The following is a 72089-nucleotide window of genomic DNA, read 5'->3' on the forward strand; positions in this document are numbered from 1 at the left end:
AAGAATGTTACCAAGGCTGGTGGGTTTTAATAATAAGGAGAGGGTGGATAGGCTGAGGCGATTTTTTTCCCTGGAGGGTCTGTGGTTGAGGGGTGGGCCCTATAGAGGTTTATAAAATCATAATGGGCATAGATAAGGTGAATAGACAAGATTTTTAATCGCAGGTTAGGAGAGTCCAAATGAGGGCATAGTTTTTAGATGACAGTGGAGAGATTTAAAAGAGACATGAGGGGCAATTTTTCACGCAGTGGGTGGTGCATATATGGATCAAGCTGCCACAGGGGATATTGGAGGCTGAGGTAAAAACAATGACTGCAGATGCTGGAAACCAGATTCTGGATCAGTGGTGCTGGAAGAGCACAGCAATTCAGGCAGCATCCGAGGACAGGCAAAATCGACGTTTCGGGCAAAAAGCCCTTTATTCCTGATGAAGGGCTTTTGCCCGAAACGTCGATTTTGCCTGTCCTCGGATGCTGCCTGAATTGCTGTGCTCTTCCAGCACCACTGATCCAGATATTGGAGGCCGGTACAGTTACAACATTTTGAAGGCATTTGGACAGGCCCATGGATAGAAAAGGTTGAGAGAGACATGGGTCAAATAGGGCTGGTTCTGTTTAGGAAGCCTGGACAGCATGACTGAGTTGGGCTGAAGGATCTGTTTCCGTGCTGTATGGCTCTATGACTCTATGATTACAGACACATGCTGTCCTTGCCAGCAATGCTCTACATCCTTTCCCTGAATGAGGGACCACGGTGTTTAAAAACCGATAACTCAATCACTGTCCTTGCTCGCTCTAATGCTTGACAATTCATCGACATAATCATGCTGTTTCATTGAAAGACAAATGGCACTTATTGACGAGAACCTTTCTTGATGGACAGCCGTTATCAGATCTGTACGAGGGCGGTGTTAAAATATTGACATCTTCAACAAAGCCTGTATTTACATCACACCGAGCCCATATGTGGTGCCATGGTAGTGTCCCTAACTCTAGACTGAGATTCCAAATTTTCTTTTATTCATAAGAGGAGGACATCACCGGATAGGTCAGCATTTATTACCAATCCCTAAAAGCCCACAGGGTAGTTAAGATTCAATCGAATTGCTGTGGGTCTGGTGTCACATGTAGGCTGACCAGGTAAGGAATGGTAGTTTCCTTCCCTAAAGGACATGAATGAATCAGATGGGTTTTACTGACAATCGATCATAGGTCACAATCAGCCACTTTAGTCCAGAATTTTGTTGATGTTAAAATCCACCATTCATTCATTCGGGTCCCTAGAATATCACAGAGATCTCTCGATTAACAGTCCACCAATAACACCACCAGGCCATCGCACCCTGTTCACTATTTCCCAACTGTCAGAACCGTCTGACAATTTCTATTGTGAGTTGGTCAGAATAGGAGAGATTCCTAATTGCTCATTAAAAGAAGGAGACAGATGATGCATTCATCCGCTTCAACGTGGACCAAACGCTAAGCTTAATCCTCAGATATGAGAACAAAGAAGAGACAGATATTAAATGTCCAAAGATTCCCAACAGCCAAAATAGCTAGTCAAATACAAAACCCAGTGAGGTCCAGAAGACATTGATGGTCACACTAGCATAAAAACTTCCGCGGAAGAAAATGAGTGGAGTCAAAAGCGTTGTGAAACACGTTTCCATCATAAAGTTCACAAGATTGTTATCTGTACACAGGAGTTACATTGTACCGCTTCACCAGATGGTGAATAGAATCGAACGAACACCCCTCCCTCCACACAGTCTATCTTCTTGCTTCTTATTTGCGTGGAATATTCGCGTAAATGTTTCCATCTGCTCCGTTTCTATCTTGTGAGTGCCCACTGAGGTTCAGTGTGGCGTATGCGATACAATAATCATCAGGGTCAGTCTTGGCATCCTGCAGTTGAATAATATTGGAATGAAAAAGGGTACTGAGTGGGAGCAGGAAACTGAAGGGGAGGGAGAGGTCAGTTGGGGTACAGGTGGAACTGAGTATCAGGGGAAAATGAGAATCACCAGCAGACAGTTCAGGGACTGCGAGTTAGGAAGCTAGTTGCACAGTGGAAATGTCCCTGCCTCTGAGCCAGGCGGACATGGTTCAAGTCATACCTGCTCCTATGGTGTGCCATATAATTTATAGAAGCAGGAATATGACGTTGGACTTGAACAGGATTTTGGCGATACCATAGCTGGACATTGTGTGCAGTTGCCATCTCTGCACTATTAGAAGGATGTGATACACTGGAGGGGGTTCAGAGGAGATTCGCGAATATGTTGCCTGGGATGGAGCATTTCAGTGATGAAGAGAAGCTGGGTAAGCTCGGCTTGTTTTCTTTGGACGAGAGAAAGCAGAGGGGGTTATAAATGTGTTTTCCATTCATTTACAGGACATCGGCATGTCTAGCAGAGCCCAGCATTTGTTGTCCTGTCTCTAGTTCCTCGACTGAGAATGTGACGGTGAGCTATCTTCCTGAGCCACTGTAGTCCCCCATGCTGTAGATAGACTCAACATTCACTTCGGGAGGGAGTTCTAGCATTATGACCCGGCGACACTGAAGGAATGGCTGATATTTTTCCAGAGAATGCTGAGTGGTTCAGAAGGGAACCTGCAAGGGATGGTGATCCCATCTGCTGCCCTTGTCCTTCGACCTTGAAGTGGTTGTGGATTTGGAAGGTGCTGTTTGAGGATCTTTGGTGACTTTCTACAGTGCATCTTATAGATGGTACACACTGCTGCTACCAATTGGGTGCAAATGACAATGGACTGACAACGATTTAGCGTCAAGATCAGTGATGCTTTGATCATGTACAAGAAGTAACTGGAAAAAACAATATTGAAACCGACTTGTTCCTGGGCGTTGTAAGTGGAGTGAGAAGCACTGATTGATCTACACTGTTGAGAACGCATTGCTATTTATTTTCTGCTGTGTTTAAAGTTAGACACAAAGCTAGGAGGAAGGGGAAGCAGAGAAGGAGACTTCAGAGATGCTTCATAGACGTGTTGAATGAGTACGCCAATGTAAGACAGATGCAATTTAGTGTGGATTATTCAGGAGAAAGTGAGGTCTGCAGATGCTGGAGATCAAAGTTGAAACTTTATTGCTGGAACAGCACAGCAGGTCAGGCAGCATCCAGGGAACAGGAGATTCGACGTTTCGGGCACAGGCCGAAGTATTGCGTATACAGTTTGTGACCTCCTGATCTGAGAAAGGATTTTCTGGCTATGGAGGGATTGCAGCAAAGGTTTCACAGACTGATGCTTGGGATCAGTTAGCATTTGACACGTTGGAGCTTAGAGGAATGAAGGGTAATCTAAAAGTAATCTGTCAAATTCTGAGAGGACTATACAAGGGAAACACAGGAAGAATGATCCTGATGAACCGGAGGGAGTGTAGAACCAGAGACTCACAGTCTAAAGGAGACAGGATACGAGAGAGAGGAGGAGAAATGTCTTCACTCAGAAAGCAGGGATCCTGAGGAATTCTCAGCCACAGAAAGTGATCGGGGTCGGAACATTGAATGTTTATCAAGAAGGAGTAGGATAGATTTTTTAAGGGCTAAAAGCAGAACGTGGGGGGACAGGGGAATGATTTGGATGATCCTATTGAATGGGGAGCGTAGCCTGGAAGGGCCGGATGGCACTGTCCTGCTCCTTCTTACTATGACGTATCCTTAGATTAATCTGATATGAATCACATTTGACGTTTTACATTGGGGATGCAGGGTATACATCTACTTACACATTTTTTGACAATAGCTGTGGTGTATTTGGACTTACAATGTAACATACCTTCTTCCCATCAGAGGAGACACCAGTACTGTTGCCTGAAGATAAATCAAAATGAGAGGAGGTAAAAACGTTTTGCAAGCATTAACGATTTGATCTGGACCCATCGAGGGCTGATCAACATCAAAGATGTAGTTTATCCTTTTAAAAGTATAGATTAGATTCCCTACAGTGTGGAAACAGACTCTTCGGCCCAACCAGTCCACACCGACCCTCCGAAGAGTAACTCACCCTGACACATTTCCTTCTAACTCAAGCACCTAACACTGTGGACCATTTAGCGGGGCCAATTCACCTAGCCCACACATCTTTGGACTGAGGGAGGAAACCAAAGCACCCGGAGGAAACCCACGCAGACACAGGGAGAATGTGCAAACTCCACACAAACAGTTGCCTGAGGCTGGAATCGAACCTGGGACTCTGGGGCAGCAGTGCTAACCACTGAGCCATCGTGCCGCCACTCTGTGTTTTAGTTAACTTTGTAAAAATATCAGTCCAACACTTTCCGAATTCTCCCTCTCAAGCAATCCAGACATTTCATAATATCGCATTTAGAAAACTCACTCTGTCTAAATCATACAATTTGTTTTCATATCAATACGACAGAGTGTCAGCTTTTAGATTGTGGGTCTGAAGCTTATCATCCGTTCCGTCACTTGCTCAGTTGTTGTACATGGAAGGCAGGAGTGACCTATGCATAAGGCATACATTTGTGTTTTAACTGTTGTGTGCTGTTAGTTAAGCTTAGTTAAGTTTGCTGGATGGATGGTTTTTGCAATGCATTATATGCGAACCTTTGCTAACAGCATGGGTAAAATTCCCACACCAGCTGAAATTACCCTGAAGAAGTCTCCTTCTGAAACTCTCCCCTCTCAAGACGCATGATGACCCTCAAATTAAATGACCTACCAGTCCTCTCTTTTTCTCTCTTTTTTCTAATGAGAGCAGGAAAATGGTCCGGTAGAAAGTAACCTTTTACTGCTCATCCCTGAGACAAGGACTAGAATGTGTTCTGAGAGACAGATGTGATTGTGCAGAAGGCCAAGGCCAGTTCAATGTCCCTTGTGGTTGTTGACAAGCATCTGTACGATAATTATTAACTCATCCTTCTGAGCAACAATTTGACATGCAATGTTTCTATTTTATTTATCGTTTGAAATCTGCAGGCGGTAGCTTTTGGAAAATACGTCTTGTGTGCTTTGTCATGAATTAGAAATTGCTTTCTCTCTCTCTCTCCACAGATGCTGCCACACCTCCTGAATCGTTCCAGCACTTTCTGTGTTTATAACCTTCAATGTTATCTCAAATTTTCTTTCTCTTTCTCCACAGATAGTGCCAGACCTGTTGCGTTTTTCCAAACTTTGTTTCCAATCTCCAGTATCCGCAGTTCTAACTTTTACGCGAAAAATAGCTATGTCTACTTCAAAGAAGGATGAAAGGGTGCCACTGCCATTCTCATGCAGACACACACACACACACACACACAAACACACATATTTGCTCAGCAACTGGAATTGAGCTGTTGTTGAAGCTGCAATGGGCACCCCATAACCACTCCTCTCTCTATCTCAATGAAATCTTTACCGGGCTCCGTTGTCTTCTTGATGGTGACCTCTGAATAAACCAGATCTTCAGCAGTGTTTTCTACAAAGAAATCAATGCAAATGAGAAACACACATCAATCAGAAAGCCTCATTATAATCGCCTAAATGACAGATGGAATAGATACATAGATAGACAGACAGATAGATAGATAGATAGATAGATAGATAGATAGATAGATAGATAGATAGATAGATAGATAGATAGATAGATAGATAGATAGATAGATAGATAGATAGATAGATAGATAGATAGATAGATAGATAGATAGATAGATAGACAGACAGACAGACAGATAGATAGACAGATAGATAGACAGATAGATAGACAGATAGATAGACAGATAGATAGACAGATAGATAGACAGATAGATAGATAGATAGATAGATAGATAGATAGATAGATAGATAGATAGATAGATAGATAGATAGATAGATAGATAGATAGATAGATAGATAGATAGATAGATAGATAGATCGATAGATAGATCGATAGATAGATAGATAGATAAGTTTTCGACAGAGGTAGATAAGAGCTTGATTAGTAAGACAAATGATGTTTATGAGTAGAAAGCAGGAGATTTGAATTGAGGAATAAATTAGCTATGACTGCGGGGAGAGCTGTCTCGATAGGCTGAATGGCCTAATTGTGCTCCTATATTTTATGGTCCTATGACATTATGTTGACAGGCAGATAAACATGCATACAGGGACATTTCATTCTGGATCGTTAGGTTAACCAATACAAGTAGAAAGAGTATTATGCAGGAAACATGCTCTTCTTCATTATCATTTGGAACACTCGTCTGTGAAAATAATCCCTCATTGTAATCAACATCTGTTGGATTTCTCAACACCAGAGAACTGAGTCCTCAGTTTATAATGTTTTACTTGAGATAAAATAGGCATACTGAGTCAGCCAAACCACCCTGCTGGAGGTCCTATCACAGAATATTAGAACAGTAGCCGTTTGGAAAATAGATTGCATGAATATAGAGGTCTACAGCACAGAAAACAGTCCCATCGAGTCCATGCCAGTCAAAAACAACCACCTCACTATTCTCTGATTCCATCTCCTCAGCACTTCACCCATAGCCTTAGCATCACAAATGCACATCTAAGTTTTTCATCAATGAGGATTTCTGCCTGCCCCATCTTTACGGACAGTAAGTTCCAGATTTCCCACAAACCTCTTTTTTTTTCCTCACACCCTCTTCTAAATCTCCAGCTCCTTACCTTCAATCCATGCTGGCCAATTAGGTGAAGAAGGCATATGGCATTCTGCCTTCATTGCCTGGGCATGGAGTACAATATTTGGCAAACCATGTTGCAGTGGTATAAAGTCCTTGCGAGGCCGCAATTGGAGTATTGTGTGCAGTTTTGGTCGCCACACTACCACAATGACGTGAATGCTTTGGAGACAGTGCAGAGAAGGTTCACTAGGATGTTATCTGGTCTCGAGGGCGTTGGGTATGCGGAAAGGTTAAAACAACAAGAATCGTTTTCACCGAAAAGACCGTGGCTGAGAGGAGACTCGATTGACATCTACAAAATTATGAGGTGCATTGATATGGTAGATAGTCAGAAGCTTATTTCTCGGGATTGAAGTTTCAATTATAAGGAGACACAGGTTCAGGATACGAGGAGTAAAGTATAAGGGAGATATACGAGTTAATTTTTTTTCACACAGTGTGTTGGAGGGGCTCCACAGCACAACTAGAAGGGGTGGTGGAAGCAGGATCGTCGGTGACATTTAACAGGCATTTGGATAGTCACATGAACAGGGAGAGAATTGTGGGATACCAACCAAAAAAATCAGGAGGTGTTTTTTAGTAAGGTTCGGGCATTATGATAAGCACAGTCTTGGAGAGCCGATGGGCCTATTTCTGTTTTGTTCTTTTTAAGACCCCCAACCCCAATAAGTGATCACTACATCAAAATCTAAAAGTATCACCTTTGGGGGTTAAAACATGGAAAGATGTAAGAGAGTAAGCAGGGAACCGGGGACTGAGTTGGATATTCAAATTCGATCAAATGGGCGAGTTGGCGAGAAGAGCCAAATTGACTATTCCTAGTTTCTATGAGAACCGGAGAAATAAGCTGGATGGTCGGGCATGTTCATAACGAATGGTAGAACAAGGTATAAGGGCTGAATTCCCTCCCACTCAGCCTCCACATATCCAAGGAAAACTGCCCTATCTGACGGCTCAGATGTTCGACCAGAATTTCTAACAGGTTACGATGCACTATCACTGTGTGGGGGTCTTTAATCACACCGATACAATGGCACTCACCAGCAGTGTGTGCTGCTCCAACTGCTGCATACTCCAGATGTCTGGCTGCTGCCCCTTCACCAAAAGGTTGGGATTTATTTCCAGTTCAAAGGGGAAGGAAAGTAAGTCGTCATTTCGACCACACTGCTTCAAAAAAGCATGTTCAGCTTCAACAAAACGACAAAGCTATCACACAAAATACAAAACCCAGCGATATCTGGTATTCCCTGAAACCACGCCCCTGCTTTCCATCTAAACATGGAGATTTTTCACCCTCAAGGAGCTACCCAGATCTTCATCTTGTTTCCACTAATGTCCTTTGAGGAAGGAAATCTGCCGTCCTTACCCGATCTTGGCCTGCATGTGACTCCAGACGCTGGTTAACTACAACTGCACTCTGGGGCAACTATGGATGTGCAATAAATGCTGGCCCAGCCAGTGACACCCACATTACTATGAATGAATGAACACAGTTTGGGACTTTTTCTGGAGTATGGTTTCCCCGGTTTGGCAATAATACTCGTGTTAAAAGGATGCAGACATATCCAAGCTCCCTCTATGACTTTTTCATTTCGGTCATCTCTCCCTGATTAAAAGGAATCGCGATAAACAAATAAATATAACACTCTTGTTTCAGTCACTTACTCCCTGAGCTGTGATACAGTTGACGAATTGCCTGAAGAGAGAGAGAGAGAATATTCTCAGCATATTGTACAGTAGCTATGCATTGTTATAGACAGGACCTGCCAAGACCTTATCTCACTCATAAACAGAGAACAAACGGCGCGGTGACACAGTGGTTAGCACTGCTGCCTCACAGCATCAGAGACCCCGGGTTCAATTCCCGCCTCAGGTGACTGACTGTGTGGAGTTTGCATGTTCTCCCGGTGTCTGCGTGGGTTTCCTCCGGGTGCTCCGGTTTCCTCCCACAGTCCAAAGATGTGCAGGTCAGGTGAATTGGCCATGCTAAATTGCCCGTAGTGGTAGGTGAAGGGCAAGTGTAGGGGTATGGTTGGGTGGCGGATCGGTGTGGACTTGTTGGGCCGAAGGGCCTGTTTCCACACTGTCGGTAATCTAATCAAACGCATTAATAGATGATAATTGTCAAACCCGTCTCAATACACATTAAACAGCTGCATTGGATTCGGGTGATGGGGAGGATTATGATGGGGGTTAAGGGTTACTTTGAGTGTTTTGGTGAGGGCCACGGTTAGCGTTATGTTAAGAGTTAGGTTTAAAGTTGGAGTTATGATTAGGAGTATGGTTTGGAGTAAGGTTAAGATTAGAGTCAGAATTAGATTTACGGTTAGTGCTAGGGCTAGAGTTAGGTTTAGGATTAGCGTTAGCTGTTGCATTCAGGCCGGTTAGATTTAAAGTTATGGTTCTGTTTGAATTATGTTTAAGTTAAAGGTCAGATTTTACGTTAGGGAGTTTTGAGCATTTGCTGAGGGTTAGTTTCATCATGATAAGGGTTAAGGTGGAGTTAGGTTGGAGTGGTTGGCCTATTGCTCAGTTTATGGTTAAGGTTAGGTCAGCCTGCCCAGTCGATAATGTATAAATTTAAGAAGTGAGGCAGGAAAATGACGTTGATCCAGATATATTGTGTTAAATAATGGAGCAGCATCCTGAGGGGCTGAATTTCATCCTCCTGTTTCCAGTTCTCATGGTCTTACATCTCCCTTCCTCTCAGAGGTGCTCTGACACAGTGTGCTGGGGGTGGGGGTGTTTTCACAGTTACCCGATCCAGCAGGCTAACTTTATGAGTGCCCTCCCTCCCTACTCTCAACCCCAGTTCCCAATATATTTTCTCCTTCCCCCAGCTTCCCCATTCATTAGGAAGGTTACATTGAGGCGGGGATGGCAGTGTCATGGTGTGGGAATTTGGAACAAATCCCATTCCCGTGGGATGTTACAGACCTGTGTCCCTCCTCCGGTGGATGAAGCACACCAACACAATGAGGCCGGCGAACAGCAGAACTGAGAGGAGTGATGCCAAAATTTCCTTGGAATAGCTCCGAGCTGTAATCCAACAGGAATAGTCAGCTCAAATTAACAAGTTCACCAGAAAGTTTTACCACATCACCCTTGTGATAGGCAGACAGTTCACACCGGACAGACCAACATACGTAACTCCCTGCCACCTTGGGAGTATTGAGAGTCTCACAGTAAAGGACAATTCGGCCCTTCACAAATCGCACTTTCCCACATAATCCTCCACCCCCACCCTCCCACAGCCTTCAATGTTATGACTCTTCAACTGTTCATCCAAATACTTTGTAAAGGTTTCGGGTTTCCTTGCCAAGTTGTATGTTGCAACCCACCCATCCTCTGGGTGAAAAAAGGCCTCAAGCCCCCTTTTAACTACCTGTCCTTCAATTAAAAATGACCACTCCGAACCCCAGCCTTTATTCCCGATCATTTCACTATGGGGAGCACCTGATTAGGTTAGATTACATTGCATTACATTACATTACAGTGTGGAAAAAGGCCCTTCAGCCCAACAAGTCCACACCGACCCGCTGAAGCGTAACCCACCCATACCCCTACATTTACCCCTTACCTAGCATTACGGGCAATTTAGCATGGCCAATTCACCTGACCTGCACATCTTTGGACTGTGGGAGGAAACCGGAGCACCCGGAGGAAACCCACGCAGACACGCGGAGAACGTGCAAACTCCACACAGTCAGTCGCCTGAGGCGGGAATTGAACCCGGATCTCTGGCGCTGTGAGGCAGCAGTGCTAACCACTGTGCCACCGTGCCGCCACCTGCTTCCTACTTCCCCTGTCCCTGCTCCTCATAATGTTGCACAATTCTATCGGGTTCCCCTCTCAACATATATTGCTCTGTCAAAAATATCCCGAGTTTATCCAGCCTCCCTCTCTTCATCGCTGAAACGCTCCATCCCAAGCGAGATCCTGGTGAAACGTCTCTACACAAAGTCTCTCCGTGAGACTTTCAATTTCAGATTTTTATTGTGTTCAAACTCCACTATCTGGTGTGGCCGGGAACCCAGAAGTATGACTGAGGTCGCTGGATCAATAATCTCATGGTGATACCAACCGGCCATCATCTCCCGAACTGAGATTTATAACAGTTTATAACTGGCAAAGACTGGATGGAGTAAATGGTCTTTCTCTGTGCTCTGTCTATATTCGTTCCGACTGTCACTGTTACCTCGCAGTGTGAATTCGATGTCATCACTGGTCACGTTAAAAATAATGTCGTTGGTTCCTTTGTTGATTGCTGCACAGTGATACTTCCCAACATCGTCTCTCTGGAATGAATGAATAACCAGCTCACCACCATCAGCCGTTACATGGTAGCTTACACTACTGTTTCTCAATGGCACATTGTTATGGTACCAAAGGAACTGAGGCTGAGTGCCTTCCCCCACCAGACATCGGAGAACAAGGTCCTCCCCGGGCTGTATCTCAGTCCCGTTGGTGCAGGAAATCAGCACAGCATCTTTGACAGGAACTGTGGAGAAAACACACAGAGATCAAAAAGATTGGAGTTCACCCATTGATTCAGACCATCAATGGGAAGGAGTACGAAACAATGAATATACAATAGAGTTAGGCAATGCGATAGGTTCAAAAAACTGATGTAATGAAGGGATGTTAATATACTGGAAAGAGTACCCAAGAAATTTACAACGAGTTTGCAAGGATTCACCAGTCTGAGTTATAGGGAGAGGCTGGATAAGTTAAGACCTTTACCTTTCCAGCGTAGGAGACTGAGGGAGAATCTGAAAGAAGTGTATACGATCATAAGAGGCACAGTTGAGGTGAATGCACTCAGTCTGTATCCCAGTGTTATGAAGTCGAGGACGAGAGGGTATCAGTTTAAGTTTCGAGGGGAAAGAATATAAGGGAACCTGAGGGGCAGTACCTTTACACGTAAGGTGGTACGCATCTGGAATGAGCTGTGAGGGGAAGTGATTGAGGTGGACACACCAACAATATTTAAAACACATTTAGACAAGTACATGGATGGGAAAGGTTCAAAAGGCTAAGCGGCAAGTGCAGGGGCATGGGGTTAGCGTGGTTGGACGTTTTGGTTGGCATGAACAAGTTTGCACAGAAGGGCCCGTTTTCATGCTGTAAGACTCTATGATTATGAAATCTAGGTATATGCCGCTTTCGTGTCAAAAAGTGTGGTGCTGGAAAATCACAGCCGGTCAGGCAGCTTTTGAGCATTCCTGTGAAGAGCTTATGGTCGAAACGTCAATTCTCTTGCTCCATGGATGCTGTCTGACCAGCTGTGCTTTTCGAGCACCGCACTTTTTGACTCTGATCTCCAGCATCTAAGTTCCCCCCACCCGCTCCCCCCCCCCCCCCTCCTCCCCTCTCTCTCTCTCTCTCTGTCGCTTAAGTCAAAACTGTGGCCTTTTAGAACAAAGTACCAACCTTGAGCATATCCCAGCAGCAGTCGTCAGTGAGCTGATAATTCAGTTACACTTTGGGAGAGAGTCTTTGTGAACTCACCTATCACCGTGATCGCGATGTCTTCACTGTGCTGAGGTCCTGTCACCTCATTTCTCACTGAGCAATGGTAAAGCCCTTCGTCCCTTCTGTTGATAGCTCCAATGTTATAAACCACCTCAGTGCTGTTGGAAAGCTCCCTGTACAGTTCCACACTTGAGCTGTTGTAGAATTGGTAATAAATCGGCAGAGAACCATTGGAGACTGAACAGATTAAGGATCCCGTATCTCCTTCGATTAGCCCCTTTTCGGGTTGAATTATTAGTTCTGGTTTTGACACCGGAATTCCTATAAATATAGACAAAGGCTAGGTCCTTGTGTTTGGCGGAGTTAATTGCAAACTTAATTATGAACATCATCACAGTCACATAAAAATGCATATATTTTGTTTTCTGTTCATTCTTTGGATTTGAGTGTCACTGGGTAGTCCAGTATTTATTGCTCATTCCTAGTTACACAGAGGGCAGTTAAGGTTTGTCAGGTTGTAATCATATAGATTCCCTTTGGAATTGATTTCAAATTCTCCAATCTGCTAAGGTGGGATTTGAGTCCTGTATATGAGCCGACACTCTGAATTCATAGGACATAGATCAGTACAGTACAGGGACAGGCCCTTCAGCCCACCATGTCTGCGCATAACTGTGACGTCATTCTGTATGAATTCCATCTGCCTGCATATGGTCTGTGTCCCTCTGTTCCCTATGTATTAATGTATCTATCTATATGGCTCTTAACCATTGTTGTCGTATTTGTTTCTACCAACTGCTGTGGCAGAGTGTGTGCCAGGCACCTATGATTCTGCGTGGAATGATAGAGTCATAGAGATGTAGCACACGGAGACAGACACTTAGTCCAACTCGCCCATGCTGACCAGATGTCCTAAATTAATCTGCCAGCACTTGGCCCATATCCCGCTAAACTATTCCAATTATATACACAACCAGATACCTGTAAATTATTTTTAGATTAGATTCCTTACAGCCTGGAAACAGGCACTTCAGCCCAACAAGTTCACACCGACCCTCCGAAGAGTAACCATCCCCCCCCCATATTTATCCATGACTAATGTACCTAAAGCTACGGGCAATTTAGCATGGACAATTCACCTGACACGCACATCTTTGGATTGTGGGAGGAAATCGGAGCACCCGGAGAAAACACACGCAGACAACTGGAGAATGTGCAAACTCCACATAGACAGTCGTCCGAGGCTGGAATCGAACCCAGGTCCTTGGCGTTGGGAGGCAGCAGTACTAACCACTGTGCCACCGTATTGCGTTCTGCCAGCCTCTACCAGTTCCTCAGACAGCTCATTCTATAGCCGCACCACTATGTGTATGAAACAGTTGCCCCTGAGATTCCTTTTAAAATTTCTCCTTCTCACCCTCAACATATGCCCTCTAGTTCTGGATTCCCCCACCCCAGGGAAAAATACCTTGTCCATTTAGCCTATATATGCCCTTGATGATTTTATAAACCTCTATAAAGTCATCTCTCAGTCTCCGATGCTTCAAGAAAAACAATTCCAGCCAATTCAGCCTCTTCCTAAAGCTCAAATCCTCCGACCCTGGCAAAATACTTGCAAATCTTTTCTGAATCCTTTCAAGTTTGACAAGATCCTTCCTATAGAGGTGTGGCCAGAATTACACACAACGTTCCAAAAGTAGCCTAACCAATGTACTGTACAGCCGCATCATGACACCCCAACTCGTGTACTCAATGCTCCGACCAATAAAGGAAAGCATACCAAACACCTTCTTCATTATCCTATGAGACTCCAGTTTCAAGAAACTATGAATGGGCACTCCAATTGCTCTTTTCACAGCAACACATCAGTCCTGCTCTGATTTGCCTTTCCAAAATGCAGCTCCTCACATTTACTAAACTAAACTCCATCTGCCACTCCTCAGCTTATTGTCCGATCTGGATCAAGATCCTGTTGTACACTGAGTTAACATTTCCACGCACTTCTCCTTTAAACTCTCCTCCTCTCACTGTAAAGCTGTGTCCCCTAACCTAGTATCTGACATTTTCACCCTGGAAGAAAGACTCTGACTATCCACCCTGTCCATGCCCTTCTTAATTTTATATCTGTCAATCAGATCTCCCCACAGACTCAAGTACTCTCGTGTAAACAATACAGGTGTGTCCAACCTCTCCTCATATCTCACATACTTCCATCAAGGCAACATCCCGGTTAACCCTTTTCTCACCCTCTTGAAAGCCTCTACATCTTTCCTAAAGTGTGGGACCAGAACTGCACACAATCCTCCAAATGTGGTGGAATTAAATTCTTAAACAGTTGCAATATAACTTTCCAAATTTTATACGCATTGAGCCGACTGATAATGGCAAGCATGCCATATGGCTGCTTTCACAGCTTATCTGCTTCTGTTTCCACTTTCAGAGAATTATGGACGTGCACCCTAAAATTCTTCTGTATATCAATGCTCCCCAGGATCTTGACATTTACTGTAAATTTCTCCTACTAAAAATGCATCACCTTACCACCTTACCACCCGACACCTGGAGGAAGTACGCCTCATATTCCGCCTTGGGACCCTGCAACCACACGGGATCAATGTGGATTTCACCAGCTTCCTCATTTGCCCCCTGCCCCTCCACATTATACCAGTCTCAAGCCTGCAATTCGGCAATGCCCTCATGACCTGGAAATCACCTTTCCCATCTAACCACTCCACCCCCCCCCCCCCCCCCCACTTCGACCTATGGCCTTCTCCCTCAATTTCACCTATCTATCGTATTCCAAGGTGTCTTCTCCCTAACCACACACCCCTCCCATTTATCTCTTAGCCCTCTGGCCCCCAAGCCTAATTCCTGATGAAGGGTTTATGCCCAAAAGTTGATTCTTCTGCTCCTGGGATGCTGCCTAAGCTGATGTGCTTTTCCAGCGCCTTAGTATCGACTATTGTACCCAGCATCTGCAGTCCTCACTTACCCCTCAACTGACCTGGAAGAGGGGTTAGAAGGTTGGGTGAGCAAGTTTGCAGATGATACGAAAGTCGGAGGAGTTGTTGACAGTGAGGAAGGATGTGGCAGGTTACAGCAGGATATAGAGAAGCTGCAGAGCTGGGCAGAAAGGTGGCAAATGGAATTCAATGTAGCTAAGTGTGAGGTGATTCACTTTGGGAAGAATAACAAAAAGATGGGGTACTGGGCTAATGGTCGGATACTTGGTAGTGTGGATGAGCAGAGGGATCTTGGTGTCCATGTACACAGATCTCTGAAAGTTGCCACCCAGGTAAATAGTGCGGTGAGGAAGGCATATGGCGTACTGGCTTTTATTGATAGAGGAATTGAGTTCCGGAGTCCTGAGGTCATGATGCAGTTGTATAAGACTCTGGTGCGGCCGCATCTGGAATATTGTGTGCAGTTTTGGTCGCCATACTATAGGAAGGATGTGGAGGCACTGGAACGGGTGCAGAGGAGGTTTACCAGGATGTTGCCTGGTTTGGAAAGAAGATCGGATGAGGAAAGACTGAGACACTTGGGGCTGTTTTCACTAGAGAAAAGAAGGTTTAGAGGTGACTTGATTGAGGTGTACAAGATGATTAGGGGGTTAGATAGGGTTGACAGTGTGAACCTTTTCCCGCGTATGGAGTCGGGTATTACAAGGGGGCATAGCTTTAAATTAAGGGGGGGGGTAGATATAGGACTGAAGTTAGGGGTAGGTTCTTCACTCAGCGGGTCGTAAGTTCATGGAATGCCCTGCCAGTAGCAGTGGTGGACTCTCCCTCTTTATGGGCATTTAAGCGGGCATTGGATAGGTATATGGAGGATAGTGGGTTAGTATAGGTTAGGTGGGCTTGGATCGGCGCAACATCGAGGACCAAAGGGCCTGTACTGCGCTGTATTCTTCTATGTTCTATGTTCTATGTTCTATGACCTTAGTCCTGATTAAACTCCATTCACGGTTTCTGGGGTTATCTTTCAGGATGATCTACATTCTTTTATTAACTTCCTCACTATCCACGACACCACCAATTTTCATGTTATCTGCAAACTTACTAATTAGACATGGTAAACGCAAGAAAGATGCTCGTGATAATCAACAGACATCCAGGGCGTCACAGTAGGAAGGGAAATAGGGCACGATTGAGATTGTGAGGAATATCTTCACCCAGAGAGTGGGGACCGTGTGGCATTCTCTGCCACAGAAAATAACCAGTGCCTGTACATTGAAAGTTGTTGGAAAAGGAGCTGGATAGAGTACTTATGGCCCAAAGGAATGGAGAAAGGGGACAGGAGACTGAGGTGGATGACCAGCCACAAACCTAGTGAATAGGCAGAGCAAGATGGAAGGAATGATGGGCTATTCCCATTCACATATTTCCGCAATTCTCTGGGACAGTGAATCCCACAGACTTACAATCTCTGGCTGAAGACAATTCTCCTCATCTCAGTCATAAATAACCCACCGATTATCCTGTGTTGTGTTTATCTCGCTCATAGATTGTGAGATGCGGAACATGATGATAATTTGTTTCTGTTCTGAATCTTTAACAGTTAAAAAAGGAGGATAATAAATGGGACTCACGTCTGATGGACAAATCGAGCTGATTACTGCGTTTCCACACCTTCCCGTTTGTGACTTCACAGTGGTAAGTACCCGAGTCTGCTGGATGAGCTGACTCAGAGATGTAATCGCTGTGGTCGGATGAAGACTGAAGAGGGACACTATTTCTGTAAAAGGTGTACCACAAGGAAGCTTGGAAGGGATTTTCTTCAATGCAGCACAGCAATTCAATCCGGTGACCATCAAACAACTGTCCCTCAGGACGCACAGTCAACTTAGGGACAGCGAATGACTCTGAAAAGCAGAAGGACATGTTTCTGTTTCAACCTGTAGAATGCCTGGGCTTGGGAAAGCTCAGTGATTAGAATGAGAGTAAGAAAATCCCGAGGCGGTGTGAGTACAGGAGACTCAGAACAATATTTCAAGGCCAGTGAAGGCTATCAGTATCGTGTCAACTCAAGATCAGATTTTGTGATGATTGCGATTGTATTTGGAATGAACACGTACAACTACAGCGAGAGAATTGTGCCCAGTTCTGGAATCCACTTTCTAGTAGGGACGGAATAGCACTGGGGGAGGGTGCAGCGAGATTGGACAGACTGGGCTTTTTAATTCCTTAGAGCAGAGGAGACGAGGGTGGAGCTCATGATTGAGTTGTATGATACTATGAGGGAGTATAAATAGGGTCGACAGGAGGAAAGCCTTCCCCTTGATGAGATCAAAAGCAGAAGGGGATAGGTGTAGATTGACGGTAAATGGTAGAAAGCTTCGAGAGAATATGAGGAAAAGCATTTTCACTGAGAGATCTAGAGCTCACTGCTCCTGTCATGGTGGGAGAGGCAAAAACGCTCATCACAGTGAAGAAGTGTTTTGATATGTACTCGCGAGAACAAGGTTATGCTGCTGCATGCTGGGGAAGTAGGGATTAGAGAATAGCGAGGTGGCTGCTTCTCACTTGATTGCTCCAAGGGTCTTTATTTATTCTGGGGACTCTGCAATAGTGACAGATAGTTACGCTTAATGGAAATGTGAATGTTGTCGCTCCTCTTTCTCAGACTATAAACTGCCTCAATCGCTTCACAGCTGTAATTCCCAGAATCATTTGCAGCCGTTGCATTGATCGTGTACACGCTGCTATGATCAGGCACCGTCTGCAGGGCGTCGCTGTCTCTGTGAAACGAGTAATGAAACTGGACGGAGGGCCGTGCCATCTGGACAGTGCACGTCAGCATCAGCCGGAGCCCCTCGAATACTTCAGCCGCTGGCCCCACCCGCAACACGGGCTTTGCAAAGCGTTCTGGAATGTAACACACAATTGGGATTCATGAATCTACTGTTATCACAGAGCGAAAGGCACAATGATGACACGGGGTGAAGAATTTGAGCATTTACTGACAAAGGACAGTGGAGACGGGGAAACTTTATTTTTCTCGTACATTCCAAAATTCAAATTCTATTTTGATGCCACTAAATTCTTAGAATCGTAGATTCTTGCAGCACGGAAACATAACTCTCTGCCCAACCTGTCCATGCTGACCAGGTTTACAGATCCAGTCCCATTTGCCAGCATTTGCCACTAACCCTCTGAACGTTTCATATCTAAGTAACTGTTGATATGTCTTCTCAATACTGGAATTGTACCAGTCTCCACCATTTGCTTTGGCGGTTCGTTTCATACACACACTGCTCACAGTGTAAAAACGTTACCCCTTAGGGCTTTTTAAAATCTTTCCCCTCTCACCTTGAAGCTATGCTGTCCAGTTTTTAACTCTCCTATCCTGGGGAAAAGAGCTTGGCTATTCAGGATATCTAAACCCCTCCCAATTTTAAGAACCTCTATAACGTCACCTCTCAGTCTCCTGTGCTCCAACCTATCCATTAAATATAAACCTCCACTCTCGATAACACCCCAGTAAACCTTTTCTGGCACCATTTCAAAGTCGATTTCCACAACAAAAATTGAATCCAGATCCCAAGAACGTGCCCTTGGTCTCTGGATTAATAGTCCATTGGTAATACCACTGTGTCGTCAATGTGTGGCTGAGCCTTACGCCATGTAATGCCTCAACTGCAATATTCTCTTTTCTAATGAATGTTTCAATCATATCTTCATCCATAAAATATTGAGTATTTGTCTTCATGACCTGAACCATAAAATTAAAATTCTTTATATCTCCTTTGCTACGCTAGTCAATCCTTCTTGAACCTTTGTGTTTTGGTTCACTCACTCTCCTCAAATGAGGATAGATTCCCAATCTTTGTCCTCAGACTCTTCTCCTTATGTTGTAAAATACCAGCCTCAAACCCCATCACAAGCTTCGCCTCAATCAAACAAACAGTTGCCACAGCTTTTATGTACCCTACAGATCAACATAACTTAGCACAGTGTCTTGGAAGTCTTTTCAGCGCCTCCTCAATTGTCGCTGCACATTTCTTAAAATGAGGGATGCAAGAGAGCGCTGGCACCGTGATTGCATTATGAAAGTATGTATTGTCATAAAACTGGAAAGAGTTTACAAGGATGTTATCGAGACTGGAGGGTCTGAGTTACAGCTGGTTAGGCTGTAACTTATTTCCCTGGAAGCTCAGAGATTAAGGATGACCATTTACCAGTTCATAACATCAAAAAGGCATAGATATGACGAATACACATGGTCTGTTCCCCGGGGTAGGAGATTCCAAAACGAGAAGGCATAGGTTTAAACTGAGAGGGGAAAGATTTAAAGGTGTCCTGAGATGCACTTTTTATTCACACAGAGAGTAGTACTTGCATTGAGCAAGCGACCGGAGGAAGTAGAAGAGGTTGGTACAATTATTACATTTAAAAAACGTTTGGACAGGGGCATAGATAATAACAGTTTGGAAGGGTAAGTGCCAAACACAGACAAGTGGGTCTAGTTCAGTTTTGAAAACCAGGTCGGCACGGACGAGTAGGGCTGAAGGGCCTGCTTGCATGGTGGAATCAATGTGTAAGACTCACAGGATTGCACCCTCTTCACTGTACATCACTGCCACTTGAGCTTTGTTTTCCTGCTGGAAGGAGAGCGGTGCCAACAGCCAGTACTGGCTAAGCTCACCATGAAGGGCTCTCCACACCTATGTATAGTACCATCAGATTAAACCACCAATCTCCTGCCTCGTTAATGAGACAGGGACGGTGGTGACTTTGCTATCGCTCCCATTACTCATAAAGCGTTAAAGAGAGATGGGGTTTGACAAAGTAGACAGAGAGAGGATGTTTTCCCGTGTGCGACAATCTGGAACAATCGGTTATCATTTCAGGATAAGGGGTTGGGGCAGACTGAAAACCGAAATGAGGAAGAATGGATTCTCTCAAAGGTGGCGGGCGTGATGACTAGAGAGTGAATAAGATTGTGTTGTTTACTCTGAGGCAGAGACAGTGGTTAGAGGGAGGCGCGGGAAGGGATCTGACGGAGATGTGTAAGGTTATGGGGAACATGGAACCGGCGGATAGGATGCAGTTGTTGCCCTTGGGTCAGAGGTTAATAACATGGGGGAGGGTATCCTGTTAAAGTGAAAGGCAGAGGGGGATTTCAGGATAGTTTCACCTAGAGGGTGATGAGGGTCTGGAATGCACTGCCTGGGAGGTTAGCTGAGGAGGGAAACTTCACAACCTTTAAAAGGTACTTGGACGAGCACTTGAAATGTCATAATATTCAAGGCTGTGGGGCCTAGTGCAGGAAAGTGGGGTTGTTTTGATTTTGCTTGCTCTGACAATGCAGACGTAATGGGCCGAATGTACTCTTCTGCATTGTATGATTCAGAATGTGTCCAGTGTTTTAAAAATCCCTCCAGAGAAATGAAAACATTGTTTCCGACAGATTGTAACTCCAGGTAATTACCTTGAACCTGAACATCAACAGGCCATGATATGTACGGGTACACTTTACAGCTGTACAATCCACTGTCATCGGTGCTGTTTATTTTAATGCTGTGCGAAGACTCACGTTTTTCAGACTTCATTTATAAAAGGTAAATTCTGTCTCCCACCAAATATCTAATCTGGACCGACAATTCAGTTTCACTGTCTCTCCTTCCAAAGGTGAAACTGGGACAACGTGGAAAGCCACATTTCCATCTAAGATTGAAAGCAAAGTTGTATCATTGCAGTTTACCACAGGCTATCACTTCGCTGGCAACTGTTCCGAAAACATTCACTATCACATTGTTTCTGGAATGGGTTTACGAGTATCACTCCAGCCAAACTATCCTCGATATTTTCTACAATCCATTCTGAATGAATAAATAAATAACATTCATTTGATTTCAACTCATCTTCAAAATTGAGTACAGGCTTGGTTCCCCTTACCGAGGAAGGGATCTTAAGACCATAAGAAATTAGAACGGGGGAGGTCACTCAGCTCCATTCCCCGTCGTAAAGAGTCAAATAATATCAGTCAGAACCCTTTCTTGTCTCAACTGAAAGCAAATGTGTGGAGAGATGAGGAGAAGAAGATGTACAGATACAACACGAGGATCGAAGCAAAAGTTTTTTCAAGAAGTTATGACTTGGACGTGCCTCTGTTGGACTGGGGTGGACAAAGTTAAAAACCATACAACACCAGGTTATAGTACAACAGGTTTATTTGGAAACACAACCACCTGATGAAGGAACAGCGCTCTGAAATCCAGTGCTTCCAAAGAAATCTATTGGATGATAACCTTATGTTGCATGATTTTTAACTTAAAAAATGTTAAAAGAGTAAAAGGCAACGACTGGAAATATTACAATAGCAGCAAGATGCACAATCAGCAAGATAAATAGACATAGGACTGTCAGTTCTTAATGATGTTATATAACACTCTCAGATATCAGAGTAAAGGATTCTGTAGGCAGTAGTGATCGTAAATTATAGTTGATAGAGATCAGTTAGTTGGATCAGAATCGGAATTAATAGAGAAAGGAAGCACACCACTCTCTGGGTGAAAGCACTTCTCCTCATTTCACTGCTACCCGATTTACTTGAAACTGTGACCCCCTGGTTCTGAACATCCACACCCAACCTCCAGGTTCATCAGGACATACTTCCTGCGTTTCCCTGCCTTTTCATAGAGTAAATGGCACAGAAACAGAGTCGTTTGTCCAATCAGTCCACGCTGACCCTGTTCGCAAAATAAACTAGTCCTAACAACCTGCATTTAGCCTATATTCTCCAAACCATTCCTATAAATGCCTTTTCAACATTACAACTGTGTCTGACTTCACCACTTCCCCTGGCAGTTCATTTCACACACCAATCACTCTGTGTAAAAAAAAAACTTGCCCTAAAGACCTTTCTTAAAATTTTTCTCTTCTCAACTTAAAAATATGCCCTCGAGTTTTGAATTCCTCCATCAGAGGGAAAAGATGCTTGTAATTCACCTTATCTATGCTTCTCATGATCTGAGAACCTCAAAATTGTCAACCATGAACCTCCACTACTCCAGTGAAAAATGTTCCAGTTTTTCCAATCTGTTTTTGTGTCTCAAACCCTCCATTCCCAGAAACATTCTGCTAAATCATTCCAGTACTCTCTCTGGTTTAACAATATCCTTCCTATATCAGGGCAACCAGGATTGCACTCAGTATTCTAGAAGATGCCTCAGCAACAACCTGCACAACCTCAAACTAACATCCTAACGCCGATACTCAAAGGCTTGATCAAAGAAGGCAAGTATGCTAAATGACTTTTTACACGCTCTGTGATACAAATTTCAAAGAACTGTGCACCTGTGCGCCTAAATTCCTCTGTTGTACAACGCTGGCCAAGGCCCTATCATTAATTACATCAAGTAATGTATTTGTATAACCAAAATGCAATATCATACATTTATCCAAATTAAACTCTATCTGCTACTCCTCAGCCCATTGATGCAACTGATCAAGACTCTTTGTATTCTTAAGTAACCTGTTTCATTGTTCACTATACCTCCAATTTTTCATACTTGTCATTTGCATGCTTACTAACCATGCCTCCAATATTCTCATCCAAATCATTTAATTGAATCACAAATAACAGTGGACACTGCAACAAACCTTATTGAACAAGACATGCCCTATTCCTCCAATCTGAAAACAACCTTCCAACATTACTGTTTCCTGCCATTAAACCAATTTGTATCCAGTTCACAAGCTCATCCTAAATTCCATGTGATGTAACTGTCCTAATTAATCAATCATGCGGAACCTTATCAAAGGTTTTACTGAAGTCCAAGTAAACAACTCTCCACTCGTCTTTTTTTGTTCACTTCATTAACAAGTTCAATCAAGTTTGTTAGAATATATTTTCCATGCACCAAACCATGCTAACTCCCTAATAAATCCTCTCCTCTCCAAATGCATGTAAACACTATCTTTCATAACCACGTCCAACAACTTATCTATCACTGATATCAGACACACAAATCTCTAGCTTCCAGGCTTCTCATTACAGCCTTTCTTTAACAAAGGCTCAATATTAGCCATCCTAGAATATCAGGTTGTGTGTGTGTGTGTGTGTGTGCGTGTACGCGTGTGTGGCGTATGCAGACATGAGACATGAGACAAATGGTGTGGAAATTTTTATTCAATGTTCACCACCAGGATGAAAGGAAACATCCGTGTGGCCAGTGATGAGCAATGGCCTTCTCATGAAAGGGCAGTGCTGCGTGATCAAAAAAGTGAAGGAGAGGGCAATGATTAAATCATAAGTTCATAGATCATACAAATCTTTCAACACGGCTTTGTGAGGGGCAGGTCATGCCTCTCAAATCTTATCGAGTTCTTTGTGGATGTGACTAGAAAAGATGATGAGGGTCGAGCTGTGGATGTGGATTATATGGACTTCAGCAAGGCATTTGATCAGGTTCCCCATGGTAGGCTTATTCAGAAGGTCTGGAGGAATGGGATTCAGGGGAACATAGCTGTCTGGCCAACAGAAGACAGCGAGTGGTAGTAGAAGGAAAATATTCTGCCTGGAAGTCAGTGGTGAGTGGTGTTCCACAGGGCTCTGTCCTTGGGCCTCTATTGTTTGTAATTTTTATTAATGACTTGGATGAGGGGATTGAAGGATGGGTTAGCAAGTTTGCAGATGACACAAAGGTTGTAGGTGTCGTTGACAGTATAGAGGGCTTTTGTAGGCTGCAGCGGGACATTCACAGGATGCAAAAATGGGCTGAGAGGTGGCAGATGGAGTTCAACCTGGATAAATGCGAGGTGATGCATTTTGGAAGGTCGAATTTGAAAGCGGAGTACAGGATTAAGGATAGGATTCTTGGCAGTGTGGAGGAACAGAGGGATCTTGGTGTGCAGGTATATAGATCCCTTAAAATGGCCACCCAAGTGGCTAGGGTTGTTAAGAAAGCATATGGTGTTTGGGCTTTCATTAACAGGGGGATTGAGTTTAAGAGTCGTTAGATCTTGTTGCAGCTCTATAAAACTTTGGTTAGACCGCACTTGGAATACTGCGTCCAGTTCTGGTCGCCCTATTATAAGAACGATGTGGATGCTTTGGAGAGGGTTCAGAGGAGGTTTACCAGAATACTGCCTGGACTGGAAGGCTTATCTTATGAAGAGAGGTTGACTGAGCTCGGACTATTTTCATTGGAGAAAAGGACGAGGAGAAGAGGGGATCTAATTGAGGTATATAAGATAATGAGAGGCATAGATAGAGTCAATAGCCAGAGACCATTTCCCAGGGCAGAAATTGCTAACACGAGGGGTCATAGTTTTAAGCTGGTTGGAGGAAAGTACAGAGGGGAAGTCAGAGGCGAGTTCTTTACACAGAGAGTTGTGAGAGCATGGAATGGGTTGCCAGCAGCAGTTGTGGAGGCAGGGTCACTGGGGACATTTAGGAGACTCCTGGACATGCATATTGTCACAGAAATTTGAAGGTGCATACGTGAGGATCAGTGGTTGGCACAACATCGTGGGTTGAAGGGCCTGTTCTGTGCTGTACTGTTCTATGTTCTATGTTCTAAATATTATTACTCAGAGCCCTGCAATTGCGTCCATAATGTCTTGGAATACATTCGATCAGGTCCTGGTGATTTGTTTACATTTATGTTTGCTGAGACTACCGGCACTATTTCGTCTGTAATGTCATTTGTTTTCAAAACATTAATATTCATTTCCCAGAGTTCTCTAGCCTCTACTCCTTTCTGAAAAGTAAAAACTGTCGCAAAATATTACCTTAACATCTCCTATTAGAATTTTATAGTTTTCTGCCAGATCCCTTCCTCGTTCTTCTAAGCTCTAGTGAATATAATCCTAACCAATCCAGTCTCTCATCATATATAGTTGACCACCATCTAATTGTCTGTCCCGAATTGCCCATTGAGAAGGTGGTGTTGAGCTTCCTTCTTGAACCACCACAGTCCATGTGCTGTAGGTAGACTCACAATGCCCTGAGGGAGCGAATTCCAGCATTTTGACCAAGCGGCACAGAAGAAACTACTGACATATTTCGAAGTCAGGATGGTGAGTGGCTTGGAGGGGAAGCTGCAGGGTACAAGGTTCCCATGTATCTGCTGCCTTTTAGATGGAAGCGGTCATGGGTTTTGAAGGTGCTGTCTGAAGATCTTCCGTGAACTTCTGCAGTGCATTTTGTAGATAGTACACACTGCTGTTACGAAGCGTCAGTCGTGGATCGACACCATCCAAGGACAAAGCAGCCCCCACTTGACTGGCACCGCTTGTGGATGTGGTGCCAGTCAAGTGGTGGCTGCTTTGTCCTTGGATGGTGTCGATCTTTTCCAGGAGTATTCCCTAACTCTCCTGATTTGCGCCTTATAAATGGTGGACAGGCTTTCGGGAATCACAACAGGATTCCCAGCATCTGATCTGATCTTATAGTCACTGTGGGTATGTGATAACTCCAGTTGAGCTTCTCCACGAAACTCCACGATGTCGATAGTAGGAACTCAGTGTTGGTAACACCCTTAAATGTCAAGGGGTGATGGTTAAATTCTGCCTCGATATTAACTCCCAGGATGTTAAAAGTGGGGAGATGTGAACACCATTGAATGTCAAGGGGCAATGATTAGATTGTCTCTTATTGGAAATGGTCATTGCCTATCACTTGTGTGGCGCGAATGTTACTTACCACTTGATAGCACAACTGTGGATATTAATCAGACATTTTTGCATTTGGACATGGACCGTTTCAGTATCTGAGAAGTGGTGAATGGAGCAACTATCAGTGAACATCACCGCTTCTGACCTTTTCACGGAAGGAAGATCATTGATGAAACATCTCTGCTCCTGCCCTCGAGTCCCCATAACTGGGAGAGTCCTGTTAAAAGCAGCTTACACAGACATGGCATAAAACCATCAAAACATTTTTTGGCAATAGCTAGACAAAAGAATGACCAACCTGATACTGTGATGTTTAGTTCATTCGAAACCCACTTTTTATAGCCAATTTTTAATTCACACCGATAAGATGCTTCATCTGAATACGCTGCACTTTCTATGGTCAGTGACCCGTATGTAGACTGTTTTATTAACCCATTATTTCGATACCATCCGAAATGATTACGTCCTCTCAGGTTCTGGGGTCGGGTCCAGCAGCTCATTTCAATCCTCTCATTTCTCAGAGCATGTTCAGGATTGGCTTCCAGAGTTAGCACTTCATCAGAAACTGCCAAAGCATAACGACACTAAATCAGCTTGGAATGCAAATTACATTTGATAGTTGAATGTTGTGGATTCCAACACCGGGAAGGGGATGTTAGAGCTGCACGGGACATTGATGATGCGCGGCTGGAACACTGTGTACAGTTCCAGTCTCCACACGACAGGAAGGATTTTATTCCACTAAGGGGGGATATAGAGGATAGTCCCAGGATATTGCCTACGAGGAACAACTTTAGTGATGAAGAGAGGGTGAATAAGTTCATGTTGTTTTCTTTCGAATAGAGAAGGTTGAGGGGTGTCCTGATAGAGCTGTGTAAGTTTATGAGGAATATGGATAGGGGGGATATGAAGCAGCTGTTCTACTTAGTCGAAGGGTCAATAACAAGGGGGCTATCACTTCAATTGAAAGGCAGGAGATTTGGGGGGAATTCGAGGATTATTTCATCTAGAGGGTTAATAGGTATGAAGGACAAAGCCTCAATAACCCTCTACGGTAAAGAATTCCACAGATTCAATCCCCTCAGAGATGAAATTCCCCCTCACCTCCATCTTCAATTGGCAACCCCCTTTATTTGAGAGGATGCCCCTCTGGTCCAGACTCTCCAAAACAAGTTCCGCATCTCCTTTCCAAGTCCCTCTACGAATATTCAACAAGATCAGCTTCTGTTCTTCTAAATCTACTCAATCTACTCAAAATCTCGTCATGTGGAATTACTAACCCCTAGCCTAATCTTGTGAAAGTTACTGACCAAAAAAAAGACGTTTGAGCAGTAAATCATGTTGAAACGTGTATTGGGCTGAAAATTGGTTTGTAGTTAAAGAAAATACCGTGTGTCGTTCATTAACACTTATCAGAAGGACGAGGAGACGCTAGAGAGGGTACAGAAATGTTGCCTCGTTGGGAAGGTATTAACAATGAGGAGAAATTGGACAAACTTGGTCTGTTTTCATCTGAACAATAGTAAGTGAGGGACAACTTGATGGGAGTTTACAAAATTATGAGAGGCATCGATGGAAGTCTTGTTTTTCAAGGGTAAAATATATCAATTACTGGGGGACATGGGTTTCAGGTAAAGGGGGGAAATTTAAAATAAATGGAAGAGGCAAGTGTTTTACCACATAGAAAATGGTAAGTGCCTAGAATGGCTTTTCAGAGAAGGTGGTGAAGGTAGATACTATAGCTACGTTTAAGAGGCCTGCGGACAGATATCCAAACAGACAGAGGATAACGGGGTATGAACAGCCTCGAGGTAAAAGGTTGACAAAGGCATCATGTGTCAGTACAGTCTTGGTGAGTTGAAGGGCCTGTTCCTATGCTGTACTATTCTTTATTCTTTGAACACTGCAAGCTCCGCTTACATGTAAAATTTTCAAAATAAATGAGAGTCAAAGTTCACTTACCTGTGACGACAACTTCAACAGTTTCACTCTTTTTCCATGCAGTGGATGTCATACAGTGATAAGACCCACCGGTTTCACTGTCGACGGGTACTTCGTAAATATTACTCTGTGTGGAATCGAAATATTGTTCATTTTTGAACCAATAAATAACTCGTCCTTTATCTGTTGCACATTCCAGTTTTAAAGTCCCTCCTTCTTTTAAGAAACCAGTTGCAGGATTTATGTAAAGCACAGGCCTTCGAATAGCTGAAAAAAAGGAGTAAGTTTATGAATCCTATAATTGCATTTTTATGATCTCTCACTGCTATAAGCCTCAATGTCCCCAGTATACAGAGCTCTAGTTCGAGTTGGTTATCTGACCTAACAGTACAGTCCAGACAATAAGACCTAAACGGGATGAATGTTGGTGGTACCTGACGTTGGTTTGCTTCTAGTATCGCCTCTGCGTCACCAACCATTTAAGTAGGTATATATATATATACATATATTTCTTTTCTCTCAAAGGGCCTAAAGCTGATAGAGACCAGCAGATCTACTGTTTGGAAGAGTTAACCGCACAGTTTATATTTAGTCTTAATGTAGTCAGCTGGATAACAACATGAAACCAATTCTATGATATGCAACACTTTAACCACAACTCAATTTGATCTGTTGGCCTCAACTGAAAAAAAAAACGGATTTTTACTCTGTGTTTTCCAGAAGACGTTCTCAGCCCAAAGCAAAGTGTGCAGTACCAGACAATAATCTCCCCAATGCTAGAACATTTAACCATTGCCCCTTGACCTTAAATGGTGCTCCTGTCACTGAATCCCTCTACTCTCAACATCCTGGAGTTTCTTATTGACTAGAAACGCATCTGGATTCATCATGTTAATAGAGTTGTTGCAAGAGCAGATCAGAAGCTGGGAATCCTGCAATGAGTAACTCATCTCCTGATTACCCCGACAAAGCCTGTCCACAATCGACAAGGCATAAATTAGAAGTTTGATGGAGTACTCCCACTTGCCTGGATGTGTGCAGCTCCAAGAACAGAACAAACACTGTAGAACATTCCAGTGCAATACAAGTCCTCCAGCCCTCGGTGTTGTGCCAACCTGTGAAAACAATCTGATCTCCATTTATCTTACACTATTCAATTTTCATCCATATGGTTATCTAATGAGAGTTTAAATGCCCTTAAATTTGGCGAGTCTACGACTGTGTGATCCCCACCTCTAGTACTCCCTGACTAAAGAAACTACCTCTGGCATCTGTCCTATATGTACCAACATTAAATTTATAGCTATGAACCCTCATGCCAGCCATCACCATCCAAGTAAGCTTAACATCATCATGGCCAAAGCAGCGCCACTTCATTGGCACTACAAACATCCACCACCAACTCTCGAATGCATTGCAGAAATTCATCAAAGGTACTGAGACAGCACATTCCAAAGCTCGGACCACATCAATCTCGCAGGAAGAGGGCAGCAGACGCATGGGAACCACCACCTGCAAGTTTCCCCTGAGCCACCCAACATCCCACTCGAAAATATACTGGCCATTTCTTTAATGTTGCTAGTGTCAAACACTTGGAATTCCCTACCTCAGGACATTGTTGGTCTTTGTTAGCCGCAGGGACCTCATCGGTTTAAGAAGACAACTCAATACCACGTTTTCAAGGGGGCAACAAGAGATGGGGCAATAAATGCTGGGCCCATGTCGCACAAATGAATGAAATTTCACGTTTCATGTACCTGCCCATTATAGTCTGTCCAGTCAGTGACGTTCATGTTGCACAAATGAATGAAATTTCACGCGTCATATACCTGCTCATTATAACCTGTCCGTACTCCCTTATGTTCTCCTCCTTCACCCTTCTTCTTGTTTGCTACATTTCCAAGCTTTATGATCACTTATTATGGAACTGAAGATCGGAACTGAAGATAATATCCATCAATAATTATCATAACGGTAGTCACAGCTAGCTCTGATCTGCAAGAGGCACCATTTAGCACAGACGTCCTGTCAATAAAGAGACAGTAGCGTCCATATTCCACAATGTTGTTCTCAAATATATTGTAAAGACGCTCACTGACATTATCTATTGGTGCTCTCACCTTGAATTTAGCTGGTGGATTTGTAATGTGGTATTTTAAACTAAAACTTACCAAACTTTTTTAAAATACATGCTCTGTAGCAATTACATTAAATCCTTCAGTTTATTGTTAGAACAATCTTATCTGATCGGTTCATCCATCATTGACACTGCCTTTCTACTCATTTTTTAAACCATAAGGATTGGAGCAGGCCATTGGCCCCTCGAACCTGCTCTGCCATCCATTTTTTTGTGACTGATTTAACATTCCTCACATGAATTTTACTGCCCTTTCCATTTATTTTTTGAGTGATCGAGAATTTATTTATGTAGATCTTCAATGTATACAAGAACTCTTGCACCCATACACACTGTTTTCTGTGGCAAGTAGTTCCAAAATCTCGCTATCGTCTAAGAGATGACATTTCTCCTCATATCACCTTTTAATTGGTGCCCCATTATTCTGAGAGTGCACCCTCTGGTCCTAGACTCTCATATGATGAAGAAACATCCTCTCAGCATTGACCCTGTCAAGTCCTGATAAGTTTCAATGAGATCACCACTCGCTCTTCTAAATTCCAATGAGTAGAGTACCAACAAACCCTCCACACCGGGAATCATTTTAGTGAACCTTCTCTGAATTGCCTCCAATGAAATGATATATTTCATTTAATAAGAGAAGCAAAACAGCTCCAGTGCTCAACAAAAAGTCTCATGAGCACCTTGTACATTTGCAGAAAGAGTTCCCTATTCTCTTTCAACCCCTTTGAAATAAGGAGCAAGATTCCCTTTGCACTTCCTGATTACTTGCTGCCCCTGCTGTGTGTTAATTTTCTGTTTTTAATACACAAAGTTCCGGCCCCCACCAAGTCCATTTCTGGTGCAGCTCTCTGTAGTTTCTCTCCATTTAAATAATATTCTATTCTCCCTTCCAAAATTATCGTAACTTTGTATTTTCACAAACATCTTGTTTCAAATCTCATGCTCATTTGAAGTATTGTGATTAACTTAAATTTTGGTACAGATTTACTGAATGGACTGTGTCGGATGTGACTAAGTCAAAAAAAAAGCCATTAGTCTTCATTATAACTGGTGGAGCACCCATATGGGAGAAGGTTTGAAAATGATTCCAGTGCCCGATCTTTCAGAGGATATCCCTAACTCCTGATCAGGAAGACTGGGATCAAGTCTAATTTGATGCATGATTGGAAAAGGTCACTGAAAGGACGTGCATAGCATGGCTTGAAATTTGTAAATGTTTATCCAAAAATTAAAGTTCCCTCTTACGTTGGGTGATTCCAAACAGAGCAAGATTCACTGGAAAACAAAAGGGAATTGAAATAAATGTCATTATTTTTGCCAGTATCCTAGAAATTGCAAGTAAATACAACGTCAAAGCAATGTAAGAGGAAAAACAGCAGTGAAGCAGCACGTGTCCTGTCTGTAACTCAATGGGAACTATTGACTGTTCAATCCTATCGACGAGGAGGCAGAAATATAAATTGATATGAAGTGCATGATGACCCGATTGGTTTCTCATTCATGTATCATTCCAACTGCAGATGTTGCTTTGTAACATTCTACCAACTATTTATACCTTCGTTTGCCCCTCCTGTTTTCTCTTCGCTTTGTTTGCCATTCCCTGTGCCATTCTTCTGAGTTAAGAAGATTTTTCTTTAAAGATTATGGGAAAATTATGGCAAAAGGATTCAAGTTTCTTTGGCTTAGCATTTTTTGCCTCACCGAGATCCTTAGAAATCCCCAAAGTCAGCCAAGACTTATCAATGACCTCCATACTGACGCTTCTAATTCAGAGACAAGAGGCTGCGTTACAGCAGGGCTTCCTTTGGAACATATCTGAAACGATTCCAGATGTTTCCGCAACTTCTGCTGCATGCTAAGTCACTTCACAAGGGAGCTAAGACTTTCTTCAATCTAAAGTCAGAGCCGAAGAAGTGTACATTTCTGAAAAAGGCCTATTGACCAATCAAGTCTGCGCTCATCAAAAACAACCACCTCACTATTCGCTAAGCCCATTTCTTTCCCAGCATTTGGTCCACAGATCTGGAATCACGAGTTGGCATCTGATTTTTTTCTTGAACGTGATGAGGGTTTCTGCCTCTCCCTCCCTGACAGTGAGTTCCAGATTCCTACCACACTTTGACTGAAAAAGTGTTTTCCTTCCGTCACCCTCTTAACTTCCTGCCACTTACCTTCAATATATACTTCCCAACCCCAATCATTAATCTCTTTGTCAAGAGGAAAATGGTTTCTCCTGTCTACCCGAATTATGCCCCCGTACATGTCATTACACACACACACACACACACAGGAACTTCAATTATCCGAACGAGATGGGCGGGCACTATTTCGTTTGGATAATTGATTGTTCGGTTAGTTGACTAAGTGCCTTTCCTCTGCTCCCTGTTCAGGAAACTGCAGCAGCATACCGCGCACGAATCCCGCCCCCAAAATCGGACCCCGCCCCGCCCACAACCTCGTCCAACACTGACCCCTGCCCGCCCCAACCCTGTCCAACACCGCCCCCGTCCAACACTGCCCTCTCCCTCCCGTCCAACACTGCTCCTTGCTCCGTCCAACACTGCCCGTACCGTGCCCTCATCCAACACCATCCACAGCCCCTTCCACTCCCGCCCCTGTCTAACACAGCCTCCTGCCCGCGCCCCATCCACCCCCGCCGGCCTCAATCCAACACCAGTCCCCGTCCACCCCGCCCTGTCCAACACTGCCCTCAACCGCACCCCAAACCCGTCCAACACCAGCCGCGCCTGTGCCCCTGTCCACCCCCGCCCACCCCCAACCTCATCAAAAACCGCCTTCCTCCGGCCCCCTGTACCGCCTTCCTCCCGCCTGCACCCCAACCCCGTATAAAACCGCCTTCTGCCCACCTCATGTCCACCCCGCTTGCCCCCAACCCCATCTGACACAGCCCCCCAGCCCACACTACCGTGCAGCCCCTGTCTACCCCCGCCCCCTCTCTAGGGCAGCTGAACTGGACATCAACAATAAGACTGCTGCTGCAACTACCTTTGTGGGGTAAGTCTCCAAATAGCAAATGCACTGCCATAGCCACATACACACAACTTTTTACTGCACCGTTTTGACAGTTTCCACATTTGCCCTGTACGGGACAATGTTGAAGAGAGTCTCTGGAAAGGTGCGAGGGGGGGAGGTGGCGGGGTGGGGGGCGAGGGTGCACCCCTCTGTAGAACTCCAGAGAAAATGTGAGGAGAGTGAGAGGGTGGGATGTCAGTCAATTGGAGACGGTGTCTGTTTAATCACTGTAAAAAAAAGACATGATCGCTGTTGGAAACACGCCTTTACTGTAATGTTTCTATCGGGACCTCGAGATCTCCTTAGGATAATCTGATATTCAGATAATTAATTCAGATAATCGAAGTTCTTCTGTATATCAGATTATCCGAAGCAGATCTCGAGGTCCTGATACAAACAGTACATCAAAAAGCTGTTTCAACCCTGAACGTGTCTTTTGTTTACAAGGGATTCACTGAAATGCTGCAGAGAACAGTCCTTGGACATTGATGGGAGCCCAGGCATTGTCTCAAAGTGACTGGGCTACTGCCCTCTCTATCTTCCCCAAATGTTTCCCAAGGGTTCTACATAGTGGTGAACTTTAAGAACCCCACCCCCCCCCCCCACCCCTTCCCCAGGTATTCTGCCTAACATTGTCCTGTACAGGGCAGAGGTGGAGCTTGTCAAAACGTTGCATCTGCCTGTGTTTGTGTGTGCTATTTGGAGACTTATCTCACAAAGGCGGCTGCTGTCTTACTGCTGGTGGCAGTGCAACTGCCCCGGAGGAGGTGGGAGGCTGACAGGGGCAGGTGGAGCACTAGGATGGGGCACGGACGTGGGTCAGATGGTGGGTGGAGGCAGATCGGGGGCAGGAGGAGCTGCTGGACAGTGTTGGGGGTGGAAAGAGGGCGGCGTTGGATGGGGTTGGGGGCGGTGTTTGACTGGGTTGAGGTGGTGAGGGTCGGTGTTGCATGGGGTTGAGGGGGGGTGTTTGATTTGTTTGGAGCAAGCGAGGTGTTGTTGGATGGGGTTGGAGGCGGGCGGGGGGGGCTGTGTTGGATGGGTTGGGGGTTGGCAGGCGGCGGATGGGGGCGGTGTGGACGGGGTTGTGGTCTGGCTGCGGGGGCGGTGTTAGACGGGGTTGGGATGGGGCCCACGCACGCTGGGCTGCTCCACAGGGTGTTCTGCAGTCTCCTGAATGGGGAGCAGACTTGACAGAAAAATCTGAGCACCAGAGGAGGTGCATTGAATCGATTAACCGAATAATCAACCATCAGAACAGCATACAGCCCAGCCAACGCATGCGGATCATCGAGGTACACACACACACACACACACACGCACATATATATATATATATATATATATATATATATATGTGTGTGTGTGTGTGTGTATGTGTATGTGTATATGTATGTATGTATACACAAACAGGCACGTAATGTTTCCCAGCTCTTTTCTGAGGAAAGCAAACCAAGTCTGTTTAATTTCTCTCAATCACTTAAATTCTCTAGCCCCCAAGATGACTTTCTGGTAAATCTCCTAACGTTGATGAAAAGAGATGGCATTTCCATTCACTGCTCAGTGACTTATGTCACCCCTCTATATTGTTGTGAGATTTGTGGGATTCTGAAATTCTGCTGATCCATCTATGTCCTGACAGTTTTAGATCATAGTGCATGTGTGCGTCTAACTTGTGTCCCTTTCTGAGAAGATTGAATGATATTCCACAAAGCTGGATCAAAGGACAATAACTTGAAATGTTCATTCTTTTCTCTTCCTTAGCCCCTCTTTCTCGCTTTCTCGAGAAATGCTATCATCCAAGCTCCCATCTTTTTTCATTCCCGATTTCTGCCAATTTTATTTTTCTGTTGGCCACAGTAATTAGCTCCCACTTTCCTGGAACTGAGAAGGAAGTGTAGTGTATCTGCCGCAGAATGTAACCTAAAATGACCGGAGAAAGGGAAGGTTTGTCAGGGGCAATGTTACTCTATCATACACACTTACAGAGGGTCAGAAGCAAGGAGATTAGTGACATTTCTGATGCGGTTTTGTAGTACAGCAGTTTCCAACTCAGTGTGACCTGTTGCCAGCTACATCAATGCCTTCTCTCTCACATTTACCTGTAACAGAAGGCGATAGGTTCAGAAACATCAAATGGAAGCAGCTCTCTCTATACACTCCAAACATTTCCAACTAATTAATGCCACTTACAGGAACAGCAGTAGGCCATTCAGCCCCTTGGAGCCTACTCTACCATTCAACGCCTGACCTGTGGCCGAGCTCCATATATCTGCCTGCCCCCTATCCCCTTCATATTGCTGCGGAAGAAACATTGACGAACTCAGAATGGAAAATAACGACTGATCCACCATCCAATGGCATTTATGGAAGTGAGTTCCAATCACCTCCCACCCTTTCTGTGGGAAGCACTTCCTAACATTTCTCCTGCATGTTCCATTCCTAAATCTCAGAATATGTCCTCCCCATTTCTAGTATCGCCAACCAGTGGACACAGTTTCTCTTAATCCATCCTATCTTTTCCTGTCAATATCTTCAATCGGATCGCCCCTCAACACTTTAAATTCTGGAGAAAACAGGTCTCATTTGCGTAATCTCTCCTCATAATTTAATCCCTGAAGTCCAGGTCCCATTCTTGGCAACCTAACTTGTACTCTCTCCAAGGCGAATCCATCCTTCCTAGCATTGAGTTGAGACAGCAGTGCTCCCATTGTCCAACAATCGCTAGAGATTCGATAGATCTGGCAGCACTTGTGGAGAGTGTCTGTGTCTGTGTGTGTGAGGGAGAGAGAGAGAGAGAGAAACAGAATTAATTTTATAAACACAGGAAATACTGGAGAAATGCAACAGATCTGGCATCATATTTGGGGGGAGGGAATGAGAGAGAAGGCAGGGTAAGGTTACAGTTTATGAACACAGGAAGTGTTGGAGAAACTCAGCCAGTCTGGCAGCATTGGCGGGGAGTGTGCGAGAGAAGCAGAGATAATGTTTAGATTTGATTACTTACAGTGTGGAAACAGGCATTAGGCCCAACAAGTCCACACCGACCCGCCAAAGCGCAACTCACCCAGACCCATTCCCCTATATTTACTCCTGCGCCTAACACTATGGGCAATTTACCATGGCCAATTCACCCAACCTGCACATGTTTGGACTATTGGAGGAAATTAGAGCACTCGGAGTAAACCCACGGGGAGAATGTGCAACCTCCACACAGTCAGTCGCCTGAGGCGGAATTGAACCTGGGTATCTCGCGCTGGGAGGCAGCAGTGCGAACCATTGTGCCGCCGCCGTGCCACCCATGGTTTATAGTTTATAAACATAGGAAGTGTTGGAGAAACTCAGCCCGTCTGGCAGCATTTGTGCGGAGTGTGCGAGAGAAACAGAGATAATGTTATAGTTTATAATACGGGAAGTGCTGGAAAAACTCAGTAGGTTGGGCAGCATCTTGGAAAGAAAGAGAAACAACTATGGGATGAATACAAGCAAATGAGACTAATGTAGTTCGTGAAACTTGTTTGGGATGGCTGAGCTGGGGTGAAGTATCTGTTTCTGTGCTGTAGGACGCTATGACTACAGTCCCTGTCGCTCTCCAGACTCAGAGTCTTACATGGTCATTGGGAATATTGAAGCAGATTGAGGACCGAAATAATGGGTCTGTTTCAGATTCCCTTGCCCATTGCCTTCACTGCTTAGGAGACCAGAGAGAATATGCTAACAAATTCTCTCTGACCGTTGGCTCCAAAACAGAGAGACACAGGAAGCTTCCCACGTTTCATGGCACTCATATGGACACCCATCCAGACTACCGCCTCCCCGAGAAGGAAATCCACATCAGCTCTGCAAGGCTTTTAGAATGAGCTTTATCAGCGTTCAGCAGGCATCCCGAGGCAGAATACACCTCTGCAGCTGTAAGTGATATATTGTCACGGATCTTTCTGCCTTTAAACCAGCAACATCTGCAACTAAAATAGAATTCACTGATAAAAGTAAACGAAAGAAAATCGTGCAACCCACCAAAACACAGAATCTGTCCATCCCCCCGCCAATCCTAATACATATCTGCTTTATATCTCTATTTCCCTTTCACCACAATTAACAACCGATTTGTTCTTTGTACCACCACTGACCTGTTCCACTATCGAGAGTATTACAAACACTGTTTTTTCCCAGCCTTTCAGTTATGAAGAAGAGCCACTGGATTCGAAATGTTATCTCTGTTTGTCTCTGAGCTTCTTCAACACTTTCTGTGTTTATAACCAGTAATATGGAACAGTACCGCACAGGAACAAGCCTTTCAAACACCACAACAAAGGAAACTGAGCCATTCTGCATGTCCTTGGTGCATATCCCTCCATTCCGTGAATTTCCAAATGCTGACCTAAAACAGCGCTTATCAAATACCATCCCTGGAAATGTGGTTCAGACTCCTACAACTTTCTGTGTAAAAACAACTCGCCCCGTACATCTCCTTTGAACTTCCCTTCTCTCAACTTAAATGTATACACCAGTATTAGACATTTTAACTTTAAGGAAAAACGATTCTGATGATCAATGCTTTCTAAGCAAAACTTAATTTTATAGACTTCTATCATTTTCCCCCTCAGCCTCTGCCGCACAAGACGAAACAATCCAGGTTTTTCTAGCCTCTCATTATCGTTGATGCTGTCCTTTCCAGGCAGAATCCTCGTAAATCTATTCTGTATTCTTCCAAATCCTCCACATCCTTCCTGTAATGTCGTGATCAGATTTGAACACAATACCCTAAGTATGGCTTAACTAATGTCTTATGGAGCTGCAATTTTACACCCTGACTCTTATACTCATTTCCCCATTCAATAAAGGCAAGAATGTCGTACGCTTCCTTTACCACCCTATCTACTTGCATGGCTATTTTCAGTGACCTCTGGACTTGATCCTTCTTTACATCAGAGCTGGACGATTAAGTGGATATTTTATTCTTAACGTTTGATCTCCCAAAGCCTCATATTTACAAGGATTATCCTTCATCTGCCATTTCTCTGCCCATATCTGCAAACGATCTGTATCCCATCCATAACTCCACCAACACAAACAGCAGAGATCCCTGTGAAATGATGGACCTCTAGGCTGAAAACCACCTTTCCACCATTACCCTCTGTCTTCTTTGGGCAAGCCAATTTTTAATTCAAGCCGCTAAGTAATTGTGGATCCCATGCATCTGAATCTTCTGGATAAGCCAACCAAGAGGAGCCGTGTCAGATGCCTTACTAAAACGTATGGAAATAGCACCCACAGCTCTACCCTCATCGATCACCTTCCTCCCCTCCTTGAAAAATTCAATCAAGTTAGTAAGACATGAGCTGCCCTGCACAAAATCATACTGACTGCCCCACATTAAACCGCGCTTTTTCAAATATGCACAAATCCTTTCCATAAGAGTTGTCTATAATAGCTTCCCCACCACTGATGTGAGAATTGCTGGTCTATGGTTTCCTTCATTATCACTATTTTCCTTTTTTAACAAAGGAACAACATTAGGTACTTGCCAGTTCTCTAGACCTCTGCATTGCCTCGCGAGGATACAAAGATCTTAGCCAAGGCCCCAGAAAACTCTCTCTATTACGTCTGTCAATAATATGGGGTAAATACCATCGGGCCTTGATGTCGATGCCATCGGGCCCTGAGGACTCATCCACCTTCATGCTTTCAAGAGACCCACATCACTTCTTTCTTGATCTCAACATGCTGTAGTTAATTAGTGTGCTCCACACAAATCTCACTATCCTACATATAATTTTCCTGGGTCAATACCAATGTTCATTTAGGATCTCACCCACACAGTCTGCCTCCAAAAACAAGTGCCCTCCTTTTACCGTGATTGGTCCTATCTTCTCCCTCATTATCCTCTGTTTGTAATGAGACCTGTTGCGTTTCCGCAACATTTTCTGTGTTCTGTGTAACGTTAACTCTGTTTCTCTATCTCTCTCTCACTTCTATTTTTGTTTATTCAATTGCTCATACTCACACTCGCTATTCAGAAAGTAACATTGTGACATCACCAATTTGATGGTAACAATTATTAGACACAGTCTAAACGTATTGATCTGATATTTTCCATTCTATACTGTGCTACTGACCCATCTGGTTTTATTTTACAGCACAGAGCACTTTTAATTATAAGTGGTCGGACAGACAGTCCTGACACGAGACCAGGAATGCGATGATGTGAATTGCAGTATTCATTAACAAAAAAAGAGACCGTGGGGGATGCTGGAGAAAGCAAGCAAAAACAGAAAGTGCTGGAGAAACTCTGTAGGTCTGGCAGCATCTGTGGAGAGAGAGAGAGAAAACGAGTTAACGTTACAGATTGCAAACACAGAAGGTGTTAAAGAATCTCAGCAGGTCTCGCAGCATGTGTGAATAGAGGCAGAACAAAAATAACGTTACAAATTATAGATACAGAAAGTACTGGAGAAACTCAGTAGGTGTGGTAGCGTTTCTGAATAGAGACACTACAGAACTAATGTGACAGACTATAGACAAAGAAAGTCCTGCAGAACCTCAACAGGTCTGTCTGCATGTGTGAATAGAGACAGAACAGAGATAACATTGCAGTTTATAAAGACAGAAATCACAGCTGTTGTGTGTGACCAACCTTCTGCATACACGAAACGGTCGGTGAAAACATCTGTAGGAAACTGCAGATGCAGAAACACCGATCTGCTAGGTAACTGAAGCATACCCTCCCCACTCTTACATTCAAATCCCGTCACAATGAACCGGAACATACCACGAGCTTTCCTGAATGCGATGTAGCTTCACACCAACCTTCCATCCTTACAGAACCAACTGCCCGGAATGTGCTGATTTCCCAACTGGGAGTCTCTCAGAAAGTTAAATGTTTTTGTTGTTTGATTCTGAATGAGAAAAAGGAACTGCAGTGACAGATTGATCAGCTGCATCGCTTTTTTGACGCAGTTATCACTCAGTGTTCCAGTCAGTCCCCGCTCCCTGGGGGGCACTGAAAACAGCACGAGTGCTAGAACAATTTTAAACAAAGGCCTTATGGGACAATAAGTTTCCATTCTGTAAATGTCATGTTCAGTGGAGCTCAGCGAGTGAGAGGAGGATTGCCGAAGTGAAGTTGTGTGTCTGAACGAAAGGGTAACTGGAAGTGCCGACTGATGGGTACTCATGTACAGGATACATAACAGCCTGGAGGCTTGGCTGCTTCTCACGTCTGGTGTATGAGTGGAAGGCAATGCAGGAACACAGGTCTGCTATAGATCCTTGTTCAGTAGATTAGACTGGATAATGACAACTAAATGCACCAGAATTAACAGCACCTCCGCTTGGAATACGAAGTCAACTTATTGTCTCAGTGATGAGAAACTTCACAGTGATTGAGTGCAGAGGGATTTGGATGTCCTTGTGCATGAATCTCGAAAACATAATGAAACAACTCCATGAGCCTGCTATACCATCACCAAGTCGATCTTCATTTACATGTGCATAGTCCATCACACTAACCAATCTGGCTCAGAACCCGCTCCTACAACAAACAGAATTCCTGCTACCCCTGTTTTTTTTCTGCCAGTCAGGGCTCCCTGATCGAACCAGGTTAGAAGCACCAATCAGGGAACTTAGGTTCTATGAGGTTCACCTAGCTGAACTCAATCCAAACACTACTTCCCACCTTCCGTCAGTCCTGGTACATAGGCCTGTTCTTTTCCCCAGAGCTTCTTCTAGTGCATTTTAGCATAAGGTCCAGTCCTGGCAACTCTACCTTGAATACCGATGGCTTTTACCAGTTAGTAGCCTGCTCTTGCTCGCAATGTGTGTTGAAAGAAAGTCATCATCTTCCTCAGTCGGTAACGGCGTTAAGGCTGTGCCATATGCCATGTCCATCTCATTCTGAGAGGTTTCTGCGAGGATAGACTGAAGGGGAGAACCCACAGTTTCTGACAGCCTTGCTGGATGGTCTGAGGAAGTGGAGTGTGTTTTGCTCCTGCCCAGTTTGTGAGATTGCAGCTTTAATGTGGTCCATGCTTATTCAGGATTGCATCTCCTCCCCCACATCTCTTACCCAAGTAGTGCCATTCCCACAATTTGAACATCAAGCTTCGTTCGCTAAAGTAAACCGTCTCATCAACTTAGAGGAGTCTTGGGTCCAGCAATGAGTGCCCATGATGTCGTTTCCTTATCTCCATCAGGTCAGGGAGGATCAGGTTTAACCTGGTGTGCAGACTTCTCCCCATTAGCAGCTCTGCATTAGAGCTGTACTTGCAGCTACGTGAGGAGTGGCCCTATCACTGAACAGGAACCAACATTAAAGAGAAAGAGGGGACTTCAGCTGCACAGGTCAGAGTCAAAAAAACGTGGCACTGGAAAAGCACAGCAGATCAGGCAACATTCAAGGAGCAGAAAAATAGAGGTTTCAGGCATTTCACATTAAAGGCACATGTCCGAAATGTCGACTCTCCTGTTTTGCTTTTCCGGTGCCACACATTTTGACGATGTTTCTTTAAGCCTTCCTTCAACGTTTGGTCTGCTCTTTCTGCAAGACCACTGGATGATGGATGGTATGCTTACATGACAACTGCCATTCGCCTTGAGGAAATTGTAGTGATTGGACAAAGGGCCAGGTGAATCCCATTGAGTATGAGATTGGGGCTGTTAGTAATGACGACGTAGGGAGCTCTAGCTGACAGATACAAACAGGACTCTCAGATGATACCCCAGAAAGCAGTCTCCTGTATTGATGCAAACACCTGTGGACATTCATTTCGGAATACTTCAGGGAATCGGTATTGAATTACAATTGCAGACATGCACAGCTCAGGTCCAGCTTTATGAAGAACAGCACCCCACCAGATTTGCGTATTAGTTTTCTATTTGAGGGATTGGGTAGTTATCCAGCTGCGAAAAGCAGTTTGTTACTAAAATATCCCACAAAGGAAAATGAACCTGTTGTGCCGCATAATTACTAAAAACAGTGTTGTCCATTCCACAAATTGGATAGGTTTGATGTCTCTTTAACTTTACAGCCTCCTGATATCTGCCTCTACATTTGCAAATAAAACTAATGGCACTGGATAGGCCGTGCAGATTTATGGAATTGTTTCTTGGTCTCTTTGATCATCCCTGCAGTCTAAAGCAATGGTTTACAGCACAAGGGAGCAGAGGTGATTCCACCTTCAGGCAACTGTCTGTGTGGAGTTTTCATATTCGGCCCATGGTTCCACCGGTTTCTTCCTGGTACTCTGATTTCCTGGCACATTCCAAGGATGCACAGGTTAGTTTGAATGGCCAGACTAAATTGCTCTGTGTGTGGATTCACACTGGAAAATGAAGGGTTACAGGATGGGTCTGGGTTGGACAGATTTGGAAAGCTTGGTGTCGACTGAATAGATAAAACGTTTTTTTCATGCACTAGGAATTATATTATATAAGCTTAGAGAAATACCCGACAATATTGAATTAGGACATTACTCAGGCAGCCATTTTCCAATCTGAAAATATAAGGCCAATTAAATTGAATCTTTCTCAAACAATTTCGCCATCAAGATTGGCCCTGAGCCTTTTAGGCGGAAGTGGGTACTGCAGATGCTGGGGATTAGTGTCAAGATTAGAGGGGTGCTCAAAAAGCACAGCAGGTCAGGCAGCATCCAAGGAGCAGGAAAATCGATGTTTTGGACAAAATCCCTTCATCAGGAATGAGAGCGGGAGCCTCGAGGTGGAGAGGTAAAAGGGAACGGGCTAGGGCTGAGGAGAATGTAGTTGAGAGTGCAATAGATGGATGCAGGTGGGGTGAAGATGATAGGTCGGAGAGGAGAGTGGAGGGGATAGGTGGAAATGAAGATTGACAGGTGGGACAGTTTGCGAGGACAGTGCTCCCGATGCGGTCTCTTCTATACTGGGGAGACTGGACCTTCTTGCAGAGCACTTCAGAGAACATCTCCGGGACACCCGCACAAATCAAGCCCTCTGCCCCGTGCCCGAACATTTCAACTTCCCCTCCCTCTCTGCGGATGACATGCAGGTCATGGGCCTCCTCCACCGCCGCTCCCGCATCATCCGACACCTGGAGAAAGAATTCCTCATCATCCGCATGAGATCCCTTCAACCCCCGGCATCAATGTGGACTTCACCAGTTTCTTTATTTCTCCTCATCCCACTTTATCCCAGTTCCAACCTTCCAGCTCAGCACAGTCCTCATGACCTGTCCCACCTGTCAATCTTCCTTCCCAAGTATCCGCTCCACACTCCTCTACGGCTACCACCTTCACTACCACCTCCATCCACCTCTTGCACTCTCAGCTACATTCATCCCAGCCCCACCCCCTGCCACTTACCTCTCCACCCCCGAGTCTCCAGGCTCATTCCTGATGAAGGGCTTTTGCCCGAAACGTCGATTGTCCTGCTCCTCGGATGCTGCCTGACCTGCTGTGCTTTTCAACTCTAATATGATCCGAGACTTTTCGTACAATCAGTGGTAACTGAACCACCTGCTTTTCGTAAGAGACCAGAACAGAAGTTGCACCCTTAATCTGTAACGATTAAAAGCAATGTAACTTTTCCAAATCAGCTGTAAGTGGACATGCCCAGGGGTGCAACCTCCTGGACACAAGCCTATGAGTTCTCTTATTCAATTCAGGCCGACTGTGCATCATGTGCTTTCTTTTGTCCACATACTAACAGAAACTGCAATCACTTGCTGGCCTGCATGAATACAATTTTCAAACGTGAACCATCCCCTATCCACCATCAATTACTTTAGTATGGCTTTGCAATATATCATTGCCAATTCATGCCTCTTATATCATGCACCCCTTTATTTAGCATCAGGATTCTAGCTCCTAATTCAACTACTTGGCTTTTCATCTTCATGAAGAATGCTGCCACATTATGGTCACTTTTCTCCAAATGATCTTTCCACACCAAGACTGTTAATGCATCATTTCTCATTGCAAATTTTCCCATTTAGAATAGGCTGCTTTCCAGTTGGTGCTGCAAAGTTAAAGAACCATCCCTCACTCTGTCACGCATACACAAACTCATCCACGTTTCAAGAAGGTGGATCACTACCACCTTCTCAAAGGAAACTAAGAACAGACAACAAATACTTATCCGCCAGTGACGCCCACGTCCCTCAAAGCAATTTTTAATAATACACATGCACATACTAATGGAAATACTCCCCCATTTTGTTTTGTCAAATATCTATGTCAATTAAAGCCTGAAACGTCGATTCTCCTGCTCCTTGGATGCTGCCTGACCTGCTGCGCTTTTCCAGCAACACATTTTCAGCTCTGATCTCCAGCATCTGCAGCCCTCACTTTCTCCTCGTCAATTAAAGACACCCAAGACTAAAGTTGCACCGTTATTGCAAGACTCTCTGATGCCTTGCTACATGCCAAATTACAATTGTAGAAAGGCTATTGGAATGATAACCGTTATTACAAGAGGATGTGGGTACTTGAGCAGTGAAGTCTTGTTTCAAAACCACCGGACGTTGGTTAGACTGTACCTGCAGGTCTAAGTGCAGTTTGGGTTTTCTTGCCTCAGGAAAGGGGTTATTTCCATGCAGACAGAGAGCCATGAAGATTCAGCATATTTGTCTCTGGGATGGGAGGGCAATATCCAATGAAGAGACAGTGGAGAAACTGGGCCTGTGTTATCCAGGCTTTGGACGGATGGGTGATGATATCATTGTAAATAAAGTAACGTAATTTTTATAGAGACATGTTAACTATAGATTGAATATTTGATAATTGAGGGAGACTAGAACCAGGCAAGGTATTAAAATAAGTGGATTTCGGACCAAGATGAGGGTTTATTGTGTTTCGCTCGTTGGATTGTAATCCTTTAGAATTCCATACCTGCAGGGGGCGAGGATCACTCCATCACCGTATATGTTAAAGGTAGAGGCTGATAGATTTCTCATTACCAGTCTTCAACGAGATGGGGATGGAGTGTGCAAAATGTATTGTAGTGCTCGATCAGCCATGATCGTATTCAATGGGACAACATGTTGATGGGGCTGAATGGCCCACACCTGTTTCTCTATTAGGTAAACAGATCTTCTTTTTTTTCTCTCAGAAATATACACAAATACTTCTCTTCCCTAACAATGAAACCCTGCTCTGAAATGCACAATTTATAGACATGTTGGCTCAAAGACTTGTTCTCTGAAGTAATGCAGTGGCTATGAAAATGTAATCATTGGTTCACAGAGATGTACAGCACGGGAACAGATCCTTTGGTCGAAATTTTCCATACACAACAGGTATCCCAAATCAATGTCATCCCATTTGCTAGCGGTTGGCCCATCTCCCTCTAACCATTCCTAATCACATACCCATCCAGATGCCTTTTAAATGTTGCAGTTGTACCAGCCTGCACCACATTCTAAGCCATCTAATTCCATACACACACCAGCCTTTGCGTGAAAAGGTTGCCAATTTAGTTCCTTCTAAATTTTTCTACTCTCATCCTAAAACTATACCTTCTAGTCCAGACCACCTCCCTCACACACACTCGCCCCCACCATATCTCATTCGCCACCACCACCACCCCAGGGAAAAGATTTCTGTTTATTTACAATGTCCATGCCGCTGATTACTTTCTAACTTTCTCAAACTCATTCCTCAGCCACTGATGTTTCAGGGAAAACAGTCCCAGCCTACTCAGCCTCTCCCAGTAGCTCAAGCCTTCCACACCCTGGCTAAATCCTTGCAAATTATTTGGGAATACTTTCAAGTTTCAGAATTTTTTTCTTGTAGGAGGGAGGTCATAATTGTATGCAATATTCCGAATATGTGAGTTTAGACCCCAGCTGTCCTTTGATTTGAAAATTTCAACGAATGAATCAAGCTTCATGAAAGCAAGTATTTCCAGTAAATCAATCTGATAAATATGTGTTTCTGTTAATGACAGCTTCATCGTGTTTGAATGCAACACTAGGCCTGGAAAGCAGCATTAGCAACTTTGTTTCTTTCTCGTATATTACAAGTAAGGTGGAGTCTAACTGTAGAAATAGTGCATGTAAAGGTAGATAGACAGATAGATAGATAGATAGATAGATAGATAGATAGATAGATAGATAGATAGATAGATAGATAGATAGATAGATAGATAGATAGATAGATAGATAGATAGATAGATAGATAGATAGATAGATAGACGGATAGATAGATAGACGGATAGATAGATAGACGGATAGATAGATAGACGGATAGATAGATAGACGGATAGATAGATAGACGGATAGATAGATAGACGGATAGATAGATAGACGGATAGATAGATAGACGGATAGATAGATAGACGGATAGATAGATAGACGGATAGATAGATAGACGGATAGATAGATAGACGGATAGATAGATAGACGGATAGATAGATAGACGGATAGATAGATAGACGGATAGATAGATAGACGGATAGATAGATAGACGGATAGATAGATAGACGGATAGATAGATCGACGGATAGATAGATAGACGGATAGATAGATAGACGGATAGATAGATAGATAGATAGATAGATAGATAGATAGATAGATAGATAGATAGATAGATAGATAGATAGATAGATAGATAGATAGATAGATAGATAGATAGATAGATAGATAGATAGATAGATAGATAGATAGATAGATAGATAGATAGATAGATAGATATAATATTTGTTGCTTAAATTTCTAACATAATTTTTCACAATAGATTACATATCCATCAAAATTTCATAATTGCTTACGCACTTTAACTCCTGAGCCCTGGTTTAATGTGCATGACTTCCTTTCTTACCCTCATATCCTTAGCCATTTTTCAAGAAATCAATTAAATGAAAGGATTTATTATCGAACCTCACGCTGAGAATGGAATTTTCCCCAGTGATGTTAAAAAGGTAGCAATAAGATTAAGTCACAAACTTAAATTCTTAACCCTTGTGGAAAAATAATGCACTAATTCGACAACATCTCAAGGGAAATAACGATCAGTAATGCATACAATTCTACAGCATCTGTCAATTTTCCCACGAACTTTGTGTCAGAAATCAGACACAAATAAATAATTTTCACAGTTACTTACACCGCTGTTTTCGTGGACGGGAAAATCCGGCTAATGTTTGCAAATGAGACCTCGTGTCAAGAAAGGATGGGGTGAATTATTCCAAGAAAAGAAACAGTCCTGAAGTCAGCAGCCTCTCATAATGCTTCTTGCCCCACATAGCGCGTGTACCACACTGACAAACTCTGCAAGAATCTTTATGTTACTTCACTTTTTCATTATCTTTTAATCTCGTATTGTAGCCAGTGGGGTGTTTCATTTTTCCAAGATGTGTGAAAGTGGTGTTGTAATTGTAACACAATTAGAACTGAAAACATGCACAGAAACAAAACTGTATTGCAGTTTCAGCTGGGTGGAAATCAGTGCTTCTTGGAATTGCACCTCCCTCTGAGTCTGCATAAGACCGAACCGAGTCTGGAAACTTTTCTCTATAAAATAAAAGTGGTGGACATCGTACAACATTGCACATATGTCACTCCTGACAGACGGAATATCTAATTGAAGGCAACATATCAACATTTATGGCATACCCACAATAAGTGGCCTTATTGCAATTGTCCCTTGCATTTAGCTGAGAGGAAAAGAAAAGAGAGAGAGAGAGAGAGAGAGAGCGAGAGAGAGAGAGAGTCAAAGCATACTGTCACAGCCCCTAAGGTTCAGAATGCGGAATCACAGATTTTAGCAGTGCTATCATATCATGTAGCAAGGAAAGATTCTTTTATGGTCAAACATAGCCAACAGGGAGTGATTCCCTCAATCCTGCACCTTGGATAATAGTTCATTTCTTTCCTCTCTTGAATTTATCTACATCCAATTTCCCATTCATTAAATAATTTGGCGGCACGGTGGCACAGTGGTTAGCACTGCTGCCTCGCAGCGCCAGAGACCCGGGTTCAATTCCCGACTCAGGCGACTGACTGTGTGGAGTTTGCACGTTCTCCCCGTGTCTGCGTGGGTTTCCTCCGGGGGCTCCGGTTTCCTCCCACAGTCCAAAGATGTGCAAGTCAGGTGAATTGGCCATGCTAAATTGCCCGTAGTGTTAGGTAAAGGGGTAAATGTAGGGGTATGGGTGGGTTACGCTTCGGCGGGTCGGTGTGGACTTGTTGGGCCGAAGGGCCTGTTTCCACACTGTAAGTAATCTAATCTAAAAAAAAAAAAAAAAATATCTGCCATCAGATGATATAACGTTCTGGAAATGGTTGAGATGGGTAAAATAACAACTTTTAAAAGATATTTGGACTATTACATTGATAGGAAGGTTTAGAAAGATACAGGCCAAGTGCAGGGAGATGGGGGTAGAGTGGGTGGAGATTTTTCTCGGCATGGACCAGTTTGTGCCAAAGGGCCTGTATCTATGCTGTAGGACTCTATGGCTGAACAACCTTTACAGGTGAAGCAGTATCTCACCTGTACCTTGTCCAATATTATGTATTCAACTCGCTGCAACCAATGTGGCATACTCTACATTGGCAAAACCAAACACAGACAGGGTGGTTACTTTACAGAACACCTCAGGTGTGTGCACAAGCAGGACCCAACCTTTCTGCAGCCAGTAATTTTATCACAGCCTCCTGCTCGCATGCCCATTTGTCTGTCCTTGGCATTTTGCAGCGTTCCAGTGAATCACATTGTAAACTGAAGGAACAACATCTCATCTTCAGACTAGTCACTTTACAGCCGTTTTGACTTGATATTGATCTTAACATCTTCAAATTGTGAACCCATTCCTTCCCTTTCTTTTAGCTTGTCATATTATGGCATTATGCTCATTCAAATGGGGACTGTCTATCCTTTCAAGCTTGGCAGGAATGTTAGGGACCAGGCCGGATTCCCTCAAAACATTTCAGGAAAGTAGTCCAGACCTGAACTTTGATAAGTGCTTTAAGTAGGTGTACAGCGGATATTCCAGGGGTGATGCATCCAATCATATCACTTAGTTTTAAACAAAACAGACTTCTTTTGCAAGATAATTGAATGAATCACAAGACTGTCCCGAACATATTGACGCTATTCCACTAATTGTAACAATTTCCATATACAGGCCTTGGCACAAAAGGTAAAATCAAATACAGGTTCGCACTGGAGAGATGTCAGAGAGTGGGTGCATCAACATGGACCTGCTTCTTTGGCTCTAACAACTGCACAATGACTGCTTACTAAAACCAAACCAAACCGGACAGAAGCTGAGCTGGGAGAACAGGCCCCTTTCATTGTACAAATGTTTTTTTTCTAATTATAATACGTGAAAACCTTTGTCTGAGGCAGTATCTGTTACTTGCATTCAAATTGGTCCTAAAAACCTTCAAAACTTGACTTTTTGGGATCATTGCTTTTACGATCTCTCTGAAAATAAAAAGAAAGCCAAGGACATCATCATCACATGAGACATACCAATCCTGTTGAAGAGCTTATGCTTGAAACATCGACTGTCCTGCTCTTCCGATAATGCCTGACTGGCTCTTCTTTTCTAGCTCCACATTGTTCAACATACTATTATTCAGTCATTCTCACATTCCAATCACTTAATCTGAACTATCAACATCGTTTCTCCATCAGCACCCTACACCCAGTATCCACACATCCCCCTTCCATGCTATAACATAAATGCTGACCCTCTCCACACTTCTTCAGCTGTGGTGAAGAGTCATCTAGACTCAAAGCTTAGCTTGCCATGTCTCAGTGGATGGTGCCTGACTCGCTGTGATTTCTATCATTGACTGTTTTCAGTAAGATATATTATCCTCACTTTTACTTTGTGTGTGAATCGGAGAAGGTGTGAGAAGATTTTAGTCCCAAAATTTAAAAAAAAGCGAGGATGCTAGGAATCAGAAACAAAATCCAAACTTGCTGGAGAAACCCAGCAGATCAGTCTACAGTTTTGGAGAGAAAGCTGAGTCAACCCTTTGGATCCAGTGACCTTTCTTCTGACCATTGTGTGTGGGGACTGGGATAAGGACACAGGGAGAATGTGCGCAGGAAGTAACATTTTTGAACTTGATATTGAGTCCGGACAGCTGCAGGGTGCCCAAGCAGAAAGTGAGATGCTGTTCTTCCAGTTTGTGCTGTCCTTCCAGCCTATATTGTTCTTCCAGCCTATCCTGAGCTTCCCGCTTGTGCTGAGATTCGCTTGTGGAACACTGCAGCAATGCCCCGAGATTGTGTGCCGTTTTGGTCGCCATACTATAGGAAGGATGTGGAGGCACTGGAACGGGTGCAGAGGAGGTTTACCAGGATGTTGCCTGGTATGGTAGAAAGATCGTATGAGGAAAGGCTGAGGCACTTGGGGTTGTTTTCATTGGAGAAAAGAAGGTTTAGGGGTGACTTGATAGAGGTGTATAAGATGATTAGGGGTTTAGATAGGGTCGACAGTGAGAATCTTTTTCCTCGTATGGAGTCAGCTATTACAAGGGGACATAGCTTTAAATTAAGGGGGGGGGGCAGATGTTAGGGGTAGGTTCTTTACTCAGCGAGTCGTGAGTTCATGAATGCCCTGCCAGTAGCAGTGGTGGACTCTCCCTCATTATGGGCATTTAAGCGGGCATTGGATAGTGGGCTAGTGTGGGTTAGGTGGGCTTGGATCGGCGCAACATCGAGGGCCGAAGGGCCTGTACTGCGCTGTATTCTTCTATGTTCTATGTTCTATGTTCTATGGAATTGTTGGCCGTGTTCGAACATTGGGGTGCTGAAATGTCAGGCAATTGGAAGGTAGTCACTTTTGCCATTAGTATATATGTGTTCCTTACTCCAATGTCCTTCTCTCAACCTCTCACTCCAGGCCTTGTCATCACACAAAGCTGCTACCACAAACCTATTTTCAACCATTTTGTCAGTCCCCATGAGCAGCCATTTATTCTCCCAGGCTGACCTTCACCCACTCCTTTGTCCGCCAAAGTGCTTTTCACTCTTTCTCGACCTCACTCCACCTATCATTCACTCCTTCCCCCTCTACCCACCACCACCCCCACCCACAAATAGTTCTGCAGTGAATGTACTAAAACGTTTCCTCAAAACTAGCAGTTCTGAGGAAGGTTGAGTGGATGGAAAACGTTAACTTTGCTTTACCTCCACATATGCTTCCTGACCTTTTGAATATTTCCTGTTATTTCTGACGCTATCTTTAAAGTTGATTTTCTTTTCAAACATTCATGTGATGCGGGGTTCTCCGGCTTGGTCAGGCAGATTTTACTCACCATCCTTAATTAGCTGCAGGGAAATTAAGGGTCAGACATATTCCTGCGGGTCTGGAGTCACATGTGGGCCACACAAGGTAGGAGTGGCAGATTTCCTTCCCTGAAGGACAGGAGTGAATCAGACAGGATTTTACTACAATGATCGTCATTAAACTCTGAATTCCAGGTTTTATTTTAATTGAATATAACTTTTAAAATGCTCCTTTATTTATCTATGAAAGAACTGAAACCAACATGGTCATCCTCAAAGATGCCATGGTAGGATTTGAAGGCATGTTATGATTTACATCCGGGATTAATAGCCAACTGATAATGGCACTGGGACGTGACATCTTCTGGAATAAGTCAGGAGTCAACATTTAACTTTGGCTGCCCATCAGGCATGCTCAAAGATTTAGCCATTGCACACAATACTGTAGACATCAAACCATTCACTCCTCTTTCTGAAGGAAGATCTTGAGAACCACAGGAAAAAATATGAAATGAGCATAAAGGAGATGACTAGGAAGAAACAGAATACAACAAGAGAAATGTGGTGCTGAGTTAACTTGTCCATCCAATCATTTTGTGATCTATTGTGGTTTCAGTCACCTATCAGCTGAACTATGGTCCTTCGACCTGACTTTTCATAGCTTAGTGACGGTCAGACCAAGAAACAAAACCTCACCCTTTGTTTTGAGAATGCACGGAACCTTTATGTTGAGCGTATTGAATATGATTGTTGCCATTTATTGATGCAGTGGTATAAATTTAATGTTGCTGAAATGTAACACTCAGGTTAATAGTCTGAGGATTTGGATTGATATCTCACAGTGGTAGCTGGTAAAATTTGAACTCAGGACAAATCTGGAGTTAAAAATCACCAACACCAAGTTATTGTCCAACAAGTTTAACTGGAAGCGCGAACTTTCAGAACCCTGCTCCTTCATCAGGTGGTTGTGGAGTAAAAGATCGTAAGACACAGATTTTTTACCAAAGTCTACAGTGTGATATAACTGAAATTATATATTGAAAAAGATCTGGATTGTTTGTTTCATTTCTCATCTTTGAGAATGACCACGTTGGTTTCAGTTCTTTCATATATAAATATAAGTTTTAAAATGATATTTTAAACGTTATAGTCTCAAGTGAACTTTAACAATAAGTGCCATGTCGACCCCGATAATGCATTGAGGGTATGAGGTGCCCTGCGTGAGGCTGTCAGTGCCCCAATGTTCAGACTGATTCCATTTCTAAAATAAAGAGATTTACAGACTCTTACATGGATTCATACAGTTTGTGAGCAAAATACAATCTAATTCTGCAAGTACAAATTCAACACACAAACATTTATGTGTGTGTGCGTATGGGGCTTGGGGGTGGGATAGTCGGAGTGAATCAGTGTGCGTATGTGTGTGAGTTTGATTGTCAAGGGTCATAAGTCTGTGAGGCGTTCCGTGTGTAGGTGTGAGTGTGGAAATGCATGCGTGAGCGTATGAAACAGAGCTTGTGTACGAGAGAGGGTTGTATGAATGATCTGGAGGATGTGTGTGTGTGTGTGTGTGTGTGTGTGTGTGTGTGTGTGTGTGTGTGTGTGTGTGTGTGTGTGTGTGTGTGTGTGTGTGTGTGTGTGTGTGTGTGTGTGTGTGTGTGTGTGTGTGTGTGTGTGTGTTTTTGCATTGTGGAGTGGCGTCACCTGTAATGTGACATGAACCCAAGGTCTCGGTTGAGGCCATCGCCATGGATATTGAACATGGCTATCAGCCTCTGCTCGCACATTTTTCATTGTTGCCTGTCCCAAAGTCTCATGTCCCACAAGTAAATTTTTAAAATGTTGCTGTTTTGCTGAATGCAAGTGACTGGTTGGTTCTTGTAATTCAGTGGAATTTTGAGATACTGCCGCCTACAACACTGAAGCCAGTTGCCAACTTGCGGACACATTCTCCTACTCCCCGTCGACCATGACATCACCTCCCATCACCAAACCATCATCTCTCAGACCAAGCATAACCTCCTCGCCTCAATGGATCTCCCATCCACAGCCTCCAACCTCATTGTCCAGGAACCCACACTGCCTGGTTCTGCATCCAACCCAAGATTCACAACCCTGAATGCCCCGGTTGACCCATCATCGGCACCTGATCCAGCCGAACCGAACTTATCTCCGCATATCTGAACCTTCCTGGTCCGCTTTCGCCCAGGAACTCTCCACATGCCACCCACGCTGTCCAACTCCTCCATGACATTGATTCCCCAGCCCCCAGTTACCATATCTTCGCCATGGACATCCAGTCCATACACATGCCTATCTGCGTCCAAGTCCTCCATTTCTTCCTATCTGCTGACCTAAGCAGAACCGCTCCAATGGCACACATTATATTGGTGGAATTGCTCCTCACCCGAAACAACTTCTCCTTCAAATCCTCCCATTCCTTTCAGACAAAAATTGGATTCATGGGCATCCACATAGTCCCCAGCTATGTCTGCCTCTTCGTTGCATACATGGAACAGTCCACCGTCTGCAGTTACACCAGCACCATTCCTCACATTTCCGCTGCTATACTAATGACTGTTTTGGAACCACCTCATGCTCTCATCAGGAGGTTGAACAATTCTTCAACTTTGTGAACACCTTCCACCCTGACCTCAAGTTTACCTGGACCACCTCTGACACCTACTTCCCCTTCCAAAACACCTCTATCTCCATATCCAGCAAGCAACTCAACATGGACATCTACTTCAAGCCCACCTCCTCCGACATCCCCTTTTGTAAAAACACTATCCCTTACTTCCAATTCCTCCATCTCTGCCGTATCTGCTCCAAGGAGGAGCAATTCCACCCCAGGGCATCACGGATTACCTCCTATTTCAAGAACTGCAACAAACACCCCCCAGGTGGTCAACAGGGGCCTCCAGCACTTCTCATCCACTTCTCGCACCTCCAACCTTGAACCCTACCCCTCCAACCAAAACAAGGATAGAACTGCCCTCGTCCTCAGCTTCCACTCTACTCATCTGCAGAAACAGTACATATCCAGTCATTTCTGCCACCTCCAATCAGACCCCACTACCAGAGAAATAATTTCCTCCCTGCCCTTACTTGTGTTCCACAGAGACCTTTACCTCTATCACTCCCTTGTTATGTGCACGTGCCCAACCATCATAATGTCCACACCTGAAACGCTGCTTTGCCACCACAAGAGGTGTAAAACCTATGCCCGCACTCCCGCCTCACCTCCACGCAAGGCTCCAAATGATCCTTCCTAATCAGGCACAGATTCTTCCTGCACCTTCACACACCTGATTCACTGTGTTGCTCTTGATGTGGTCTCCTCAAGTCGCAGAAAGATTCCGAGAACATCTCTGGGAAACACACACCGAACAACCTCACTGCCATATGGCTGATTACTTCAACCTCCTCTCCCACTTGGCCAAGGTCATGCAAATCCTGGGCCTCATCAACCGTCAAATTCAAGCCACGCGATGACTGGAGGAAGTATGTCTCATTTTCCAACGTACAACCCTGCAACCACACGGAATCAACATAGAATTCGCTAGTTTCGTCATTTTCCTTCCCCCCCCCCCATCCCAGATCCAACATTCAAACTTCGCATCACTCTCTTGAACTGTCCTACCTGTCCATCTTTTTTCCTTCCCATCATCTACTCCACCCTGCCTTCCGATCTATCATCTTTAGCCCTGCTGCTTGCACCTATTTATCACCTTCCAAGCTACCTTACCCCATTCCTACTCCCACCATGCTAATTATCTTTCTTCTTCTTCTCCCAACAACACATCCCTGAAGAAGGTTTTATGCCCGAAACATAGACTGTCCGGCTCATCAGATTTTGCCTGACCTGCTCTGCTTTTCCAGCGCCATAGTTTTCGATTCTGATCTCTAGCATCTGCCATACTCACTTTCTCTCTTGTAATTCTTATCTCAAACCTTGCATAGATAAAACTAATATTCTTTACAGACTGTTGTTTCTTGCAAACATAACATTTGTCTATTCTAATTGCTCAGAGGGACAGTTAGGATGAACGTGGATTGTTTGGGTTTGGAGACACAGTTCGGCTGCACCAGATAAAGTCCTTTCCCTAAAGGATAATAATAATCCATGGCAATGGGCTGTGAAGTGCGGCAGCTGTAAATTTATAACAGTATTAGGCAGTACATATTCAACGGGCCCAAGGGCCTCTCGCACCATATATGATTGGATGAGAAGCTTCGGAGTTTCCTCAATGTGTATGGGGGAGAGAGAAGGAGGAGCTTGGGACAAGGTACCGGTGATTAACAGCAGAATCACACTTTGTAACCCATCTTCTGAAGAAATATTAGAAAAAGCAAGTGAATCGATTCCCACTTCGAGCATTAAACCCCTGTTGCGTAGACGTGAACAGTGTGTTTTGTCAGATCCTTTTGCTCCCCTGCGGAAAGTTTAGCAAAAGAGCATTTTATTGCCATAATATAATGGAATGCATGGCAAAATGTTAGCTTATGGGCATCCTACAAACATTGTGAAAGTTTCTGCTGAATGGAGCCCAGGTTATGGGTCTCTGCACACACATAGAGACTGTTCTGTGGTTATATCATAGAACAGGGAATGGCTTGAAATAGAAGACAAATAAACAAGCAGCAAATAAGCAAATTCAGTGTAGAGCTAACTATTTTGGTGAAGGCGTCACATGAATACCCATGAGAACGTAAGTCCATTAGATATAGTCACAGAATTAAACCTTTTAAATCATGGATGCCATTCAATCTGAGCTGATTGAGTTTTACAAACCTTTCTCTTGCCAATTACTCATAACTCATGATCCCCTGATCAATCGAGAACCTCTCTATCTCTGTCTTAAGAACAACACTCACTTGGTCTCCACACTCCTCTGCAGCAATGTGTTCCCCAGATTCACCCCTCGCTCGGGCTGACGAGATTCCTCCTCATCTCAGTTTTCAAGTGTTTTCCCTTCCCTTCTTTTTGAAGTCCATAAAAGCAGAGAATGTACCTGCTAGGGTAAATGGACAGTCAGGACTAAGGTAAGTATTGGGATGTTTGATAAAGATAGCAGATATTCAAATAAATTGATAAATGGGGCCATCCATTTCAGGAATTTGAGGGCATGCATTGCAAACTAAACAGTATTACGTCAGCATCCATGAGATCGTTATTTACATAAGAGATTTTTTAAAAAAAACATGTCTGATAAGTAACCATTTCCCCTTAACATTCTGTGAATGTTACCAGTGCTGATTATTCCATTATCCAAAGTACAGGGATACCTTTAACTGGAATCTAAACATGACCAGCCATAAAAACATTTGATGTACAATTTTAATCCCCTTACTTGGTGAAAGATGTGAATGGTGAATGGGTAAACATTTGGGAGACAGGGTTTGATGTGCTTAAGTGTGACGTAGAAAATTTTTTTTTTAAAAGTGCCATTCTCTAAATGGAGAGAATCTGCACAGTCCTTTTGTGCAGAGGGATCTGTGTGACCTTATGCATGTTATCACAGAAAATGAGCATGTAGGATGTGGGTGCCTCTGACTGCCCAGTGTTATTGCCTATTCATTAGAACATAGAACATAGAACAATACAGCACAGAACAGACCCTTCGGCCTACGATGTTGTGCCGAACACTTGTCCTAGCTTAAGCACCTATCCATGTACCTATTCAATTGCTACTTAAAGGTCACCAATGATTCTGACTCTGCCACTCCGACAGGCAGTGCATTCCATGCCCCCACCACTCTCTGGATAAAGAACCTACCCCTACATCTTCCCAAACCTTCCACCCCTCACCTAACTGGCCCGTAATTCCCGGGGTTATCCCTATTCCCTTTTTTGAACAGGGACACAACATTCGCCACTCTCCAGTCCCCTGGTACCACCCCCGTTGACAGTGAAGACGAAAAGATCATTGCCAACGGCTCTGCAATTTCCTCTCTTGCTTCCCACATAATCCTAGGATATATCCCGTCAGGGATATCATTGTTGCCTTTGAACTGATTAGCTTGCTAAACCATTTCACAAGGTAATTCAGAGTCAACCTTGCTTTAGGTCTCGAGCCACATGCAAGCCAGACCAGATAAGGATGGCAGATTGTCTTCCCTGAAGGGAATGAAAGAAGCAGATATCTTTTTTCCAATGATAGCGGTTTCAATTCTTAATTCCTGATTGTCTTATCGTATTGAATTCAAACTCTACCATTTGCTGTAGTGGTATTTGAACCCAGGTTCCCCGGAACATTAGCTGAGTTTTTGGATTAATAATTCTAGCAAAAACACCACTAGGCCATCATCTCCTTGTGCACGTTAGTTAGCAATTCGATGTTAATTTGGCCATACAATTGTCTTTGAAAGAGAAAGTATAGGGTTATGTTTCCATCTGCTCAGTTGCTGAAATGCATAACATATTTTCATCTGTTTTTGAGGATTTCTTGCATTTGCCCTGATAAAATATTTGGGCACCACAGTCCATTGTGAAACAATATTCAACCATGTGGTGATAGTCTGATGTGCTCATCATTAAAGGAAGTGCGAACAAACATTGAACTTATGGATCGAGGAATGAGAAATCAAAGGTTTACATAGACTTAGTTAACTGAAACTAATTGAGTAAAAAATGGATTAAAGGGGAAAATATATCACACTGTCTCGAATTTACACAATTTCCAATTGCAACTGTAACACTCGAAAGTTCAATAGGACAAAGAAAAATGCTTCTTATTTGATGTTATGCTTAATAAGGACACCTTTATAGTACTGTAGATAGTTCTGGTCACCCTGCTATGGGAATAATATCATTAAATTGGAATGGGTGCAGTAAAGATTTGCAACCTGTTTCCGGAACTGGAGGATATGAGTGAGACTAAGCGGCTTGGTAGATTGGGATCTCTTTCCCTTGAGTGGAAGAGGTTGAGTGGTGACCTTAAAGAAGTGAGGGACATAGATATGGGGGATAGCCAAGATATTTTCTCTGGGGGAGTGGAATTCAAAACTAGTGGCAAAGGTGAAATTAGAAAGTTGCAAGATTTAAAAGAGACTTGGGGGCGACGGTTGAAACATAGAGTGTGATTGGTGTCAGGGTGGAACTGCCAAAGGAAAGTGTAGATGTAGTTACAGCTACAACATTTATAAGACATTTGGAAAGGCCATACTACCAATGGATCACGGGGCTGCTGTCATGCTGGAGGGAGAGGGAGGGAGAGGAAGTGGTCGGGGTTGGATTTTCATCTGAGTGTCAATACAAATCAGGCACGTGATAAGCAGGAGAAGGGGAGTCCTTCATGGTAACATCAGCCAGTGTCAGGAGCAAATCTATGTATTTGCATCATTCTGTCTGCCCAGCTAGCTGCCCGCCAATGTAATGTGGAATATGCCAAGGCAGAAAATGGAAACAAGTGTAAGGGAACATCGAAGATTTAGAACCAAAGCAACAATGGTCATTTTACTTGTCAGTGTCAAACCGTTTGTAAAGTGTTCGACAATGATGACCGCCATCATAATGAGCACGCAGACACCGAAGTCACAGCAGTATGGTCTCGTTCTGCACAAGGAGAAACGCCCAGTTTAGATCGTTTTGTGTTGGGGAACTGGCCAGCTTGACAGATGTGATTGAAGAGAAAGTGAGGTCTGCAGATGCTGGAGATCAGAGCTGGAAATGTGTTGCTGGAAAAGCGCAGCAGGTCAGGCAGCATCCAGGGAACAGGAGAATCGACGTTTCGGGCATAAGCCCTTCTTCAGGAATGAGGAAAGTTCGTCCAGCAGGCTAAGATAAAAGGTAGGGAGGAGGGACTTGGGGGAGGGGCGTCGGAAATGTGATAGGTGGAAAGAGGTCAAGGTGAGGGTGATAGGTCACACTGGGGTGGGGGCAGAGAGGTCGGGGAGAAGATTGCAGGTTAGGAAGGCGGTGCTGAATTCGATGGATTTGACTGAGACAGGGTGGGGGGAGGGGAAATGAGGAAACTGGTGAAATCTGAGTTCATCCCTTGTGGTTGGAGGGTTCCTAGGCGGAAGATGAGGCGTTCTTCCTCCAACCGTCGTTTTGTTGTGGTCTGACGATGGAGGAGTCCAAAGACCTGCATATCCTTGGTGGAGTGGGAGGGGGAATTGAAACGTTGAGCTACAGGGTGGTTGGGTTGGTTGGTCCGGGTGTCCCAGAGGTGTTCTCTGAAACGCTCCGCAAGTAGCCGGCCTGTCTCCCCAATATAGAGGAGGCCACATCGGGTGCAGAGGATGCAATAGATGATGTGTGTGGAGGTGCAGGTGAATCTGTGGCGGATATGGAAGTTTCCTTTGGGGCCTTGGAGGGAGGTGAGGGGGGAGGTGTGGGCGCAAGTCTTGCACCTCCTGCGGTTGCAGGGGAAGGTGCCGGGAGTGGAGGTTGGGTTGGTGGGGGGTGTGGATCTGACGAGGGAGTCACGGAGGGAGTGGTCTTTACGGAATGCTGATAGGGGAGGGGAGGGAAATATATCCTTGGTGGTGGGGTCCGTTTGGAGGTAGCGGAAATGACGGCGGATGATGCGCTGTACATGGAGATTGGTGGGGTGGTAGGTGAGGACCAGTGGGGTTCTGTCCTGGTGGCGGTTGGAGGGGCGGGGCTCAAGGGCGGAGGAGCGGGAAGTGGAAGAGATGCGGTGGAGGGCATCGTCGACCACGTCGGGGGAAAATCGCGGTCCTTGAAGAAGGAGGCCATCTGGGTTGTGCGTTTTTGGAACTGGTCCTCCTGGGCGCAGATGCGGCGGAGTCGAAGGAATTGGGAGAATGGGATGGCGTTTTTACAAACTTTCCTCATTCCTGAAGAAGGGCTTATGCCCGAAACGTCGATTCTCCTGTTCCCTGGATGCTGCCTGACCTGCTGCGCTTTTCCAGCAACACATTTCCAGATATGATTGAAGAGCAGAGAAGCACCGAACTCATCATTGAATATCCAAATAACCTTGGAACGGTTGCAATGAAAGCCAATGAGTTTGGATTAGAAGGGAAGTGCAAGAGTGTTCTCCACAAAAGCAAAAGAAGGGAAGGTTAGAATTTGCCTCAATTAGTCAATGGAAGGGATTTCCATAAACCAGATGCATACAAAAGAGAAGAGGCCCTTCAGCCCAAAAACCTGTACTACAAAAACGTACATTCCTGGCGAAATATCCACTGTAGGCCCATTTCCCTGAACGTGAAGAAACATCAAGTGGAAATTTGTGTACTCTTCAAGATAGTGAGGTTACCTCCTCCCAGGCAGTACATTTAAGACATTACTGTGCTCTGGGTGATAAACAGATCCTTAAATCCCTTCTAAGACTCCAGTCTTTCACATTAAGTTGATATCACCCCTTGTGTTTGGCCCTTCGTCTCAGGGGAACAACTGCTTCCTATCCCCATATCCATGCCCCTCAATATTACACAACATTACCAAACCTCCACCTTCTCTGTTCCAAAGACAACTTCCTGGTGAATCTCCTCTGTAAGCCGACACCTCCCACCCCCCCCCCCCCCCAACCAAAGTAATCACATCTTTCCTAAATTGCGGAGACTGGATCTACACAGAGTGGCAGTTGAGGTCAGATTTTTTTAATCACTGGATTGTAGGAGCTTTCGGGGTGATCTTATGCAGGTTTACAGAATCATGAGGGGCATATATAAGGTGCATTGCCAGGTCCTTCCGTCAGTAGAATGTGAAGACTGCCGATGCTGGAGATCAGAGTCGAAAAGTGTGGAAAATCACGGCAGGTCAGGCTGTATCCGAGGTCCAGGAAAGCGGAATCACAAACTAGATGGATTTAAGATGAGGGGGAAATATTTAAAAGGCAATTGTTTCTCATTGAGGGTGATGTGTTTATATAGAATGAGCTGCATTTGAAGTGGTAAAGGTGGGTACAATTTTAACATTTTAAAGACCTTTGTATCGATACATGGCTAGGAAACGTTTAAAGGGCTTGGGGACCAAATACAGGTAAATGAGATTGGGTCAGGTTGGGATGGTTGGCCAGTGCGGTTCGAGTTTGACACAACCAAACAAATTGTTTGCCTCCACATTCAAATCACCATGACGTTTTCTTTCTTTATATCCATAAACTGCCACCAGTTAACCAGCCAATCAGATATTGACAAGCAAAGCCCATTCTCGGTAATATAAACCATCAAAGGTAAGAGGGGGTGTAAGAGAAAAAATCGAGAGAATGGATGGACACGGTGTGTCCCCTCTCTAAGGACATACGGATATGAACGTAACTGCACAAGAGGGACACTGGATCTGATTTCATTTTCTTTTTCTATAAACAGAAGTAGGAACACATTGACTGAATGACTTTCCCATCACCAAATCACCCTGCCTTTCATTTTCTTTTTAAAATGACAAAGCACTACCAGAACTCGGTCTCATTTTTAATTTTCTTTAACCCAGATGTGCTATCACACACAGCTTGCCAACCACCAAAATCTCTGAACCTACGTTATTTTTTCTTTTGTCCCCTCTTTTTTATGTGTGAGCCGCCACCAGTAAATCACCAATTTGCCATTTACATGACCATGAAAACCATTAAAAGTGTGGAGGATGTAGGGAAAGTAGCCAAACCAAGATGGAATTAGGCGGAGAATAAAGCATTGTATCCATTGTGGTGCTCACCTCTCTGTAAAGGCATTGAGAGCAGTAGGAGACAGCAATTGCTCTCAGCACGATGACAGCCAAGCATGGAAGTGGGCAGGGGATTCGTTTTATTAAAACATTATTTCTAACGAACCTTTTCAGAGTTGCTATTGAACACGTGGATCTTGAACCCTGGTCTCTTCGTTCAATGGAAGGGGCAGAACCTCTCCATCACAAGAGGTACGGGAGGTGGGGGTGAGATGATGCTTCATTTTTTCTCTCTCTTGTGCCTTTTTGGCTCAAAGCCCTCTATTTTATTTTCTTCCCCCAAATCACCCGCGTTAATGTATATAGTTTTAATTCTGTTTGTGATGAGCCTTCTTTTCCCATCATCCCAGCTGTTTTAATTTTGCCAATATGGGATCTTTCTGCTTCCACGTTCAGATATTGTCAGCACTAACAGGAAGGGTGTCCAGATAGTTTTAAAAAAAAACAGAACGGACTCTTTGAGTGCTAGATAGACCCAACACCAATCTTGTGTATAAATCCTGTATTCGAGGGATTGGAGTATTTGTGCCGCTGTGCAAAGTGGTTTATTTTAGTTAGAAATCTCCAAAAAGATAAACTGTTCTGTCGAACTTTACGATAGGTACGACTGCCCATTCCACAAACTGGACTGTTGTGACGATTCCTTCACTTCTCAGCCTCCTCATTTCTGCCTCTACTTGTGCCTGTAATGCAAATGGCACTGGGTGGGCCTTACAGAATCGTGGAATTGCTTCTTGGTCAACATGTAAATTGGACTTGCCTCATTTGATAATCCTGACATCTCAAGGAGCTATAATTATTTTTTGTAAGCTGTTGCAGTGTTTGGAACTTGTGGGAAGAGAAGATCAAAACAACAGCTCTTTGAAAGGAAGCAGAGAGATTAAGGTAGAGAGACCGTGATCAGGGAAATGAACCGACAATGCGGTCTGACATAACAGTAAATCTGCATAGTTACTTGCCTTTGCTGTTTGAGTTCAAGTATTTCTGGACATCGGCGTATATCTACGCAAAATTAACAAACAGGCAAATTCACAGCTGACCGTGGACGAACCTGCGTGGGACAGCAAACAGCACAGGAACAGAGAAGTGTACAGTTTTTAGGTGTAACCTTGCTGTTACTATTTGTAAATCAAAATAGCGAGTAGATTGGGTTCTTTTTTGATTACATACTTTGTTGCGTTCTGTCTCTTGATTGCATTTTAAAAACATAAAACATCAATACTAAGTAAGCCTGGAGCAGTGGTTTTAGAGAAGTCAGATTGTGTTGTTTTCTGGAATTGGAGATGGTTAAGGTGCAAAGATGGCCTTTAGTAGAGTGAGGTGGGAGATTACGGAGAAATGCCATGTTAATGATAGTTTCGTCTGATATAAGTTTGTTTGATTATGAATCCTATGACATCGCATGGATCGGTTGGAGTGGCAGTTAAAGGTAATGAAGAATTTACAGGAGCTAGGGGTGTGATGAATGGCAGTTATAGGAAGGGAGAAAAGCTGCATGTACAGTCAGTTGGTTAACTCCAGAAAAGTTAGGAGAGATAGGCAGGTAGTGTAGGCATCTTCTGTGGCAATCCTCACTTGAAAAAAGTATGCAATTTTGGAAACTGTAGGTGGTGATGGACTCTCAGAGGAATGTGAGAAAAACACCTAAGTTTATGGTACTGAGAGTGGCTCTGTTGTAAGAAGGCATAAGTAGGGTTCCAAGCGATCGACTGTGATAGGATCTCTCTAGTCAGAGGCAGAGACAGGCTTTTTTTTGCGGCCAGCAGTGAAAATCAGAATGGCACATTGCTTCCCTGGCGCCAGGATCCAGGGTATCTCCGAGAGAATGCAGAACATTCTTAAAGGTGAGAGGGACCAGGAATACGTCACTGTAAAGATTGGAACTAATGATAAAGGAAGGGAAAAGGATGAGATTCTGAAGGGAAAATATAGGAAATTAGGCAGGAATTTAAGAAAAAGGACGCCCTCGAGAGTAGTGATATCTGAATTACATCCCGTGCTATTGAATGTTAACAGATGATGGTTCTGCTCTTTCTGATTGGAGAAGGTAATAGTATAGTGCTAATGTTCCTTGCCACATTTCTGCACAAGCCTGGATATTATCAATATGTTATTGCATTTTGACATAGACTGCTTCTGTATCTGAGCACTGGCGAATGGAGCTGAAGGCTAGAGTCATAGAGAAGAACAGCACGTAAACAGTCCCTTCAGACCAACTCATTCATGCCGACCAGATAGCGTAAAGCAATCTAATCGTGCTTGCCAACATGTGGATCATATCCCACTAAACTATTCTTATTCATGCGCCTTTTCAATTTGCCTCTCTCACCTTAAACCTATGCTCTCTAGTTTTGGATTCTCCTACCTGGGGAAACAGACTGTGCGTATTTACCCTATCCATGCCCCTCATGATTTTATAAACCTATATATTCTGTAAGCCACAGTCTTTGACACTCCAGGGAAAACAGCTTCACCGTATTTATCAAATCCAACAACATGGCAACATGCTTATATATCTTTTCTGAATCCGTTCATGCTTAACAGCGTTTTCTTATTGCAAGTAGAACAAAATTGAATGCAGTATTCCAAAAAGAAGACATAATTAATGTCTGTACACCCGCAGCATGACATCACAACTCCTTTACTCATTGCACTCTCCAATGAAGGCAAATGCACCAAACGCCTTCTGCACCACCCTGCCCACCTGCAACTCCTCTTTCAAGGAAATATGAACCTGCATCCGCGTCTTTATTCAGCAATATTCCCCCAGATGCTACATTTAAATGTATAAACCATGCCTTGATTTGTTTTTACCAAAACGCAGAAAATTATTTTAATCTTTTTTTTTAAAAATTTGGAATAGTGTGGTCAGCTCTGGGTCCCAGTTTCGGAGGAAACCTAATCTGGGCAGTGAGGCAGTCCAGAGAATGTTCACTCAGTTAATCCTGGAGATGCAGAGAGTTACTGACGAGGAAAGGTTTGAGCGGATCGGGCCTGTTCTCATTGGCGTTTCAAAGAATGAGAGGTGACCTGATTGAAGATTCATAGAGGGAATTGAAATGAGAGATAGAAAGAATTCGTTTCCCCTTGTGTGGAAGAGTCTAGGACCAGAGGGGCATTGTCTCAGAATAAGGGACTTTGCTCATAGAAGATAGAGATGGGGAGGAATTTATTCTCTGTGAGTGGAGCCGATCTGTGGAATTCTTTACCACACAGGGATGTTGAGGCTGTGTCATGAGGTATATTCAAGCAGAGATGAAGAGGCATTTAATCAGGAAGGGATATCGAGGGTGATGGGGTGTAGCTGGAGCACTGGGATGGGGCAGCGTGGGGGTGAAGACTGGAGGGTGGAGTGGCGGATGCTTAGATCAAAAACGTTACTGTTAAATAGTGGAGCAGATTCGACGGGCTGAATGGCCTTCTCCCATTCTTACGTCTTGTGGTCTTCACAGCCTGAGAACAATCAAATTACACGCATTGGTTGCATTGGTGACAGTGTTCAAGGACCCAACAGATTGTGGAACAGTGCCTATGGATTAGATGGCTGCTGGTGCAACCTTACTACTTAAAAAGGGAAAGTAGAGTCATAGAATAATACAGCGTGGAAATAAGCCCTCTGGGCCAAAGTAACCCTCTGTTAATTAAAACCATACACCCAGAAAAGCTCACCTCGGCATTTAATCTAATAACATGCACGTGAGTGTCAGGGAATTCCTAATTTCTACTATTTAAAGAAAAATAACAATTTATTTTCATAACTCTAATACTGAACACTAAACAACAACTTTTACAAATGGAAGCCCCCGTTTCTCAACTACATAATATCTCGCTCCACCTCTTCAAAAAATGCTGTCCCACTAACACACTTATTTCCCTTTGCATGAGCTTAATCTCAAGACCACACAGTCTCTGTGTTCCCCGCTGTCTTCAGTTTTCCTGCTGCTCAGCTACCTGGGTCATCTTCTTTCTTTTCACTGCGAATAAACTTTACATCAAAAGATACTTTTGATAGAGTTTCTTTTTCTGATTTCTTTAAGACTACGATGTGATTAAGGCAGTTAATTTTCTTGCAGGTCTCCGATCAATTTCAAAATGTCTTCACTCTTATATCACCCTAATCGGATTGTCTCATTTGGTAGATGTTGGAAAAACAATAAGATCAAACTCGATATGGTTTTAGTATCCCCTGGCTTAATTTAAACTGATTGGTTAAATTTGAATTGTTGTCAAAACAGCATACAAAGCTCAGGTATCCATTTCACAGTTAAATATTAATTATTTTCAATTTTTCAGTATACCTTGGGAGTTCCATCCAGTCACATACAGGTGTTTGTAATCACTCAGTTCAGAACAACATTCTCTCTCTTAAAGGTACAGTGTATGTCTTCAAACTTCACAACACAGCAGCGTTTTAAAACTGTACTGGAAATGATGGGGAATGCAGAGGTTGATGTGAGGGAGGAAGTAAAGATATATTGCTGGGGAAATTAATGGATTTGAAAGGAGATTGATCCTCAGGGCCTGGCAATCTACACCGCAGAGTGGTTAAGGAATTAGTCTTAGAATTGATACATTGGTGACCATGTTCCAGGATCCAACATATGCTGGGAAAGTGCCTGCATACTTGATGATTGATGATGCAACCTTACTATTTAAAAAGGGGCGTAGGATCATCAAGTAATACAACAGGGAAATAGGACATTCGGCCCAAACTGGTCCATGCCAACTATGGTTCCCGCTAATCTAGTTACAATTGCTCTCACTTGGTCCACATCCCTCTAAACACTTCCGATGCATATACCTATCCAAATGTCTTTTTAAAATGTTACTATTGTACCTGCCTGAACCACTTTCTCTGCCAATCCATTCCATATACGCGCCAATGTCTGTGTGAAAACGTTGTCCCTCAAGTCCTTCTTAAATCTTTCCCCTCTTACGTAAAATGTGTGCCCTCTTGTTTTCATTTCCTCATCCCTGGGAAAAAAAAACTATCTGCATTCATCCTGTCCGTGCCCCTAATGATTTATACACCTTAATGCGATCAACCCCCATGCTGTCACGTTCCAAGGAATAAAATCTATCCTGGACAACCTCTTCCTCTAACTCAAACCTACTCGTCCTGGCAACATCGCTATAAAACTGTTTTTTGCACGCTTTCCACTTTAACTATGTTTTCTTATAACATGGTGATCACAACTGTACATAATACTACAATCGCGGCCTCACCAACAACTTATACAACTGTAACATAAAGTGCCAACTTCTATGTTCAATGCCTCAAGCGACGAAGGCCAATATGCTAAATGCCTTCTTAACCACCTTGTCGCCCTATCATGCTGCCTTCAACAAATTATATGTTTGTACTCCTAAAATCCTCTATTCCCTACCTTGGGTTGACTTTCTAAAGTGTGACACCTCACACTTATCTGTATCGAATTGCATTTGCCAATCCTTAGCCCACTTTCCCATCTGATCAAGATCCCTCTATAATATTAATAACCTCTTCCTTGCTATCATCAATACCTTCTAATTTTGTATTATCAACCAACTTACTAATTATGCCTTGTACATTCGCATCCAGATCATTTGGGTAAATAACAAAGGTCATGGCACCGACCCCTGTGGCGTACCACGAGTCACAGGCTTCCAGTCCGAGAAAAAGAACTTCAAACATCACTCTCTGCTTCCTAGAATTCAGCAAAATTAGAGTCCAATTAGTTAGGTTTCCCTGGATCGCAGGCGACCTAACCTTTGTGACTAGTCTGCCGTGTGGGACCTTTTCAAAATCCATACAGACAACATACATTGGGCATTATAGGCCAGATAGCCTGACGTCGGAATTAGGAGTATCAAGGAGATGGTTGATGGGTTAAACCACAAGCATTATAGGCAGTAATTGATACCAGAGCCAATACCGTCCCATTATCAGCTAGAATTAACCGCTCAGATTATTACTGCTTTAATAATGCCAATCACTCAGTGGCATCCTTTCAGCTTCCGAAATATATTTCCCTCTAAATTTGATGGGAATAAAATCAATCAAATTGGGCGACGAAATTCCGAAATAGTATTCACATCAAATTCGGTGAATAACATTAATTTAGATTGCGGATTGGCTCGCAAACAGAGAACAGAGTCAGGATTAATGGATTTTTTTTTCTGTATGAATGGGATATAATGAGTGCAACTCACAGTTTTAAGCCTTTGTCTCCAAATATTTAGAATCTGTATTCCTGATTTAGACACAGGGATAGAAGGTACTCCAGCCAAATTTGCAGAAGGCGCTAAAATAGTTGGGAAACCATAAGTTGCAAGCTCGAAATAAGACATTTATAAATGGAACAGAATAAGTTAGGCGATAGAGACAAAATTTGACATTTGATGCACCCATTCTGGACGAAGGAATAAAAATGCAACTTATTATTCAAATAGAGTGAAACTTCAGAGTGATTCGGTAGAGAGTGATCTGGGTGGCCTTGTGCATGGATCTTCTTACAGCAGGTAATAAGGAAGGCAGCTGGCAATTGCTGAAAGAATGGTATAAATGAGAAGGGAAATATTGCTGAAACTGTACAAGGCATTTGGGTTTTCGGATCCGGAGATCTGCGTAGTGGTTTGGTCCATTTACTTGAGAGGTATGGAATTGCATTGGAGGCGGTTCAGCGGATATTCACTCAGTCTATTCAAGGGTTTTATCTAATGTGGAGAGATTAAATGGTTTTGGCCTCTACTCTGTGTAGTTTAGAAGAATGAGAAGAGAACCAATTGAGGGATATAAAATGCGAAAGGATGGGGTGGGGTCGACAAAGAAACTGGAGAGAGGATGTTTCCTCCTGTGAGTCAATCTAGAATGGGAGGTCATTATTTCAGGATAAGGGGCTGAGCAGACTGAAAGCAGAGATAAGGAGGGATCCCTTTTCTGAAAGTTGGGAGTCGGGTAAGGGAGGCATGAATCTGTAGAAATTCACCACTCCGCCCTCCCCAGAGGTTGTGGAGGAAGCCAGAACACTTAATAAACTTGAGAAGCAGTCAGAAGAAGTTTTGATTTTGCCAATCTTCAGACTTCTTCCCCATCTGATCAAGATCCCTCTGTTATGTTTGATAACCTTCATTATTGTCAACAGCACCTCCTAATTTTGTATCATCCACCAACCAATTATTCATGCCTTGTATATTTACAGCCAGATCATTTGTACAAATAACAAATAGGAAATGTCCCAGCACCGAATCCTGTGGCGCACCACAAGGCACAGGCCTTCAGTCTGAGAAACAACCTACAAACATCACTCTCTGCTTCCTAGAACCGAGCCAATTTTGAATCCAAAAAAGGCCTGCTCACCCTGGATAATAACCTTCGTGACTAGACTGCCCCACAGCAACTTAGCAAAGGCCTCACTAAAGTCTATAAAGACTACATCCACTTGGAATTATAGATCTGTCAGCCTGACGTCGGAATTGGGAGTGTCAGGGACATGTTGAGGGTTCAATAATGACCATCGTTTCAAGTCAACATGACGGGTTAAAGGGAATGGGGGCGTGGAGGTGGAGATGAGGCTGAGATATGATCAGCCACAGTCGTATGGAATGGGGGAAGCAAGATTTCAAGGGAATGAATGGCCGTGTTCTGCTTCTAACCCTTATATTGTAAGCTGACGTGTATACTGGAACATTGGGATGCTTAACAAACTGCATTTGGCATCGATACTGTACTGTATTCTCAAACGTAAACCGTTCCTTTTCAAAAGAAACACTTCGATTTCTTGTCTGTATCTCAGCCCCAACAGAACCTTCCCGAGAAAATGTGTAAATGGATTCATATTGCACATGGAACTGACAACTCAACTTCAGTTTCGGTTCATACCACAGAGGTTCTGGCTCAGATTTAATACTCATAGTCGAATCTGGATCTGTCAAGTAAAAAATGACTTGAATTAATAACGGGGCCTAAGAACCAACCAGACCAAACAGCTACTTGCTGCCAACCCAGTCCCTACTCTTACACGCCCACCTCATCATCCTACGTGACTTCCCCTACTGCTTAAGCAAGCAGCTATGTAACCAACCCTTCAACTGACGAGTATAGAACAAATTTCCAAAAGAGGCACCGAGCTTTTCTTTCACAGTGTCTTTTCCCTATTTCAGCCTACCATCTGAAATACAGAAAAAAAAATCTGTAATCCTCAAGACGGGTGCATCCCATTGAGAGGAAAGATAGGGGAGCTGGGTATTGTTTAAATGGAAAAAGACTGCAGAAAGCTATGGATCATAGAATTTGAGGAGTCTTTAGCCGTGAATCACAAATAAAAGCAAGCATGCAAATTCAGTGGGATACAGGGAACACAAATTGTCTTCATTTCGAAGGAAATGGACTATAAAAGGGGGAAGATTTTGTTAAAGCGACACAGCCAACTCAGTTGTCAGACTACAGCTACGGTCCAGTGAACAACTTGGGCCTGATATCGGAGGAAGGTTAGATAAGCATTCGAGGCAGTCCGCAGAAGGTTCACTCAGCTAATCTAGGTATAGAGGGACTGTCCAATGAGGGTTATCTTGAGTAATTGGAGTTTACAACAAGGAGAGGTGACATTATTGAATAATCTTCAAGGGTCCTACAGCATAGATGCGGAGCGAGATTGAATTCCCTTGTGTGAGAGAGCCTGGGGCCAGAGTGGCATCGTCTCAGATTCAGGGGGTTTGGCGGTACCCAGTGAATATGGAGATGAGAAGGAATTCCTTCTGTCCGTGGGGAGTGAGTCTGCAGTATTCTTCACCGCAGAGGGCTGTTGAAGCTTGATCATTGAGTGTATCCAAGGATGAAACTTTTAATTGTGATGGTGAATCGAAAGTGACTGGGGAGAATAGAGTTGTGGATGATCAGACTGGCCACGACATCATTGAACACTGGAGCAGACGCAATGGGCTGAACGGCCGAAATCGGATCCCACATCTCAAGAATTTGATAACGCAAGTGTCACAAGTCACTGCTGTCCTGATATAGCAGTCAATGCCTGCTATGTACGGAACAGATATTGCTGAGATTAGCTATTGTTTCTGTGCTGTTCATGTTGGGAAAGGAGAACCACTTCCTAATATCCTGCATTGACCGTGGAAGAGAAACTGCTAAGTGTGTTTGGGGGGGGGGGAGGGGGGGGGGGGGTTAAAAGGATTAAAATAATTCATTAAACTCAGAATCATACAGTCTTCAAGTTATAGATCCATACAAAACAGAAATAGACACTTCGGTCCAACACGTCCATGCTGATCATAATCCCAGAGTGAATTCGTACTGTCTGCCTGTGCCTGGCTCATATCCTTGCATGAGTTTGTTTTTAATTAATGTACTTAGCCATTTTCTTTTAAACATTACAACCGTACCCACATCCATCACGTCCTCTGGAAGTTCATTCCACACACGAACCACTCTATCTAAAATCAATTGTCCTTCATGTCCTTGTTAAATCTCTTTCCTCTCATCTTAAAAAATATGCCCACTAGTCTTGAAATTCCCCACACTTAGGGAAAAAAGACACCTGCCATCCACTCATGATTTTATAAACCTCTATAAGGTCACCCCTCAACCTCGTACACTCCAGCCTTTTAAAACCTCTTTTTATAACTCATTCATTAACCCTCCATTCCCAGCAACACGTGGTTTTATTTTCTGTACCCTCTTCTGCTTAATAATATCTTTTCTATAACAGGGCAACCAGAACTGGACACAGTGCTCCAGAAGAGGCCTCACCCATGTACTGCACCACCTCAACATGACATCCAATTCCGATTTTCAAAGGTCTGAACAATGAAGGTAAACATGTTCAATGCCAACTTCAACGATCCTGTCTACCTGTGATGCACATTTTGAAAAAAACAAATATGCTCCTGAATCCCTGAGTCTCTCTGATCAGCTATTTTACCTAAATACCTTTTAATTGCAGAAGCCCTGTCCTTGTTTGTTTTACCAAAATGCAACACATCATATTTATCCAAATTAAACTCCATCTCCCACTCCTCAGACAACTGACCTGATCACTCTTTAGGGCCGGATTAATTAATCATCTGGATCTGCTGTGCAGTTAAAGCTTTTCCAAGTTTGCAGATTGCATAAAAACTTAGCAGAATCAAAAACTATGAGGAGAAATGTTGCGGAAATCCAATAGGACATGGACAAGTTGATGGAGTGGACAGAGCGGTGGCAGGTACAATTCCATGTTAAGAGAAGTGTGAGGTGTTCCACTTTGGTAGGATGAACATTGAAAGACAATAAAAAGTATTGGGATACAATTCTAAAGGGGGGTACAGGAGCAGACGGAGCTGGGGTACATGTGCGCAGATCCGTGAAGATGGCAGGACAAGGGGAGAGCAGTTAATAC

The 72089-nt window shown here is 43.7% G+C and overlaps 1 protein-coding gene across 1 annotated transcript; it reads right to left on the minus strand.

Annotated features, from left to right (window-relative positions):
- Nucleotides 1–464: 464 nt before the first annotated feature.
- On the minus strand, nt 465–39780 carry LOC148135484 (Fc receptor-like protein 5). The gene is given in 16 exon segments (XM_087984553.1): nt 465–1904; nt 3786–3832; nt 5379–5438; nt 7690–7743; nt 9586–9687; nt 10847–11149; nt 12160–12444; nt 16715–16987; nt 17709–17990; nt 20557–20679; nt 20682–20792; nt 26047–26313; nt 27711–27956; nt 31075–31104; nt 34849–34964; nt 39635–39780. Coding segments are annotated over 15 exon segments (2334 nt in total). The 5' UTR covers nt 34880–34964; nt 39635–39780; the 3' UTR covers nt 465–1784.
- Between the last annotated feature and the right edge of the window lie 32309 nt (nt 39781–72089).

Source organism: Chiloscyllium plagiosum, unplaced genomic scaffold, assembly GCF_037043375.1.
Source record: "Chiloscyllium plagiosum isolate Xiang-an unplaced genomic scaffold, Cpla_swu_hap1 HiC_scaffold_49, whole genome shotgun sequence".
Classification (NCBI taxonomy): Eukaryota; Metazoa; Chordata; class Chondrichthyes; order Orectolobiformes; family Hemiscylliidae; genus Chiloscyllium; species Chiloscyllium plagiosum.